This window comes from Argentina silus, assembly GCF_951799395.1.
Source record: "Argentina silus genome assembly, chromosome: 17".
In the NCBI taxonomy this organism is placed as follows: domain Eukaryota; kingdom Metazoa; phylum Chordata; class Actinopteri; order Argentiniformes; family Argentinidae; genus Argentina; species Argentina silus.
The window spans coordinates 5,099,194-5,160,141 of record NC_139671.1 but is presented as its reverse complement, the minus strand read 5'-3'; the positions used below and the strand labels follow the sequence as shown (position 1 = coordinate 5,160,141).

The 60,948-nt window shown below is 42.2% G+C and overlaps 6 protein-coding genes across 13 annotated transcripts; 3 read left to right on the top strand and 3 right to left on the bottom strand.

Moving 5' to 3' along the window:
* Positions 1-2,028: 2,028 nt before the first annotated feature.
* On the bottom strand, positions 2,029-12,676 carry LOC310818094 (jun dimerization protein 2-like). Of its 4 annotated transcripts, none has more exons than XM_083688859.1 (5): positions 12,621-12,676; positions 11,740-11,788; positions 4,370-4,581; positions 3,362-3,466; positions 2,029-3,113 (listed from the first exon to the last, which is right to left on the bottom strand). In XM_083688859.1, exons 3-5 carry the CDS (start codon positions 4,562-4,564, stop codon positions 2,928-2,930), a joined length of 486 nt encoding a protein of 161 aa, XP_083544985.1. In that variant the 5' UTR covers positions 4,565-4,581; positions 11,740-11,788; positions 12,621-12,676; the 3' UTR covers positions 2,029-2,927. The 4 variants fall into 4 exon arrangements, with proteins under 4 accessions (XP_083544985.1, XP_083544983.1, XP_083544986.1 ...); XM_083688857.1 differs by having other exon boundaries at positions 11,736-11,788; positions 12,621-12,664; XM_083688860.1 differs by lacking the exon at positions 11,740-11,788.
* A 7,120-nt stretch (positions 12,677-19,796) lies between these two features.
* On the bottom strand, positions 19,797-22,296 carry LOC310818027 (protein c-Fos-like; the record flags this gene model as incomplete). The annotated part of the gene is made up of 4 exons (XM_083688785.1): positions 19,797-20,465; positions 20,682-20,789; positions 21,108-21,335; positions 22,162-22,296. 4 exons carry the CDS (start codon positions 22,294-22,296, stop codon positions 19,797-19,799), a joined length of 1,140 nt encoding a protein of 379 aa, XP_083544911.1.
* Positions 22,297-26,202: 3,906 nt separating this feature from the next.
* On the top strand, positions 26,203-28,750 carry fosab (v-fos FBJ murine osteosarcoma viral oncogene homolog Ab). The gene is made up of 4 exons (XM_083689180.1): positions 26,203-26,505; positions 26,950-27,177; positions 27,305-27,412; positions 27,530-28,750. The coding sequence occupies exons 1-4, from the start codon at positions 26,371-26,373 to the stop codon at positions 28,169-28,171; spliced, it is 1,113 nt and encodes a 370-aa protein (XP_083545306.1). The 5' UTR covers positions 26,203-26,370; the 3' UTR covers positions 28,172-28,750.
* Positions 28,751-33,824: 5,074 nt separating this feature from the next.
* tmed10 (transmembrane p24 trafficking protein 10) lies at positions 33,825-39,619 on the top strand. Its single transcript, XM_083688942.1, has 5 exons — positions 33,825-34,046; positions 35,852-35,972; positions 36,264-36,337; positions 37,643-37,769; positions 38,063-39,619. The coding sequence occupies exons 1-5, from the start codon at positions 33,870-33,872 to the stop codon at positions 38,182-38,184; spliced, it is 621 nt and encodes a 206-aa protein (XP_083545068.1). The 5' UTR covers positions 33,825-33,869; the 3' UTR covers positions 38,185-39,619.
* A 6,550-nt stretch (positions 39,620-46,169) lies between these two features.
* eif2b2 (eukaryotic translation initiation factor 2B, subunit 2 beta) lies at positions 46,170-49,266 on the top strand. Its single transcript, XM_083688897.1, has 8 exons — positions 46,170-46,409; positions 46,720-46,840; positions 47,308-47,459; positions 47,749-47,912; positions 48,158-48,253; positions 48,451-48,588; positions 48,696-48,762; positions 49,077-49,266. The coding sequence occupies exons 1-8, from the start codon at positions 46,238-46,240 to the stop codon at positions 49,232-49,234; spliced, it is 1,068 nt and encodes a 355-aa protein (XP_083545023.1). The 5' UTR covers positions 46,170-46,237; the 3' UTR covers positions 49,235-49,266.
* Positions 49,267-52,519: 3,253 nt separating this feature from the next.
* On the bottom strand, positions 52,520-59,777 carry zc3h14 (zinc finger CCCH-type containing 14). Of its 5 annotated transcripts, XM_083688684.1 has the most exons (17): positions 59,589-59,777; positions 59,169-59,211; positions 58,967-59,081; positions 58,814-58,854; positions 58,498-58,675; positions 57,559-57,898; positions 57,063-57,241; positions 56,616-56,716; positions 56,210-56,365; positions 55,402-55,479; positions 55,017-55,179; positions 54,463-54,647; positions 53,954-54,089; positions 53,586-53,722; positions 53,378-53,457; positions 52,928-53,034; positions 52,520-52,754 (listed from the first exon to the last, which is right to left on the bottom strand). In XM_083688684.1, exons 1-17 carry the CDS (start codon positions 59,622-59,624, stop codon positions 52,751-52,753), a joined length of 2,079 nt encoding a protein of 692 aa, XP_083544810.1. In that variant the 5' UTR covers positions 59,625-59,777; the 3' UTR covers positions 52,520-52,750. The 5 variants fall into 5 exon arrangements, with proteins under 5 accessions (XP_083544810.1, XP_083544812.1, XP_083544808.1 ...); XM_083688686.1 differs by having other exon boundaries at positions 58,967-59,211; XM_083688682.1 differs by having other exon boundaries at positions 57,559-57,895; positions 58,967-59,211.
* Positions 59,778-60,948: the final 1,171 nt, after the last annotated feature.

Genomic DNA, 60,948 nt, shown 5'->3' with positions numbered 1-60,948 from the left:
CTAGCACTGTGACTGCTTATGGCATTTATTACTATAGAAAGTCTTGTAATGACTGTGATGTATAATTCATTCACTTATGATGTGATGTATAGTTGAATGTAGCGGCTTACTTGAAGTCGCTCTGCATAAGAGCTTCTGCTAAATGACTAACCCTAACCCTAACCCTAGGCCTAAAAGTACAAGCATAGGCTGCAGTAAACATGTTGTCCCCCACAAATGATGTAGCACCCCTCCATAAAAGGAGAGTGACGGAGAAGCCTGTGAATGAAGCAAGATGTTTATTCATAAACATTTGACTAAATATTGCACAGCCAATATTTCCATCAGTCTTGCTTCTTGCATCTTACAGCATTGGTTTGTTGTAGCACTGATTTCTCAAAATATTCTCCCCAAATACGTTGGCAAAGACAAAATATTTGCCAAGCCAAATTATTTGGCTACAAATACAACTGGCTGTAAACCTAGGTTACACAACTCTGGTTTCCATATTAAGTGTTGGTATTAAATGATGCTGCATAACAGGCTTCACTCAAAATATTATTCCTAAATTAGGTTAGGCTATAGGGAGCAGTTGCTAAGCAATTAATAATGATTATGTCGCCTAATGCACCTCAGCTCAAGCTACAGCACGGTTTAGTTTTGCAAACTGCTGCTACATTTGAATCCATTACAGAATGAAGTCATTTTCAGGGCATCTAAATATAGCTAGCTAGCGAGTACTGCAGAGCTTGAGTACTCATCATAGTGTGGCGTGTGTTAATGTCAGTAGCAGACGGGCCAGTGGGGCCACGGTGGATGGGCCGGTCGATCTGTGGGCTGAACCCCTATACACCACAGGCCCACCTTTTCGTCATGGGTGCGCCCCCCAACCCATCTCTGGGGGAAGGTAGTCCAGTGTTCCACACATTGTAAGGCGCCTAGAGGGGGGGGGGGGGGCAGACAATAACAGTTGCAGCTTTAATAGTAACAACTGACCGAGAATGACATTCCAAGATATGGTGGTCTACAAAGCACCATTGTCTCTACATAATAGAAATACACTCAAAATTAAGTGGGAGGGGGAAGACTTACAGTGAGTGATTGATAGAGAATAAGCTAGCCTTGACCAAGTCCTTGACTGCACAGAACACACTGATTCAAATACAGTTTGCGGCTGGAAAGGGTTCCAGTGATTCCTCACCTCAGGGACGGCACATAACAAAAGTCAGCAATTTTCAGCTCTCCACAGAAGCCCAGCAGGAGATTCCTGTGTGCATGTTTTCAACTGGCTGCTGCGGTGTTGTGATATTAACTGGTGGCGCTGCTTGGACACAGTTGCATACAGCTGAATGTGTAGCACCTGAAATTGGACCATCAAAATAAAGCTTTGTTCTACGAAACAACCTTGGTACTGTCAACCGTACAGTACGTCAACTGGATCAACTACCTCTAGAGGCTGGTATGAAAATGTAACCGAAGCCAATGGATATTTCTAATCATTTTGCTGTACATTTTGAGACAAAAGTGAATCGTCTTAGGCAGATTACAGTATATTAATCATGTCACCGGGAGGTTTATCATGAGCATTATAGACAAGAATAATATGGTTAAACTGCTCTAGCAGTGATATTGTATCACGGGATCTTTGAAAGGAGTATAACTTTTTATAGTGAGTACAGACTATACTTAAAAGCAACAATCTCAAAACGTCACCGTCCAAAGTTTTCATGTTGTTAGTTTTTTTTACAAGCAGATGTATTAAACATCGACGTAACGAAGCTCTTATCTTATCATGTTATCTGACTTGAAGTACTTGCAAACATCCACTAGATGGGGGTGTTGACTACACAGTTGGGATAAGAAATAGTCATACTGTCATCATGAAAACACTATGTTGGGCACATTGGGTAACACTTCCCTTAAAGCAAACAGGTATAATGCATTATAACTTCATAGAGGCTAACAGATTTCAATACAACCATGTGGCAAAAGTTGTAATGGTACAAACATGCAAAAGAATCAAGAGCACAATTTGTAAAGTAGTTAGAAAATAGAATTTAATCTATACGGGGTAACAAAGTCATACATACAATACAAAATTGACAATTTTTAGATATTGTTCAGCTGAATAGATTTGTTTAGTTTTTTTTTCACAGCTGCTAAACAGCGCAATATTGATGATGAAAAAAAGACTGGACAGACTGAGATGTAAAAGGCATCATCACATCAAGTGATTACAGAGCATTTCATACATATAAACATAATGTAATTTATATATAAAGCAGTATAAAAGTAGTACAATGAAAGACAGACATAAAGTAACAAGGCCATAACAACGAGTGTAAACATTTCATATATATGTGCTTTTCATGACGCCCGCGTCACCACAGATCGGGTCAACCGGATACTGCCATCGTCGAGGCAGAGTATAAAATACAGCATTACAAAATACACAAAAACTCTAGGTTCCAAACTGGTATACATATTGTATATGGACAAATTCTAAAATACTACACCTGTATATTTCAACTGGTATATTTTGGCAAGCTGTAGAACGCTGCACCTTACGCCTCATTGAAAATGTTGAAGAAACAAAGCAACAACGACACACAACCCACTTGCTTGTCTGAGTGCCACTTATAGAGCACCGTATTGATAAATGGTGTTTCCCCAACATTGGTTCCAGTTCCTATCTACTCCAACTGTCCCTTTTTGTAATGGCGATTGCAGTAACTGGGAGGCACTCACTGGGTATCAACAACACTTAATGCAGAGGTTCCTCCATCTTCCCCACAGAGCCTGCTCACGTCAACGCTTTTCTGAGGCACCCTACAACCCCAGGTCTTTGGGCAAAAGAGTCTCCAAAAGTCTCCAGCTCAGAGCTCAAGTGCTTAGAGAAAAAAAAATAGCAGTTTTTTTTTTGTTAAAGGCAGCACCCTGTTTCTTTTTCACTTGGCGCCCAGCTGCTCAAGTAGGGGGTTGGCCTCACTCTCAGGGGTCTTGACGCTGTCTGTCCTCACGATGCAGGTGGGCCGGTGGAGGTTGAGCATCACCATCAGCTGCTGCCTCTCCAGACGGAGCTCCTCTATCTGGGCCTTCAAATCAGAGTTCACCACCTCCAGACGCTCCGACTCCTACAGAAAGGGGACAGAGGAGGGAGGTTATAATGTGGGTAGGTTATGATTAACTTGTTTAGGGCCTGGATGTGCTGAGACAGATGACATGCATTGATGTACATTGGGTGAGTATTTCAGACTCAGCTCATAATTTGTCAGATTATTATATAATCTGTCTCAGAATAATCCTATTCAATTGAATCTAAAGCCAATCAAGAAATACAATCCTAGGTAGGGATAAAGAGCTCACAAAAAAACTGACTCACCCTTTGAAGGAAGTCAGTTCTCTCCTTCTTTTTGTTCCGACATCGTGCTGCTGCCACTTTGTTTTTGTCTCGCCTTCGTTTTCTCCTCTCCTCATCCTCATCCATCTGCAAGGAGAAAAAAGTGAGATTTACAAACGGTGTCAGTCTTATTTGACGCCTGTATATCCTGAACAATTTCCATTATTAACCAGAGGATGGATTCTCAGTTAAATCTTGAATACGCTTGAGCAAGTTTTTCTTTTATAGTGAATTTCAGGTAACTAACCTTAAGTGCTTGCTATCTTGGAGGCAAAAGTAAACAGTGAGAACCCAGATTTAATGAGTTAATGTTGTGTAACATAAACTACCTCTAATTTTGTCCACTTGAGGGCGCTAAAGGTGAAGACTATTTTTTTAGCTAAGATGAGCAAGTTTTCAACAACTGGCCTCATCGTTGAAACCAGAAACAATCAAAAGAACAATATCACAACATTAACTTTCTAATAGATCTATACCATTAGCCTATAGTTCAAGTACCCTGTGGGCTCAGAATGCAGCAACTGGGATGAAAACTAAACTAACACCTACATAAAATCAAATACCATCACTTAATTTTCTCTGCAATAATCATCCTAAACAAACAGTAAGGACAAGACTGCACTTTTTGCACAAGACACTGCATTGCAACATTTGCGCACTACTTTTTTTTTTTTACATAGTGTATTTGTGTTCATGTATCTGTGTGTCATTTTAAGTAATTTGAGCCTACGTGAAAGAAAATGTTCTGTCTAATGTACATTTGTAGGACATTAAAGTTTCTGAATCTGAACCTAAGTCATAGGTCCATCATAGCTGAGCTATGACTGGCTGGCCTCCCGAAACCCATGTTCTCCACATTAAAACAGTCAACTTGTCAAAGCCACAGTGCTGATTGACCGACATTCAACTCTAGGGATTACTACAACTACAATTCCCAGGTTACCCCACCCCTCATAACTCTCAACATCCACCACTGCTACCTGTCCTCACCTCTCCCTTGATGGCCAGTGGCCTCTTCCCCAGCCTGCCCAGGAAGTGCAGAGGGGAGAGCATGGCACCCAGGTTGCGGAAGTCAGCCAGCTTGAGCTGGTCGGTCAGCGTGGTGGCAGAGATGCCCGCCAGCGGGCCCAGGCTGGGCAGGGAACCCGCCGTCAGCGAGGGGTCAGGGATCTGTCCCGGCATCATGTCAGACCCGGCCACCACTACGGAGAGAGAGAGAGGGAGGGAGAGAGGTTAGGATTTAAGTTGTGACTCATATCACAATTGATTCATATGTCATTGATTTAGCAGAAACACAATACTTCCTTATCCATAACCCTAAGTTAACCCAAGTTCAATTACTGTCCTGTATCCATGACAACCTTAAAAATTTTTTACAGCTGTGTTATCTTCAGAAGTCGCAACCTAGGCCTACTGTACATGTTATCCACAAAGGACGAAACTATGGAAACCAGCCAATGTATCATACAAATCTGAAGTGTGAATTCTATATGAAGCCTCATTTAATACCTATAAATGGACTTATCCAGGACACGACATTAAAAGTCTGTAAGAACTTCATGTTCAAATATTAGACTGTGGCTAGGATTCATGCATACCACCATCACCACCACCACCACCACTCTCTTTCAACAATTGTGGGCAATTTGGAGAGTTTGACCACAGCACTTTTTAACATAATCAAGGAAGAATGAGGGAAAGACAGAGCTTGTGCAGGCCCAGAGGAAGTGGCCGAAGAATTAAGACGTCTCTAATTACTGGAAGACCAAGACTTGGAAAACTCCCAATGACTAAACACAAAACAAATGTTACATATGGGAACAGTGCAATTTGAGCTCCTACTCTGCCCATCCCTGCATACTTGAAGGAATATATTTAATTGGGTTTAAGAAGGAAGAAAGTCAGGACAACAGCTTGATCTTGGGATATAGTGTGTTCTTGAGGCAAAGGACATTCAGATATGAACTAAACAGAATGACATACTGTATGTCAGAGCTTCATAGCAGTGTTTTACTCCTTGGGTAATACTATACTCAACTATATTAACATTAAACAATATATTTAAAATAGAAAGTTCTGAGAGACTTTTTTTTTTTAAATAAACATTCCATCTAAAATACTTTTATTTACAAGGGTAAGAAGGTAGTACTCCACTCGTACCCATTTTGCTCCAGATCTGTGCTTTAACCAACTCCATGACTATCAGGCATGGCATGAAAACGACAGAGAAGTTGGCTCAAGCACAAACACATCTGGCGCCAGGCCAGGGTTTCATGACAATTCCGAGTCAATATTCAGCAATATTTAGCACAGAAACACAGGTTATGCAATCACTGTACAAAGCTCTCCTCAGATCAAGCCAACAAAGACATCTATTGTGAGGTGTTACGAGACAGCTGACCAGCTGAAGGGCTGACACCCTGACAACATTGTAAAACCGAGTTTCCTTTCTTAGCAAAAAATGTTTGCAGGATGAAAATTTTTGCTTACTTAAAAAAAGCCAGAGTTACGTAACTCTTTTCTAACGGACTCCACCCAGCCACGGGCCAGTCTTGAAGCATTTTGTATTTGGAGGGAGTTACTGTCAGGCAAATGGAACAAGACCAAGTCCCACAGTTTTACTGGGCTTTCTCCCGAGTTGCGGTGCCGTTCTATTGGCTGATCTGTTCGTTCCTCTGTCCGTAACTCCCAGTGATGTCCTTGGAAAGAGCGGGGTCTGCGAGACAAATGTCTTGATAGTCCATGAGACCTTCTTTTCTTTGTCCCATTTTATCAGAACTATTTGGGGAAATGACTTGACAGGCTTAGGCCACATCAGTTCTATCTTATAATGAAGGAGAGGACACTACACACCGAGGCTGGCTGAAATTATTGGGACACATCCACTGAAAACAGAGCAAGCTCAAAGTAGGAGTTGCCCTCATGAACAGGTATCCATAAAACGTGTCTCGGAGGAGGAGTGCTGATCTAGCATCAGCTCTCCACCTGTCCCCATCCTATTCAGTACGATTTAAAAGGCAATTTACGGCCCAAACCTAGAAACAGCCCCTACCCGGGCCTACTGTGGTCTGCCATGTCCTGCCTGCATGAATTGTTGGCCATACAGAAAAGCAGGGAGTCTGGAGCCAGTCTCCAACGAGCCATTTTATTATTTAATTCCCTGCCACCCCCTCCACCCCCCAAACTCTCCGACTATGTATGCTCCCATTTACAGTGCACTTGGCAGACGACTGTTGTTTTTTCTGAGGAGGAAAAAGAACAAGACAGCCCTGCTGAAAATCTGTCTCAGACAAATTTCCCTCCCTCTCACCTCCCCCTCCCCCCTGAGGAGGCTGGGGATGAAGGGTGCCAAGGCACACTCGTTCCCCAGAAAGGTTGCCTGAGAACAAGACACCGTACGGTAACACAAGGGTGGGCTAGCTAGGGGAACTGGCGGCCAGACAACGCAACTGAACCATTGATGTTCATTAGCCCTCCTGTGTGAATCATATCCACCCCGAGCATAAAAAAGAAAGGCTTTGGTCAGCGCTGTCCAAACAATCTATTGCACATGATTGGTGGTCCCTTGGTGGTCCTCTGTGGCTCAGTTGGTAGAGCGTGGTGCTAATAACGCTTAGGTTGTGGGTTTGATTCCTGCTGGGACCATATATACTGAAATGTATGCAGTCACTGCAATGTAAGTCTCTTTGGATATAAGTGTACGCTAAATGGCCTATATATATATATATATATATATATATTGGCTAAAATGGGGTCACATGACTCAAGTAGACACCATTGTTTGCTCTTCAAGTGTAGAATCAACTTTACTTCCAGAATGTTCAAACCCAACAATTGACCACTAACACACCAATGATGGATAAATGTTCTGAAAGCCAAAATGGCATCCAATTGTCAAGCTGTCCAAACTCTCTATATGACTCTGGAATGTATCCATCTTGACATTGCACAGGGGAAACCAGAACCAGAGGGGTAGTCTGTCTTTGTGACTTTTTTCCATAGATAGACCTGAACGAAACCTTTCCCATGTGTGACCTGTTCTGACATGCAAGCCCACCTTCTCCTCCTCACGCTCACCTGTCTGCTGTATTACTTTCACTACACGAGAGGATCGACTTTAAAACGCATGGAGGAGGCACATTCGCTGGAGGGTACCAAAGTACATACTGAATGGAACACACAAGTATACAGCATGACTCGCTCTAACTCTGAGAAAATGAACTACCCCATATTCTAAACAGTTTTCCAATTGTTATACACTGATCAGCATGACTTGACTGACTTTTCACGAGCCTGTTTTTCTAAGTTCAACAGCTCACTTTTGACTAAAGTAAACGTTTGTTTAGTCTGCTTGCTCTCTTTCTACCTGCTGCACAAGTGCTCAAAACTCCCCTGCAAAATAAACAACACTTAGACCTCCAACAACAAACAGACAGCCAAGACATGAAATCCCAGACAGACCTTTGAAAGAGTTTCATCTGTTCAACACAGAGAAGGTCTACCATGCATTTTCTGTGGCACGGGAATCATCCACGACAAGTTGAATTCAGAAAGGCGATTTTGCACTATTCCATTTTTTTGTTTTCTCTATTTTTCAATTTCTGTCACAGGAGGCCTGCTGCCCAGGATTAGTGGTCAGCGTTTGATGATGCAACGCCCTTACTGTGCTCTCGCAGTCAAGCAGAAAAGCCGGTGCCACGGCTCGGGCCGGCTGTGCCCTCAGACAAAGACACCCACACAGAGCCCAGAAGTGGAGAGAGCCCTGCTTTCAAGGGCTGTGGAGAGGGGCCACAGCCAAGCCCTCCTAGGGCGGGGAGCGGAAATGTCATGTATTAGTTATGAAATATAGAACTGCACTCAAGGCAGTTCATGGCAGGGGCCCAAGACCAATCGCATCTGAGCTATGGATTTGTGTGTGTGTGTGTGTGTGTGTGTGTGTGTGTGTGTGTGTGCACACACGTACACACACACACACACACACACACACACACACACTCACAAATCCATAGCTCAGATGCGATTGGTCTTGGGCCCCTATGGCCTCAAACTCCTATGGTTTCTCCACTGACATACTTCATCTGTCTTCAGGTCGACCAAATGGGTCCATTTCCTGCACCATTCCTGAGGGCAATTAGCAGCTCCAGGGCTGTGGAATTCAGCCCCTTACTATCAATACCCAACAGCAGGACTGGATGCCCTATTATCCATCTACCCTACAGGGAGGTGTGTGTGTGTGTGTAGTTACCCTGCATATTTGCTTTTCCAAGGGAGGCCTTCTAATGAAACCTTCTAATGGTGGCACAAGATGGTGGGCAAGCCATTCATTGGCTTAACCCTTGTCGCTAGGCTAACATCCCCTAGCACATTGTTAAAGGTCCCTAAAAGCAGGTGCAACAGAGTGTGTGTGTGTTAGAACAGAGTGTGTGTGTGTGTTAGAACAGAGTGTGTGTGTGTTAGAACAGAGTGGCAGCACTTTGCAGGCTTAAACCAATGACTAGTCTAGCCTGGCCTCGCGCATCGCTAAAGGCAACTAAAAGTTAACTAGTTAAGCCCTGGTCATAAAGAGTGATAACATTGTGGAAGTGTCCATGCTTCTCAGAATGCTCTTTTGACTTGACTTGTCTTGTCGTCTTGTAGATAACAATTTGGTCCCTCCAGTTTTGGACTGAGGCACTGCTCACCTCGCACAGAATCTTGCACAACTCGAAACTTAAGTGACATCGACAGGAGGGGCTGTTTGCATCTCTCTTAGAGTGCTGAAAATGAACAATGGTGGTGAGGCCTTAGCCAAGGCACGCTCTCAGGATCTGGCCAAGGCCCGAACGATCTCCATTACTGCCTGCACTCCGTCAAGCTATGTGCAGAGTTTCTGACCAAGGCTTTCGAAATCCTCGAGGGAGAGAGAAGAATTTGGCATATTTTTTCACAAGGACAGTCCAACTATAACTATAACTACATTCTACAAAACCCCTCATTATTTTCACTTCGGTCAGAGGGTAAGACGCAGGCACGAGAGTAAGACACCAAAAGGCCGTAGGTCCCGACCTTGCCGTGGTCATTTTGGGTCAGTCAACTCGAGAGTGCAACTTTTGTGTAACTTTTTGACAGAAAACAGGATCTCAGCCACAGCTTTCATTTCTCCTTCATTCCTACACAGGCTTTATATGCATGCACTCTTTGGCAGGCCAAACATTGGGAAACCTTTCAAAATTGTGTTTGCGATGACTAAACATTCCCACAGCCCAACTGAGGAGCTAGTAGTCTAACATCATCAATCGGTCATTGATGTAACAACTATCCTTAGCTAGCCTGAACTTTGTAGCAGTGAGGCTAAGCAGTTGGTATTGATATTAGTGGACATTATGTAAGCTTACAGGATGCAGCTAATTTCCAAGGTACTTCAACAAATATCATCGCATTTAATTTCCCAGTCAAATCTTGACACAAAGCACCTGTGGGGAGGTCCAAAAGCATTGACCGACCGACTGACTGTTGCTACAAGCACAATTGTGTGATATCAGAGGCTGACTGTTTCTCTGCAGCGCAGGAATGTTTCCCTGCCTGTGTTACAATGCATAGCTCACAAAACCAATGCATGACACAAGGTGCAGAAACTACTAATTTGCAACCTCTTTCACCTTTGCCCCTCACCAAAGGTCATACTGAGAATGCAACAGTCTCATGCATGACTCATACTCATAAGCATGAAAGACTCTTGTGAAACAACAAAAAAAACTTCTTGTGCAACAAAAATACGGTATTTGAATGTATGGACTGCTCTACATGACAAAACCGTGGCAATTTCCTTGAAATTAACACATTGGCCAACCCAACCAAAAACGGATTTGATGCTGAGGCAATCAGGCAATCAGCATAGTATGTAACTAACAAGTAGTGGACTCCACTCTTTGCATTCAATATTTTGTCATTATCCCACGTCAAGCAGACGTTTACGGTTACCAAACTACCGCCAATGACAGCCTATGCCTGTTTTGTGACTCTCATACCACAGTGGTTGCATCCAGAAGTAAAAACAAAGGTTCACACACTGCGGCGACAGCATCGATTGTGTGTGGGGAACAAATTAGTATCGCTTCCATAATTCAAAAAACAACAAAAGAATCCAGAAATCTGGAACTCATATACCAGAACTGTTTCTGTTTCAGAGCTATTTTTAAGACATTTCTATGGCTTTCATTTTTTTACAAAGATGTTTTCCAACACTAAATAATAGTCTGTTTTTTAGGGTTACACCCTTTGCACTCCTGGGTGTTCATTTTCATAATGTATGTCGTCTAAGTTTCCTCCATACAATGTTTATACATGCCATGTGGATTGACTTAGGGACTGAAAAAACACTGGGATACCCACAGCACTGAAGGAGCTGAGTGGGTGCTCCTACAGTATTAGTGACTCAAGCCGGTGCTAGCTGTTGCGTGGCTAGCTGCAATGCGTCTGCTGTAGTGAGGCTGCAGCTTGGCCAGCCCAGTTCTCCAGAGACACACTGAAAGGCATTTCTACTTAAAATAAACCTAGTGCGCCCACGTTCAGCCTCGGCCCTGTTGGCCCGCGCTGCCTGTCGGCTCGCCAGCCCTTCCCCATTAATCCACAGCAGCGTACCATTTATGCGGAAACCATCCCACGGATGTGCCCGGGCAAGCCTATAGGCCACTGGGACGGGTAACTACGACTACCCCTGACCTAGATAGAGATACTGTAACAAAGCATAGTAAATATTGACTTATAAAACAATAGTTACCCATAAACATGAGGGTAATGGTAACATCGCTACCGCTAACTATGTTACTATGAACTAGAGAGCTTTGATCATTGTTGCATTGATAAAGTGGTGCTCTCAAGACCATACTGTAGGAGTGTGGACATCTCTTTAGACAGTTGATAAACAAACTTCTCCTTTGTTTCTCCCACTGGCCCTTTGGTTTGCTGGGAACCACAGCAAGTCACAAACACCTCCAGTACTATGAATGTGCAGTAGAAAATGTGCCAAGTGTGTAAGCTTGATTGGCCAAGAGGTGACTATAATATGTGAGCCAGTCCAGACACAACCCCAGTGAGTCTGGACCACATTCAGACTGAGCCAAATAAGCTTCAGGTTCACTAATATCAAATATTCAATGATATAATAACTAAGCTAAGTAGGCTAATGAGGTTTCCTCAGATACACTACATGAGTTAGAAAGATATCCAGTTGTACATTACATAAATTAGGTCATTTTACTGATGATGCTCGTTTGTAAAACAAAATGTGCTTGTTGTCAAAGCAAACACAGCTTGGAAATGAACTGCAAACCTTTAGAGGCCATTTTGAGAAAGATGATAAGCATGAAACACCTACTCACAAATTTGGCTGCAATCCTCTTCTACCAATGGTGCATTAATGTGTGGACACTGTAATAACAGCACATGAAGAGTTAATACACACACACACACACACACACACACACACACACACACACACACACACACACACACACACACACACACACACACACAACAAGCTTTGCTGTACAGCTCTGCATTGCATTGAGTAGTAAAAGAAAATATGATGCTACTCATCATCATCATGAACTTATACGCACAATTAATTTCAGTGTACTGGTTGGTTGGCAATTAAGTTGTCCATAGAATTTAATACGTTGACAGAAAGCACCCTGGTTTGTCCCTGGAACTTCAAGTTCTAAAACAGAAATGCTATCGTGCGAACGGGCGGTTTGTGGCTGAAGTGTCAACTAGTGGGCCAGTAATGTCAACGCCACAAGCCGTGCATTTTGCAAACTTTGTAACTACTAAAACCATTATCTGTCCCTTTCAAGAGCGAACGTTTTGTTCGTATTGTCGATGGCTGTTGCGTCTATTACGCGTTACATAACTTGGCAGCTGAGAAGTGGTTGATATTAACACTTCAAACGCCTCGATACATGATTGTAACAAAGTTTAATTCTAACTAACGCTCCACTAACAAATACATTCATTGTCTCGCATAACATCATACAATCTATTGAAAAATGTAGAATAATTAGTAGAATTCAATCCTCTCGCAAACTGAACATTGCCTAAACTGTCAAGCAACTAAAACAGACAAAAAAACAAAAGCGCACAAAACACATACCAAACCTTTGAGAAGTTTAAAAAATGTTTCACAAATGTTTACAGTCGCCTAAAATCAGTTTAAGTTTGTCTAGTCACATCTGCCAAACAGAAGGGAAAACAATGCATTTACCTGTTCTGGGTCCAAATTCCGAGAGGGTAATGTGAATCTGAAAGTTGTGAATCGGATGTAGGTTTTGGGACTAAATGCCGTTGCATCAGCCCGTTTAAATACTGATCAGTATCTGGGAGGGCTCGGGAATGCGGAACTTGTTGTCCAGACGTAAGCATGGATGAAAATACAGCTCAATGTAAGAGGAGGGCTGAATGAAAAAAGGGTTTTTCGCTCCACCCCTAGCAACCAAAAAAAACACACACAACATACTGCGAGGAAACTTTCGTCTGTGTTGGAGAGACCCGGTGCACCCACGCACCGTGCGCGTGAAGTGGTGGCTATAAACACACATGTGTCTAATAAAAATAAAGTCATGTTTGGAAATATTGTGTATTACAGGTATAAGCCTAATCAAAAGTTTCCCTTTGTTTTTGAAAACATTGACGTTTTTACGTTCCAGAAACTGTGTGTGTGTGTGTGTGTGTGTGTGTGTGTGTGTGTGTGTGTGTGTGTGTGTGTGTGTGTGTGTGTGTGTGTGTGTGTGTGTGAGAGAGAGAGAGAGAGAGAGAGAGAGAGTGTGTGAGAGAGAGAGAGAGAGAGAGAGAGAGCAGTTCCATATATTTAGCATTGGAATCTGATACTGTCTTCATTCACACCAAGTCACTTCAACATGTAGCATCTGCTCTTATTTTGTGTTCTGATATTCTATTTGTGCCCTCTAATGACTCAATGGGATATTTTCTCTGTTGCAAGTAGGACCTTAATAACTTTGTGTAACAGATGTTTTGACCTCTTACCTTTTCCCTGACTGACATAGATAGCCAGCCAGACCGAGCTCATAGACTAAATCCACACCTGTTCAAAGGTGTTTTGGCTGTTTTATTGCAGGGAATTCCCCTTGTGTTCTAGTGACTGGGGGGCTTGTTTTACACACTACATGGCTGACCCGATCTATACTGTGCTGGCTCAGATTTGACCTTTCACATTGTCCTTTCCAGTACTTCAACCGTTATGCTGGATGCGTAATCAGGCTGGCCTCAGTTTGGTTCGGCTCTGTAGTGTAAATTAGGCTTTAGTGACAAGAAACTGGTTTATGGTGAGCACAGGAAAATTCGATAAAAGACACTTGGGATATACAGTATTATGGCTGGCCTAGTGATTGTTGTCTCCCTCTAGTGGCACCACCACCATACAGACTCCTTTTTTAAGTCAACTGCTCGTTTTTATCCCTGCATCATGAAACATCATGTCTACCCTGGCATCAATTCTTGTCTGGACAGTTTACACATTTGTCAAAAATTGTACAGAACACTGGTACAAAGTAGTTAGGGTTAGGGTTAGAATCCCCAATTAGAAGAGGTCCTTGTAAGCCATCATGATAGAATATGATTATTGGCTCAAACAGCTTTAATTATCAATTGTAATACTTGCTTGTCAGTTCTGCTTATAATTACTCAGATGTAAGTGTTACATGATGAATATGAAATCAATAGTGGAACTCAAAGTTCAACCTATAAAATGATTGTTGGCATTTAATTGAGGCAATTGTGACATGAAGAGCAGTGTATGTGTGAGATGTGGCTCATATATGAAAGCTTGCAAAACTGTATCTGGGTCTTGATGAATGTTGAAATGAATATGGGAGTTGAAGTGACAGCCCTACATGATGCCCTCTCAACTGTCCACCTGGAACAAGCAGCTGTGTTAACTGCACCACACCAAAATACCCCCCCCCTCTCTCTTCTCTGTTCCTTTTTTTAGATTCTAATTTGGTTTTCGCTATGATTTATGTCCAGTTCCTGAGGGGGGTGGGTGGGGTAGGGGGGGGTCTATGCGTCACAGTCTCTCCAAACATAGATGACAAGTCGAGGGGAGGCATTTCACGACTGGGGGGAAAGAAGTGGAACTGAACGCCGGCAGGCAAGTTTCACCAAAGGGGTCCCGGGCGTGTTTGAGTGAGAGGCTGCTCTCTGTCTGGACAAAGACTTTCGAAAAAACGCTCTCCTGCTTGACGAGGAAGGCAGCCAGAGATGTCAATCAGTACAGGAACACACACGGTCTGTTCCCAGTTGGCACACCAGTGTTTCATAGGTAGTAGCACCAGCCAAAAGCAACAATCTTTCATAATGACATTTTAGTAAAAATATACCATGCTAAGTTCAAATATGCAGTTACTATTAATTTGTTGAATGTAAATAGAGCCAAATCAAAGTCATATGAACCGGTGTTCATTTTTTTGCGTTCTATTGTTTATGTTGCTGATCAGAGAGTCTCGAGTCTTGCAGAGTGCAGAAAAAATACTGGAACATTTGAATAGTGTAAGAAAAAAAATCAGCTGAGAGATCAGAATTTTCCCAGAGACAAAAAAGACAATGAAAAATGGGTGTTTAAAGATTGCATTTCTTTGGCCCACTTGAGAGGTGCATGGGCTTGACATCTTTCCACACCAACCAAGGCTATGATTGCATTCCTCAGTAGAAAAGATTTGCATTTAAACATGAGGTTGAGTGCACTTGCCATCATCTGCCGAAAAAGACGGATGGTGAGCTGAAACAGTCTAGCAAGGCCTAAGCCAAACTCATAAGCCTTTCATTCAGTGTGGGAATAGCATCGAGGTAAAAACTGTATAGGCTAAGTGAGATTGCATTTTACTTGATGCATTATTGTTTAGTAACCTTTAATTCACATTAATTTGTCACATATTAATTCACAAATGCTTTTGAAACAGTTATTTAGACAAAAATCTAATGTTAAAAAAATCTTCCTTTCTCTAGCACTGTGACTGCCGATGGCACTTGTTCTCATCAAAGGTCTTACTTATGACTGACGTATAGTGGATTCACTTACTTAGACAACTGTACTTATTGTAAGTCGCTTTGTACAAAAGCGTCTGATAAATGAAATGTAAATGTAGATGCTCAGCGCACAACCACGATGATCAAAATACTTTGATTGCATCAGTTCAATTCAATTCAGTTAACCTAACTGTCCCCACGGGGCTTGGCTGATTTTGACAATGCATACTTACAACAAAAGCAGCTAACATGATGAAGAACCAACATAATATACATATTCAAGTCAGCACTCTCAAGCTTTTGGAAATACCCAAACACACACCTCCAGACACTGCCCTGACTCACCATCTATCTATCATCATTTCACAGACACAATAGTACCTCTTTTTCACACTAAAGACCATCATAAATTCTCCTTCCTTCCCCTTTCTTCATTCAAAATAATCTCAGACAGTTGTTCAATCATGTCAATGTCTATCTGCCAACGTAAGAATGAATCCTTTTCCTTTTAAATACATTTGTATTTAAGGCACAGCATTATGAACAAATGTTCCATGTTTGGCCTCAGATGGGCATGACAAAAATGTATGTGTGTATGTATGATGTAAGATTAGGGACAATCTGGAATTGGTACATACATTTTTGGACTTTTAAATGAATCACTGTATGTATAGCCATTCATTCTTGTAATGTATAATTTTATACGGTTTGATCAGAACATGCATTGTGATTGGCTGAGAGGCGTTCAAAGCCATACTTTATTCCCTGATAAAGTAACAGCTATGACATGTTTTACCTAACCCAATAATTTCAGTAATTTAATTTAACCTAATGCAGTAATTTCGAAACATCGTAAAAACTATCATTCTGATCTCATGGATGGTCAGTCCTCCAAAGCCCCGTCTATGAATTTAAGAGTGGTTACATTTCTCCAGCTCCATCCCTCAGCTGTTTACCCCAAAAAGTGAGAGACCACTTAGTTGCTGTTTGAATCCCAGATTCAATGCTCCTTTAAATGCTCCTTTACCTGAAACAAGTTAAATAAAGCAAGTTAAATAAAGCAAGAGTTGCTGGCCTCCCCTTCTAACTCCAGCTTGTTTTACCATTCCTCTCTAACCAAGGTGTTTAGACAAACAGATGACAAAATGTTTTCTCATCTATGTATGTGTGCCTTCCAAGCAGGACGGATGTTGCTTTAACAGGATGGTGACTACTGACGAGATGTCATCTCAGGTCAAATTGGGGTACGGAACCATGTTAGCTTGTGATCATTAGATTCCATGTACAAACTAATTCCACCACCAGCAGACCAAGGTTTCTTTCCCCCCAATGTTCTTGGAGCTATGGCATCACCCATGTCAGGTGACCAGTCTTCCAAACTCATATGACATTGATTTATCTATATAAATATAGCACATCCTTAAGAATATCACAGAGAGTAGGAAACTGGTCATGAAAATGTGGGTGAGATCATTCCTATGGAAAAAAGGACACACTATTTACTGTAAGTTGAGAGCATGTAACCAACCAAGGAAACTAGTTGAAAACCTGGCTTCAAGGTAGTAAAGTTACAACATGTAATAGGCATCAAATAGTGAATAACATCATCTTGAAAAATGATGGGATATGGTAAAGAGTGGGTGAGGGTTAGCACCTTGATGTTCTGAAAGCACTGTATAAATAAAGATATTAGTATTACAATGACCCTTCTTGACACCTTGTATGACCCTTTTGACAGGTTAAGGAATTGTCAGACCCGGGCCAGTCACTTGCCATTGTGCTTCATGTTTACCATTCACCAACATGATAATTCCTGTCCTTAATAGGATACATTGTTTACTATAATCTTACCATAATTTGTCCAATCATGTCATGACACGCCAAATATAAAGACGGCAGGTGCAAAAAAAACACAAACACAAACATGCCTCCACAGGTTCCAGGTTCCAGAGAAATTTGATGTTGACATTTACACCCAGTTAAGAAACACTTTTCTTTTTAAGAAACCTGACTCTGTAGAGGGTAATGTCCCAATCTGTGAAAACTTTTCCACTAAACCTCACTCCACATTTCCTTTAAAGTGAGGCTGTGGGTTTGGTGGTTGCCACAGAAACAGATGACAGAATGAGATGTGTGTGGAGAAACTTGAAGATGAAGTAGGCTTAATATGTGGGTAGAACATCATTTGGTTGGTGAACAAGGAGTGGGTAGAATAGAATGCTGCTGTCAAGTGTTCTGAGATGATTATACCCAGCATGCTAAGGCCTGAAGACAAGCAAGGCATAACAGGTAGGAAGAGGGCAGGAAGTGCTGCCTTTGCCTCTTACTCAAACTTGTGCTTGATTAGGGCACTGCTTCTCACAGCTCCCTCTGCTGATCATGTCTGGGGCCAACAGAAGATAATGCAATCTAGGGGGGAAATAATTCTTGAGGCGATCAATGTCAAGTCCACATTACAGTTACCTTGACTTGTATGTAGCTGGTTGTACATGAGAAAACACAGCTGAAGAACTGTGGACTGAGAGCAGAAAAGCAAAGCTCTTCGATGTGACAGTGTGGCCTCCCAATGGTAGTTCAGCTTACTACGTTGGCATGTATCCACCTTTTCTGTCATCTGAATGCTGCTCTTGATTCTACTTTCAATAGAGGCATGACCCAGGGTACACCCCGACACACACACACATACACACACACACACACACACACACACACACACACACACACACACACACACACACACACACCCACACACACACAAATACATATTTCAGCAGATGACTCAAGCTTCCAAGCATGCAATGTTTACGTCCACCTGAATGGGCAATGCATCAGAGACCACAAAGAGCAATAATATTGCATAATGTTCAGCTCAGCAGGATTTCGTGCAGAGAATGACAGGCACGAACACCATTTTGCTATGTACACGTGAAAATGCATTTTGCTTCATGGTCCCCTGGGCTTTTTTGTTTTGTCAGTCAATAATAATTATAATAATAAGACTATAAACAATTATAATACAATAATAATTATTTATTTTTTTAACAACATTAACTGAGAGAAATCCATGTCTCTATGTCGTTGCAGATGTGTCCAAATCCATGTCTCTATGTCGTGTGTGTGTGTGTGTGTGTGTGTGTGTGTGTGTGTGTGTGTGTGTGTGTGTGTGTGTGTGTGTGTGTGCAGACCTGCCCTGGAGCAGAGCATGCATGTTGTATTTATTAATTTAACCGTAACCAGCCTTGAGGTTAAAATTAAGACCTTGAGGTTAAAATTCTTGAGGGTGAGTTGGCAGTTGGAAATTAAACACGGTTATGTGATGTGGTTATGTCTATTGTGTTGGAATTCCTGGAGTGAAGGTTTGTTTGTTTCCCGTAGAACAACAGCCTTCAGTCGCTCGCCTAGACCCTGCTTTGTCTTTTTCCCGGAAAATCTTCCAGCGCTAAATATGACACCGTCTCCATGGAGACAAAACAACTGAACTTTCCAAATATGGACATGGAAGTGAAACGCAATCGCGTACAGCGCAAACACGTGCTTACGTAATGTACTGCACGTTCCGTGCTCTGCAATCAAATTCCCTGAACCGTGAGAATATTGGAAAGATGAACTATAAATAAATTATTAACTTGATCTTGTTGCCCCCCCCCACACACACACACACGAATGAACACATAGTTCAATCTCCATGAATTCATGACTTAATATAGCACAGGACGTTAATTATTTATCGAATGAGAATTTGAGTGTTGTAACTTATAGAGACAACCCTAACAGAAACGAACAGGTATTTAAATATTCGATAATATTGCTAACCAATTGATATTTGTCCGTGATGTCATTTTTTATTTGTTGTGTTGTGGTTTTTTTTGCATCTGACCAACAAGTCATAACTTTGAAGGTAAAAAAATAAACTATGTCATAAAATACATCTTGAAAAAATACATGACATGATGTTTTCATGGAAAAATGTCACCTCACAGTTGTACAGTAAAATGATGTCCATGTAGGCTACACATTAGCTTACTAAAACCATAATTCCACCTATTAAAATACAATCCGTTAACAGCACCCACAGAAACCACAGTCTAGTTTCACATAACATTTAGTGATGAATTACAAAAAGGAACAACCTCTTTGAACCACATTGTACATATTTGCATGCTTTGATACAAGTACACAATTGATATCTCTTTCAAGATATAGAACAGACATCGCTGCTGGCGCCCTTACAGTACTTGTTTGGAAGAAGTAAATTCAGTCACAGTAAACATTTCATTTACCTAACATTTGGTTGCAAGGTTAACACTACATCAAAACAAACACAATAAAACATTATTGAAGAGACAATAGCTTGTTGGTAATAAACCTCATGTGTCCGACAATCAATTGCATACCAGCTTCACAAGGCCAAAAGTGTTGGCGAATTAAGACTGTCTTTTAGTAAATCAGATCTACCTAGTCCTGCTTTGAGGTTCTCACAACCCTCAACCATAGAGTCGATCTCTGAACAGCTGAAAGAAAAAACAGAGCGGTAACTGCTACAGTTGGGGCTGGAAGACACATTCAGTGTGCTAAGGGGTTCAAGGTCATTTGCCATTGACTTATACAGAGTCTCCCAGTCTGAGAGGCAGAAGGGGCCCCCAAGGTCAATGTCAGGGACAGACGCTGCTGTTTCAGGGGCCACATCCATCTCTAAGCTAGGGACCAGGTCATCTAGGTCATCCCCTTTCAAGTCCTCCATCGGCTCCTCCTCAGCACTGGAGCACAACAGGATGTTGGAGTTTCCCAAAATGGCCGTAGCGGAGATGCTAGGTGTGATCTCCATATCCTGGAGTGAGGGGCCCTCCACCAAAGCATTGCCCTCTGGGAGCTTGCCATTCTCCAAGATGGAGAGGAACTGGGGGGAAGCCGGTGGGCCCTGTAGCATGCTGTCAATGTCATCTTCCTCTTCTAGTTTACAGGTTGGTTTGTGGGAGGCTAGGATTTGCTCAAGGTGCTCTTTTTCTTTCAAGAGGTCTGCAATCTCCATCTGCAGGGCTGCCTTGTCTTCCTCAAGCTGGTCAGTTTCCTATGGCCAGAAGTAGGAAGGTTAAGTGATGTGTTTATGAAATACCAGTGCATGGGGTAAGAGGTCTACATGTACAGAGATGTTGCCTATGCAATTCCTGTTATGCTTTCATGCCTTACTCATGGTAAAGTGTAAATTAAGATCTAAGTCAGTTTGGATGACAGTACCTCCGTGAGGACGAAGTCTTATTAGATGTGAAGGGATAAAGGTACTTACATCTTGCAAGGTGTCAGTGAGCTCCCTCCGTCTATTGCGACACTTGGCTGCAGCAATTTTATTCCTCTCCCTCCTGATCTTCCTCCTCTCGTCTTCTTCTGTGGAAGGCTAAATCAATCACAGAAAAGAAAATCCTTATTGCATCTCCTGGAAAATCGTGCCATCTCATCGCCAAAAAACTGAAAGTGTGGGAAATTATCCCTTTACTGCAGTGTGTCTGCAATCGTTGCAGACTCTCTGTGACTAGCTTATACAAGGAATATAGGCTAATAATCCTTGGCCTATCAAGTGCGCTCGTCGGCACCACACCGATATGCCTCGAAAGTGCGTAAAATACTGCACTGTTGGCACAGTCTATATAGACAGTCAAGTCACGTGCACGCACGCGCTCACATTATTCATTTTAGAAATATCTTACAAAAATACCTGTTTTTTCTGTCCTTTCCTGTTGGTGGATTGTCCCTTGCTCCCGCTCGCTTTGGAAGACGACTGGACTGCGCCTTGCGCTTTGCTGGGTTTTGCGCGGCCGGGGGAGGGGGAGACAGATGTGATGACTGTCGGCTGGACCATCCACTGCAATTCCGGGGAGGTTGAGATTGCAGTCACAGTCGGAACAAAGGGAGAGCTTGGCGCATCTGTCTTTGCACAGAGATCCTGCAAAATAAAAAAAGTCGCATGCAATTTACAAATCTAATCCATTCAATCTAAATGAATGACTATGTCATTGATGGTTGACCTTTACCAAAGAACGTGAGATGCATCAATCATCTCATTCAGAATGTGAATGGTGGCAGATAACATGTCGCTGTGTAAACACAGATAGACTATAGTCTGTAATCTATAATCTCCAAATCGATAAGGGTTTATGTATTGTTTCTGACGTCGACGCTGACGCAGACTTTACAAAACGTTTGTCAATCAATAAGCTTATAGTCATAACAATCGTCATCATCATCATCATCATCATCATCATCATCATAAATCCTTGTCATTATCACCATATCTATCCAGTAATACAAGATCTATCTATCTATCTATCTATCTATCTATCTATCTATCTATCTATCTATCTATCTATCTATCTATCTATCTATCTATCTATCTATCTATCTGTCTATCTATCTATCACCAGCATGAATTAAACCATTAGATTTTGTCCAGTGGCATGAACTGGATCAAGTATTTCTTCATACGTGCATAGATAACAACATTTTCTCTTCACTCACTGCTCTAACAATGTACTGTTGGTCAAATTTACAAAGACAGCGGTCAGAATTTGCTTCCAATGGGGACATGCACACATGCAGGAGGAAATTCACTATCTATGAATTAATATGGCCATGCAAAGGTCTAAATATGTGCAAACAGTGTTTAAATGACTGCTCCAGTTAATGCCACAAACTAAATGAACGTTGACACAGAGTAGTATTGTATTTGCCAGAGCAATTCCTCAAAGGGTGTCAACAATATCCATTCATACCTGCGTGCTATCCACTGATGATGCGCTAGAATGCGAGCTTGGCGATTGCTGGCTGCACGCGGGGGTGTCCCCGGCAGGCGATGCCGTACTACAGCTGGACGATGAGTCGTAATCAGGGCTCAAGTCTGGATACATATTTTCAAAAAAAGAATGCAATAATAAATGCTAAAAAAAAAAGGAAGAATATTCCTCTTGTTTAATCAAAGTATCTACTGTTCTAACACTACACTCTTTGTACATCACATTTACCAGGTTGACATCAATGGAAACTGTTGAGGTAGTGGAGAGCTCCTCCTTTTATAGTGAGCTAGAATTTTATGAATGAAATCTGTGTGGCGAGACTGTACCATTCACAAGGAGGATAGGAGGCTGAAGGAAGAAGTAAACAAGGTAATTTGATCAATTGAACGACAATATCACCCAATACATTGTTACTGACAGGTAAAAGCCGTTCCAGCAATCCAAATGAATGGCTTTATCAAAATATGACCAAATATTCAATGTTTAAAAATGGAACACCCCCTGAAGACATTATATGTAGGCTAACCACCGCCATATGAATGTATCATGACGTCACTTCATATGCAGCCTTTGCATTACGCACATGACGTTCCCTTTGTTCAAATATAGTTTCATAATATAGGCAGGCCACGTTTGATAGAAATGCACTCTATATTCTGTCTATAAGCTACCAAAGATCTATTAAAATTGCCACCAAATGACAAATGTAAAATTACACAGCCGCACAACCGACCTCCAATGTCCTCCATTACGCAGCCGTACATGAAACATTGCACCTGTTTTCACTAGATTTAAAATGCCAATATCCGATCACTTGAAGCATCAACCCAGGTCTTCTAGTACTGTAATAGTGAAATGAGCCAAGCCTGCAAGTTTTGCTCCATGTCATTTTCGAGAGACATAATTGGGGCTTTCTTTAAAAGTATGCACCAACAGCACGCTTAAGAGACCCACGTGAGATGATATACCTGTTTAACATACCAGTCTGGCTGTGGTGATCATGATTGCAGAGGCCTACAACCCAAAAGATCGCTCCAGCAACAGCTTTTGTCGCTGTAGTCAGACAGCCAATCACAAAGAAGGCCATTACGACCATATATGGCATATCCGGTTCACAGGGGCGCACGTTGCAGCACAGAAGCATAGAGAATGTAGCGGGGCTTATCACAAGAGAAAGTGAAATAAGTCGGTCATTCATTCAAATCGATAGGGTCATTTGCGTCACTGTTTTTAAATAACAGTTGCAATTGTGTGGGTCAATTGTACTATTGCAATTTTGGGACATGAAATTTCTCGTGCATCGATGATCTGCTATGGTCTGCTCTTCACATATTAGAGAGGGCTATATTCAGCACTGATGACCTCACGAGTCCTTTCATCGAGAGGACATGAAAGAGAGGCCTCCCCAAAGAGTTTCTGTGGTCTTTCTGAAAGAGGGGCCGCGGACTTCCCAGCAGTTACGCCCCTCGTTATTTACTGGCACGTCATTAGGTGGTTGTTCAGTCTGTCGCCGGTGAGGGGAGCAAATGTTAATTGTTTGAGACAGAATTATGGATCCCCTCGCTTCAGCTCAAAGAAAGGTTTTCATAGTAACTTAAGCGTGAATGTGGGAAATGCACTGAATGACTATATTTAGATCAGATCTAGATGACATCAGTGTTCAAAGCGAAGTGTTTAGGTCTACAGACAATGGCCTGACAGACAGCTCTAGAGTGTGCGCCGAAGACCGCTGTGGGAAATGGAAAACGTTTTTTTGGCCCGTGTTGAATGAGAGCAAAGACTTACATAATTCATAGTTTTCCCTCATTGATGGGCTAAAACATATTTGCAAGGCTCGATCTTAACAGAAATGGGTCCTTTCACTTTCCACTTGGTCAGCGACTTCGAGGCATAACATAACTTTTTTCCAGGGTTAAGAACATTTAATGCACGGACCAAATCAACAATAGTAGTCTATTATATTTAAACACCAAATAAATTATTGAATTCATGGAGGTATGTTGATTTAAAAAAACAACAACAACAAAAAAACATAACATAACACCACCTTAACAGTGTTGAAGTGAATACAAGTTGCAGTCATACCTCAAGATAAACATTGCATTCATGCACTTTAGTCAAATGTTCTGCATACAGCTCTTTGCCAACTAGTCTGGCTACCTAATTAAACAAAAGTTTTAGCCACGCCCCCCATGCCGTTGACTCTGAAAGAGCGCTATGCAAAGCGAGCGCGTCACTGACACGAAGGGGTGGGGCGTTGCCAGGACGACGCAGAATGTTAAACAAAACAGAACGGGGAAACAGTAAGCAACGTTAAAGCTCCCTCTGGGAAGGCTGATAGGGCACATTTCACCGACAGAATTAGGGCAACCCCTTTGAACGTGTCTACCTCCTATGTTACAGTGTATTTAAAGCAGAAAGACATGATTTGTGTTATGTCCTATACGTTTCAGAGTTTGGGCCTAAAACTGTCAAACTGGGCTGCAGTGTATTGATTAGGTTAGGCCATGTGGCCTAATGCTTGGTCTACTGTGCACATCCACTGGAGAGGAGAAATGAATCAAATTATTGAAGCCTTCACAGATTTGACAGTTTATTTCAAGTCTTGAATTGAGAATTGCATACTCCCCAGAGCTTCACCTTTAGAACTTTTTCCATGTTTAGATGTTTATCAAAAATCTGCTAAAAACATGGGTTGTTTTGTAGATGATATTGAATGTAAAGTAAGAGTGGACGCATGCATATTCAGTCAAAAAGCACACAGGAGCTAGATAATTAGATATAGCATACAGGACTAGACACAAGTCTATAAGAAACAAATGAATCAAGTTAATCAGATGCAGGCTGTCACTGATGCCATTGGTCTTAGAGCTTCACCTTTATCCGCCATTGAGATTTGAAAAGGGATTCCCATACTAAACAGCATGAAGCATTCCTTGGGGAATACCTTGCTGAAGGTAAACTGAGGAGACACTAACCAATGGAAAAATACACCTGACAGACCTGCCTACCCTACACTCAGACCTGCCTACCCTACACTCAGACACGCCCGTCCCGGGATTGCACACAAGCACAAACTTTGCTCGAGGGCAAAGTACATGCGTATGTCTAGGGAATGGAGAATGTTGTTGGGGCTTGAGCTGTGTTGCTCTTTTTCAACAACAAAACGTACACAATTCTATAATTGCAGAATGATCTATGTATCCAAATATAATACATGCATAATGACAATCCATTACTCCTAACAGGTAAATGACTAATTTTACCCACTCTTTACCCTATTTTAGCTCTGGTATTCAGTTTGGAGCTCCTAAATTGAGGATATGATATGTGTGCAAATTCTAACATAGAATTGTTCATAGTAATTCAAACTTTAATTTGTCAAATATTTTTTATTGCACAAATGGGATGTCTAGGGACTCACAAAGCCACACACATATTCACCTCAGCCTATAGGACTGGAGTAATGTTGTTTCAATGGTTGTGCACCATATTTGTTGACCCACTTATGGCTATGAAAATTCATCGTAAAGATGTTGACTTGAAACTTAAGTAGATGTTTCTCCATAAATAACATTGATTTCGTTGTGTACTGTTATAGATGACCATTGTACCATTTCTGAGTTTTCAACAGCCTCTGTCTTTACATAACGTCATGTTACGTCCACGGATAGTTCTATTTCCCATCAGAGTCCCACCCTTTTCACAGGATGCACCATATATGGTAAATGACGTACCAGGGATTCCTTTTCTGGAATATTCCATTTCTTGGGAGTGGGTACCTTCATTTTTATTTTTTTACAGATAACACACAAAACATATATATTTAATATCAATATATGTAATAAGTGTTATGATAAGTGCCTAACTTTTCGAGAAACCAAAATATTATGCTCGTTACATGTCCGGGTAAAGCATATCCCCATTGCCTACGTCACGTGTATGTCCTCGTCAGATCGAGAGCAAGCCCTAAGCAAGCCTATAAAAACCCTGCGAACTGTCAGAGTTGGCAGTCAAACTTTGAGCAACTACTGAGAAAGCATTAGATACGACACTACAACACGGAAGCATATCTCGGGAGCTACTGTCAAACCTGCTAAAGGACCACTTTGACAGCTGAAGTCAACGCCTAACTTTTTTGTTCAAGTTTATTTGGATTTGCGAGTTTCTTCGTGGCCTCCCGAAACGATGATGTACTCCGCTTTCAGCACGGATTGTGACTCTTCCTCCCGATGCAGCACCGCTTCTCCAGCCGGTGATAATCTTGCCTATTATCCGTCTCCAGCGGGATCGTATTCCAGCATGGGATCCCCCCAATCTCAGGTATGTTGATCAGTCAAATGTAACCTTTTAATGTCATACACCTCAGTTAGAATGCATGCAATAACAAATGTATTACAGTTAGGGTTGTAAGCTGCTCTTTTTTGTTTGTTTTGTTTTTACAACCAAGTGTAAGGTGTTGGAAGTAGTTTTATTGCTTCCAGTTATAGGCTACATTTGCTACTGTGAGACACTAGTCTACTAGGCTGCACAAATAGTTGCCCTGCAACAGAGTACGCTATAGTCTTGATTCAGCAAGGAAACTCCAGAGAAAAGTTCTGCGTCATAGCCTACATCACGGCGATATTTATAACCCGTCTCGCTTTTTTTATAGAACTCCGACTTCATATATGTATGATGCAGTGACCCCGCCCCCACCAACGCAACTCCTAGCCTGAATATATATTTATATTGTGTACTGATCATTTCTCCCTTCATTCCTTACAGGACTTCACTGACCTGACTGTTTCGACTGGCTCTTTCATTCCCACTGTCACGGCTATTTCGACAAGCCCAGACTTGCAGTGGATGGTCCAGCCTCTCATCTCCTCAGTGGCCCCCTCCCATAGGGCACATCCTTACAGCGCGAGCCCCCCTGCATACACTAGAGCAGCAATGAAGTCCACAGGAGCCAAGGACCACAACAACTCTGGCAGGAGAGGCAAAATGGATCAGGTAAACAGCTTCCCGTGCATTACAATGCTTATGAATATGGAAAGCAGTGCAGTCTGGATTTTAATGATGACATTTGCATTAAATCAAAGAGTTGGGACTTAATTGTTTGTCTTTTTTCTCTCTATAGCTTTCACCTGAGGAGGAGGATAAGAAAAGAGTTCGCAGAGAGAGGAACAAGCAGGCAGCTGCAAAATGCCGTAACAGGAGGCGAGAGCTGACAGACACACTACAAGCTGTAAGTATTTCCCAAAATGTGCTATATCTATCATTCCCTGACATTTTTTTGCCAGCTCTAAGAGCAATATTGATCAACAGCCAAATTAATGTCGCCTTTCCCTCTCTCCTTTGGCAGGAAACTGATGAACTGGAGGATGAGAAGTCGAGTATTCAGAATGACATTGCTAACTTGCTTAAAGAGAAAGAGAGGCTTGAGTTCATCCTGGCTGCTCACAGGCCCATCTGCAAAATCCCCTCAGACCTGGACACTGCTTTCCCTGCTGCCTCACTCTCCCCGGTCTCCTTCCAGCTGTCCCCTCATAGCATTGCCTCAGCAGCACCCACCTCCAACCAGTCGACCGCCGTCTCCACCTCAGCCTCCCTCTTCTCCAGCAGCCCTGTCCTGTCCACCGCCTCTGTCACCAGCACCATGGTGGTCAAGATGGGCGACCTGGACACAACCCTGGAGGATTCTCTGGATCTGCTGGCCAAGACTGAGATGGAGACCGGGCGGTCGGTGCCAGAGGTGGACCTGTCCAACTCCCTGTACGCCCAGGACTGGGAGCCCCTCTACACCCCGGCCAACAATGACTTTGAGCCCCTGTGCACGCCGGTGGTCACCTGCACGCCGGCCGGCACCACCTACACGTCTTCCTTTGTGTTCACCTACCCAGAGGCTGAGACCTTCCCCACGTGTGGCATCGCTCACAGGAGAGGGAGCAACAGCAACGACCAGTCCTCAGATTCCCTCAACTCCCCTACTCTCCTAGCCCTGTGAGGGCATTTCTTCCACCACAACACACTTCCTCTATAGCACATTTAGCATTTACATTTTTGATGTATGTGGTTGATGTGCAGATTGCAGGGCTATGGAATGGACTTGTACTACCAGGATGCAAAGTTCTTATGATTTTGTTCCCTTGTTTTGCCTCAACTTATACTTGCCTCTTTTAACTATGTAGCAAGTTAAAGCATGATTAACTAATATCACAAAGTACAAATAGTTATACTAATTTAATGGTGCTAGATTAAAAAAAAACTAAAAAAAAAAGAAAGTTGTAGTGTTTGTGTTCAGTTCAGAGCAATAGTTAACTTTGACCGATTTTGTTTTCTGGTTGATGGAATGTGAGTATTGTACATTGTTTGTGATATTTAAAAATGATGTGCTTGTCTAACCATGGTCTGAGTGGTCTATATCCTAGTATGAAAGTTTTCTGTGAAAACATCAGTGTTTTTAATTTATGAAATTTCAATTTATTTTTGTACTTTAAAGAGTTAGGCCTAAATGAATTTAAAGCAAACTGTTGAACATTTGCAAATCTTATAACAAAATAAATATATTAAATATTTCAATTAATTACTTGTGTTTCTTTTTTGTGGTGTTAAGATGGAGGGGAAACTGAACTCTTGTGTCCTCATAGAAATGAGCACTATTAGAAGGAATGATACTCCGCTCGCATCATATATATTTTTGTCTGTGATGAATTGCATGCACTCACATTACATGATGAAAATCATGTCTACTGCATCTAATCTACACTAACCGTTGGCTGGAATATACAGGAGAACGGTGTCCTGGTGGGCAATTAAACGATTGTCTAAAATTAGACCAGAACGGTGGTCTAGTTCTCCCGCGCCTCCATGCACTGGCTCTCTATTTATTGTTCCGTCTGTTGCCAAGGTTGACTACACGTCAACGCTATTGCGTCAGTGCGTTTTGTTTTTTTCCATGTTTTACATTGCAGCGCTAGCGCACTGACGTCGACTTCCATGCCCAAATATAGATTCTGCTGCCTCTCACTGCTTGGAGCTGGAATCGTCTGAAATGTCTGGAACGTACAATTAATCGTTCTCCGCGTTAAAAGCTAGACTGTACGTTAATCAACAGGGAAAGGATGGCATCCTCAAATAAAATGGTTGGAACTTGGATAATATATTACTTTGGTTGCTGTCGATAGACTTCTGACTTAGAGATTGAAGCTGTTGGCCACCTGTACTGCTGCACATAGATTGTGAAGCTAATGTATTGGGCTGATGCTAAACAGTCATCGATGGGGTTTTTTCCCCCGGCACTGTCTCTGACCTATCATTTGCTCATGTGGTTTTAAACACACATTATACACGCGTAAGTGATAAACAAGCGCACAAGAGAGGGCGCGCTGCCTTTGCAGGCTGTAGCCCGAGCGACAAACGCACAGCTGGATAATGCTTAATATATGGGCTATGACGTTGGTTGTCTTATCAGAACAATACGGTTTTTGCATCAAACAACTGGTTTGAAAGACTAGCTAGACTAGCTGTTTTTGCCTCAGTCCAGCTGCATGATTTGCTGTATGTCCATACTCGGGATTTAGCCTATGATTATAGGATTAAATCACTGTATCACGGTTATAGACCACCATAACCCCCTATTGGAGATTGGAATTGGTCTTACTGCTGAAGAACAGTTCTCAGGGAAATGAGGATGGGCTGAATGTGTGATATTACATTTAAAATTCAGAATTTGGAAGACAAAACCTTACTATTCTTGGCACAAATTGGACAGTGGCCCAGATAGATATAATACAGTGAACTTGAGCGGGAGGTCTGGGTTAGCTGCCTGTCATTTTAAGAGCAAAGTGATGTTTTTTGAATTATTGATACTACCCCCGCCCCCCCCCCCCCTCCCTTCTCTTCTCTCTGGCGAATACTAAACTGGGCTTTTTAAGGGACACGTGTTGCAGTAGAGAATGTGTCTTCATTATACAGTAAAGTATGACTTGTTGAGAAGAAATATGCTATTGAAAGGGAAAAGATTGGCCTGATAAAAGTTGGTTGTAAAAGTCTGTGATGAGGCTGTGATAGTCTGCTTCATTGTGGTCCGAGATATTGATTTGACATACTTGGATTTGGAGTCGCTTTCGTAGTTCTGGCATTTCCCACATAGTCCTTCACAGTAACAGTTGGAGGATCACTGTAAATCAGAGGGAGACGGGAGATGTGGAGTGGCATGAGATACAAACTAATTTAAAAATTAAATCTGCTGTGAATCCCAGCTGGAGGCACGGTAGAGGCTCTTAGGGACATCCCCCCAAACCCTTACTCTTAAGTTTTTAATATATGTGTCGTCCATGGACAGGGCCAGGAGTTTTCCCTGGCGATCTAATCTGGCCGAGAAAACCCGCAGGCTCAAGTAATAGCCTACAACGAGGAAAAAAGTGTTACCTGGTCAGGTCACATTTTCAGGAAAAACGCTTGAGCCTATCTATGGGCCATACTGGCATTCCAGAACACAGGCTCTTGATATGAATGTGAGCATGCCATGCACTCCCACCCTGATATCAGTTATTTATTCAAGCCCATTGCTCATTTCCCCAGAATTTTCCTCCCAATATTTAGGTTTCATTGAGACAGTCTGTTCAATGACTCTACCCAGGAAATATGCTGTGCGTGCTGCTGTGCACGAAGGGGAGGGTGGGGCGGAAGTCGTCAGTCTCACAATGAAAGCTGTGCAACTTCCGCTCCCTGTTCCTACCATAGTCACACCCTTTTGTGCAACACACCAGAGTCACCAACTGGCAGGCTGTCCTCCTCCGTTGCATCACCTTATCTCTCATAAGGTGTGTGTTCTTGCGAACGCAGCCCAAATAACAGGAAAAGATTCATAATCGAGCCGCTCTGAAGAGAGGCCTGTTGGGCTGAACCTCTTATTTCGTAAGCAACCCTCAAACCAGTGAGCTTTTTGGAGAACCTGTTCCCTCACACAAAAGCAGAGCTTTTTTTTCCTCTGTGATGCCCCTATGTGAGATCATGCAGTGTGTAATAACTCTCTCTATTAATACCACTTGCCAGCCCCGGGGAGATGGAGCGGCGGCCGAAATAGCAGGTGCTCGTTGCTTCTTTTAACATCAGCATCAACAGCAGTAAAATTAGAACACTATGACGCCAACCTGCGTCGGTGCTGCAGCCCAGGGGAGGAAGCAGGCAGCGTACATGCCTGAAAAAAAGGGAAAAAATAGGAAGGGGAGAAAAAAAGGAAAGACAATGAGAGAGAGAGTGTGTGTGTGTGTGTGAGAGAGAGAGAGAGAGAGAGAGTGTGTGTGTGTGAGAGAGAGAGAGAGTGTGTGTGTGTGTGAGAGAGAGAGAGAGTGTGTGTGTGAGAGAGAGAGAGAGAGAGTGTGTGTGTGTGTGTGTGTGTGTGAGAGAGAGAGAGAGAGAGAGAGAGAGAGAGAGAGAAATACGAACCCTGGCTGGATGTAATTTTGAGTGCAGTGATGACGGAGAAGCTGAGTTCGCCTCCATGCCACAACAACAAGCACTCGATTTGGATCAGCTCCATTTTCACGCTAGCCCATCCTTTGGCACCTCTCTCGGCTCTCAGGAGGAAGGAAGCGGAATTCTCTAGAAATCCAATGAATACGACCTCAGTGATTCCCTGTGTGTGTCTGCACTGAATGTCTGACACAATGAAGATATACAATAACAGAGTGTGTGGCCCAAAACATAATGTTTATAACCAACAACACAATGCAACCAAATGTCTTGGGGCAGAGCAGCTCTCAACATCAGCCTATTTAAGGTAATACTTTGCCATACATGCTGTCATCGGTGTTATGCAAACATGGGCATTTTTGAAGACAGATAAGAGATGAGAAGAAGCCAATTTGGAGCTGTACTATTACATTTTCCATACTCTCCAAATGCTATGCATGACTGGTCTGACATCTGGTGTTGAAACTCCTATTAAGTCAGGGATTGATTCATCATGACTAGCAATGGTTGGAGTCTCTCCGTTGCAGTTGTTTGTTTTCACACTCGCTCCTACAATAAAGGTCACTGTCTCAGATAGTGAGAGCAATTAGATTGAGGGTGTGGAGACACAATTGCGTCATTCCGCCTGCTCATAATGACAGAGGTCATATCCCTTAACTTCTGACCTGGTTAATGACAAGAGCAATGGAACCAATGATTCAACGTCATAAGAATTGTATTCACACTGATAAAATTGCACTGCAGTCTGGACAGTTTCCTGGCAAAATATCAGGCTTCTTTCTATTGATTTCATCTGAGGCTGACCTGAAATAATAAAGGAATAAAGGTTACATTTTATAAAGCATAGGATTAATATTAGTTCAGTGTATGTGGCAGCATATGACAGATTCTGAGTTTGTTTTGATGTACTAGGCTGTAATACTAGAGGGACTTCGCTGTCCAATGATTACTGCTCACTCAATGACAGACTCTCCACTTAGAAGACTGAATAGAGTGTTGTTTAGTAATTGGTTAATCCCTGAGCTGCTGACAACAAAATAATAGCCTTGGGGATTTTCTACATACCCCAGTGAACTCTGAATATGATATTCCTGTTTTATAATACAGTTAAGGATTAACCTTTTACATACTAATAAGGTATGTAATGCAAAACCTTTTCAGACTTTGAAAACGTCTGATGCCAATTGTAACAGACAGATCTTGTATTTTACCCTGATTACAGAGGTGAACAGAAAGGACAATATGGAAGGAAAATATCAGAGCCAGCAAGGATATATTATAAAACATTTTTGTGAATTCAGCAGTGTAAAAATAGCATTACTTAAAGAGAAAACATGAACTCAACACTATGAGGATCCATTAGTTCAAATGCTCTGTAACCAATGTGTTGTTTTGGCACTGTGGATTGATTAAAAATAAAGGCCATATACTTCTGGACTAATTAACGTGATATTTAATGTCATTTAATGTCACTGAACAGATTGCTATAGACCAGGATCTACATAACGAAATCATACTTTACATATCTGTAAGAGTGTCTGTTATTGGAAATAATCACACTGATTCCGTCCTTCCTACTACACATTATAGTCTGATAGAATAGAAAACAACCCCTATGTATCGCCCAAGTGGTTTGTGTTTTTTCTTTTACCAGTACAGTATTTTTCTAGTTGTAACTCTCCAGGAATCATCATATGTCTTAGCAATCAATCTACCATGAATAACAGTCGATCCAAAGTAATTCAATACTGCTGTTAAATCTAAATAATCATATAGATGGGCACACATTCAAATATAGTATATGTTTTCAACAATCTAACCATTTTTATTGTTAAGGCATATAAAGGAATACTGTTTGGCTTATGGCGCAAATGTTCTAGTCTAGTGCACTTTATCTAACTTCTTCACTGTAGATTCCAGTGCACTTCATCTACATTTTTCAGTGTAGATTCCAGTGCACTTCATCTAAATTCTTCACTGTAGATTCCAGTGCACTTCATCTAAATTCTTCACTGTAGATTCCAGTGCACTTCATCTAAATTCTTCAGTGTAGATTCCAGTGCACTTCATCTAAATTCTTCACTGTAGATTCGAGTGCACAGCAAGTCCTTTCCTTCAGCCCTCCGTGACAGCAGCGGCGCTACCGAGGGGAGACGCGACATCCAGACGAGCTCTTTACCTTGTTTCTACCGCACGGGCTTCGGGTGTGTTTCGGGCTAGCAGCCATGGCTCGGTTTGCTGCTGTACTACTTTTACCGGTTCTTATTGAATCGGTATTTTCAATTTCTTTCTTCTTACCCGTCAATTCGAGGAAATGTTTGCGAGAAGAGATCCACAAAGACGTTCTAGTCACCGGGGAGTATGAAATCACCGAACAGTCGAACACCAAAACTAATCTGAAGGTGGGTTTGATGATGATGATGATGGTGGTAGTACCGACGCTAGCTAGGCAAGGCTAGCCCAGCTAGCTATTTTGAGTAGGCCCCAAACTCTGAAGTTGTATATGTATTCGTCTGACAAACATTCGAATGTAAAAATAAGACATGGATACAGTGTGTTTAACTGAATTCACAGCCAGGTAGGTCTTGTAATGGCCTCTTGGTCGCTGCTGTTGGGAATGTGGATGGTGACAGCTGTTGTTAGCCCCTTAGTTTGATAGATAGCTACTACTAGCTGCTAGCCTTAGGCCTGACACAGTCACAGGTCCTTCCTGGTTCTTGTCAATGTCCCAGCCTGGTCTATCCCAGAAACCAACCCTCATGTTTTTGAGAATGATTGTCCATTCCTGTATCCCAACGTTGTTAAATAGGAGTATTGACATTTTTGAACATGATTAGTTATAGTGTTGCACATATCTTTAGCTCGCAACGTTCAGTTTCAGATGGTGAACTCGCATTCAGGATGTAACACGTCAGTCTTAACTCCCCCCCCCCCCCCCTGTGATACGTGTAGCTCGCCAGGCTCCCCTAGGTTGATGTAACATGCTTGCGAATCCATATCATCTTGTGGATGTCAACAAAGATTAATGAAGGCGTGTTGATGGCTCACACTTCTCCACGAACACCCATTTCCCTCGTTTATCTTCTGGTGACATTGACGACTTCTATATGTTTTCGAGTCGCTCTATGAGCAAGGAGGAAAACATGACAATACTGACAACTTTCATCACCAGCTGTCAAAGGCATGTGTCCTCCCTGACGAGAATCCAGACGCTGTTGCAAAATGCCTGGAAATGATTGTCTTCGTACTGTGAAGCGTTTGGAAATTGGTGTCCCCTGAGAAAATCAGACAAACCTCTTGGATTTCGTAAATAAGATTATGACATTTTGATTTCGTAAATAAGATTATGACATTTTGATTTCGTTTGAAGACAGCGGTTTGCACCTGACCTTCTGTCTACATTGCAGTGTTATTGGTTCCAACCAATAAGATTATATTTGAAGTGATTTACAGTAAACTTGATCATTATTAGGTGACATGGCCTGTGATAAAGTTGTTGCGGTTACGGAAATTATTTATGTCAATTTGGGGTCATGAGCCAAAAAGGTTTGGGAACCCCTGGACTAGATATTATATCCAGATAGGGCTGTCACCCATTTAAAATAAATAAATAAATAAAATAATACATATATATAAAAATTATACTAACCCTAACTTGCATTTGTATCACTTTGCTTAAAGTAATTGCATCAACTGTAAACTCACTGGCTAGGTAAATGCCTGGCTTGCAATACAGTAAGTTAACACACTGCCTGGCTTGCTAAAAGCAAGCTACACACTAATTAACTGAACTGTGAACACAGCCAGCTAGCTATGATAACTATATGATTAGCTAAATATCAGAAATTGCCTGCCAGTATGTTCATTTGAGCCGTGAGTGGAATGCAGGTTTCGATACCTCAGAAATAGGGTGCATTTCGAAAGTGGATTTCTCAAAATGAGTGTTCAGTAATACTCACACTGTAACCGGCTCTTTCTCACTCATTATTGGGAGTTAAGAGACAAAAAGGAAGCTGACATTCTCATCTATTCATCAGCCATCAGAATTCAAAATATGTTTAGGGGTCCGACTGAAAATGATGGAGCAAGCCACAGATGAGAGGGGACGTGCGGCATGACTTGTTAACCTGAGCACACTTATGTGTGCTGTGATTCTTGTCCAATGTATGTATTATATAGTCCCTGATCATGTCTATTACCTTATCAGATCACAGACTCCTCAAGCCACACCCTCTACTCAAAGGAAGATGCTTCAAAAGGAAAGTTTGCATTCACCACAGAGGATTATGACATGTTCGAAGTATGCTTTGAGAGCAAATCACCCATGGGTAGGTGTTTACTTCTATCCCAACCTTTTCAGCATGCACAGAATAACCCAGAGTCTAATAAACCAGATGTCAAATGTCTTCAATTATTGCCCAAGGAACACACTTTCTTTTCATGTTAAGTGGATGAGCAGCCTCATCTTGTGAGAACATTTGGTGAAAAGGGGTGATGCAATGTATAACAGGCAGCACTAAGTTCATTGGCTGTGTAGTGGGGGGTGGTGCATGCCCGTTAGAAGTACAGTTTCCCCATCACATTTACTTCATCCCAAATATTTTCCCAATGTCAACTAGGAACTGGGAGGGTCCCAGACCAGCTTGTCAATCTGGACATGAAGCATGGCGTGGAGGCCAAAAACTACGAAGAGGTGAGTTGAAGCACTGGTACTGCTGGTAAAGTGGTAATTACTTGGTATTGGTTACACTATTTTCTAGTTTCGTAAAAGTATTTTGGTAAGATGATGGATAACGACTTTTAAATTTAAAGTCCTTTTTCATCTTTGGTCATCAAAATGCTGCATTTTGCGACCAACATGTTTTCTCATAAATGCTTGCATTGCCTTGTAAAAGTACTGATGCGCTTCATTCCCCTGTGATTTTTTGAATTGTAACTGCCGCTGGTAGCTGTCTGTGTTTCTCTGGGGATGTGTTGATAGTGCTAAATAGAGAAGCGAGGCAGCCCTGTGAAATGAGAATCACTCTCCACCCACACACTCGCAACTGTGTTCTACTGAAATCCCAGCCCTTGAGTGGGCCAGGGGACTACTGGGGCCTCTAACTATCGGCATGCCTGTGTGGGTGGCTGTACTGTTCGTGCATGCACACTACGCATTGGACGCTGGTGTGTGAGTGTATTACCATAATCGTAGCAGATGGAATTTTAGGCCAGGAAATGGTGAGAAATCCCTATGCTGTTACAAAATGTCTGTACGTGATGTCTTCCGACTGTGAAGTGTTATCTGTTTGTTCCTCTCGCACTCAAAACACTTTCTTTCATTCTCTTATCACGGTTAAAAACAATTAATTGGATAACCTTTACATAACTGATTCTCAATTTATTGGAGGCTTTTAAGACTAAAGAGGGAGGGAGGAGCCCTCTGCATACCAGACAGATTGCACTATGTACAATGTTCCCTGCTTAAAGAAAATACAAAAGAAAAAAATAATAATAAGCAAAACTGTGCCTTGCACTGCTCTGCGCAGCTCAAGAGTGACATCTACTGGACAGACTGGGTCATAGCTAGGTAGCTCAAGCTTCCTGTTCTAATTCTCTTATCTCTACTCTAACCAACATTTCCATCCCTTTTGCCTGTACCACTGACCATCAAATAACATGGGGTCAATATACAATCCGGTAAACAGTCATTTGCAAGGAATCTGTGTTGTTTTTATTTGATTATATTTGCCCTTTATTTAACCAGAGAAGTTGTTGAGATTTCTTATCTCTCTCTTGAGCCATGGCCAAGAACGCAGCATACCTACACATACATAAGAGATACCACATGGATGGATTTGCTTGGTAAAAACTTAAAATAACTTAAAACAGCAGGCTTCCTATTGGTGAGCGGTTAAAGACATGTGCATTCCATCGTCAACAGCTCTCCAATCTGGCATTTAAAACCCTCCATCGCAATATAATGGTCACGTTTCAAGCCCCTCTGTTCTCCATTCAGATTGCCAAGGTGGAGAAATTGAAGCCCCTGGAGGTGGAGCTAAGGCGGCTGGAAGACCTGTCAGAATCCATCGTCAACGACTTTGCCTACATGAAGAAAAGAGAGGAGGAGATGAGAGATACCAATGGTAAGAACACCGGCACTACAGAGTAATCCACTGAATAGTGCCATTTCGGCTAAATTGGGTCTTAAAAAAAATGTATCAGTGTGAATGTGAACACCCCATTCCACCATCCTTTACACTGGACTGATTTGTCATAGCTCATGGTGTATTTACAATGCATACTTCTATCAACGCATTTAAAAAAAAAAAAAAAAAGTTTTTAAATTAAATATTTTTTCTATCCCAATTCTGTCAAATCGAATCTCAGCCCTGTCCACACAATATCTTTTAATTCCGTCTGTTTGCTTTTCTTTCAGAGTCGACCAACACTCGTGTGCTGTACTTCAGCATCTTCTCCATGTGCTGTCTGATCGGCCTCGCCACCTGGCAAGTCTTTTACCTGCGCCGCTTCTTCAAGGCAAAGAAGCTCATCGAGTAGAGCACCCCCCCCCCCCTCCCCACCACCAGACTCGCTGCCCAGGCCTAGGGGAGGCAGCCAGCAGCGCATTGCATCCAACATCCACCCTCCGCGGACTAGCTTCAGCAAACCACAGCAAAAGGGGTTGAGCAGAGCAACTCTAGTTTCAGGGGTGGGAAAGAGCACCAAGGGTTAACTTTCTGAAAAGCAGCACACAGGGTGTGTTCAGTGGCGTGAAACGTGAAAAGTGTTGCTGGTAGAAACGTACTTTATTGAAAATAGTAAGATTAGTCTATTCGGTACATTGCATTTCTATCTGTAACGGTTTGAACCTTTCATTCTGGTGAATAGGTACCTGTTGCTTTGATCGATTGTCATTTAAAATGTACAGTTTGAATTTTTAGTTCAGTTTATTTTGTTTGGATGGATGCGCCATGAGAGAATGTCTATTGCCCTTCTATTGTTGTACAAAATCTTTGCCAAGCCAAGCAAACTAGATCCTTGGTGCTCTTTTATTAAGTGAAGGTCTATCTGAAAAGCAGGTGGAATGTGGTTACTCTGAAGAGAACTATGGCAACCACTGAACTTTTTGTGTTTTGTCAGTTAATTTGCATACATGTTTGGTAGCTAAATTTGACAGTCTAGCTTGTTTTGTAAATGCTATTCAGTTAATATTGCAGGTATTTGGGGGTTTCATAAGTTATCAGGGAAAGAATATCATATTACTTCAAAACTAGGTCATTTATATAAAAAAAAACATTGCATGTTCTTACATTGTTTTTAAAAGATTTCCAAAAACAAAATGTCACCAATTAGTCTCCTATGTTACCAACTGAAGCTGTTGTACTGTAAGTCAATGGCCTTCTTAATTGCTCTTTTTCCCCTTTATGAGACCCCTTGAATCAGACTATGGGCAGAACATGCACCACATGATATGCGTGCCAGTCCTGTGTTGACTAAGTATGTGTTGACCATTTTCTATCATCAAATCCAGATTGTGTTGACAATGAGGATCATAATGCCATTTTACATGCCAGCTTTGAATTGGTGGTGGTTTTGTAGTTAAATGGAAAATGTCCCAACTTTTCCTCGGATGTGTTCCATTTTGAGTAGTTCATTTATTTTCTGCATACAATTCCAGGTGAAACTATTTGCTTCCTGCTCTTGGGGATCAATTTCAATTGACTACATCCAATATCCATCCAGCTTGCTTTCATTTGATCGTTAATATGGGTTTTGGGTTACATGGTTTGGGTAGTAAAGATCAGTGGTAAAGATATTTCAACACATTTTTGTCACTTTAACTACTGCATTGGTCAATTAAGTGGGTACCTTTTTAACAGTGAGCATTATCAATGTGTTCAATCAATGATTTCTATGCTGATTGATATCAATTTTGTAAAGTTTTGTGTTGGGCTTTTATTCAATAAAACATTGGATGGATTTACAAAAATAATGCTTCTGCAGGATTTGTCTACACCTGAAGACGGGCCTGTCATAGTCAAAGTTCTTTGTCACACACTCTGCGAGCAGAACAGTGAGAACATTTATTATAACATTAACAATATATGGATAGGTGGTAGTGGGCAGTGCAAAATATAGTATGTACAATAATATATAAATAATTAAATACACTGCATTCCATCTGTTTTGGAAAGAGAAAGCATTTTTATCTTCTTTTAGCTCTATACTCCAAAAGTTTGTATTTGAAATCACAATTACGACGAGGTTAAAATAGATGTTGAAATGTTTTCTTTTTTCAGATTGGTTTCACCATTTAGAAATAACAACCCTTTTTATACATAGTCCCCCTATTTCAGGGCACCAAAAGTACTGGAAAGTTGGCTTGACAGGTGTTTCTGTTAGTCAGGTGTGTTCCGTCACATCGTTTGTGCAGGCATAAGAGAGCTGTCAATGTCTAGTAATGATTCTAGACTTTGCTTTGCCTTTGGAGTCTGCTATTGGTGTCTGTCAACATGAGGACCAAAGAGACATGAATGAGAGTCAGGGAAGCCAGTATGAGGCTGAAATATCAGAAAATCTATCAGAAACATAGCCAAAACCTTAGACCTATCAAACAGTTTGGTTAAAAAGTAAATTAAGACAAAACAAAACAAACTTTAATGTTCACTAACAAAAACATAAAACATAAAAAGTATGATTACTCAACTTGAATATCGGTACTTCTTCACAAAACATGTAGCCTATTGTGAACACATCAGATTAACTCTTTGTCAGGCAATCCAGCATGGGAAAGGGCTGGTCATGTAATTTTATTGCCAGGTCAAAGGTAACTCCGGAGCATGGGAATGTGTTCCGAATGTCATCATTTTTCCCGTTCGAACTCTTGAGTGCGCCACAAAGAACGAACTCCAGAGCATGGGAGCCCGAGTACGGGAGAACGCCATTCGGAATAAAGCTTATCTATTGTGCATTTATCAGTGAGATTTTCTTTCAAATGGTTGCTGTACTTTCTGCAGACCAGCAGATGGTACTATTAGTGTGTGTACCTCGTCATCTGCTGTGTAAATGGATAAATTGCTTTTTCGTCGGTCATCTGCACCAAGAGCCGTCTATATAATGTATAATGTATAATGTATTCATTCACTTGTTGTGCAGCTTATTACATTTTATTCAAAAACTCAAAGTTTATGGAAAAATAACTCGGAACTACTGTAGCATAACAGAAAAAGTGATTGACTGGCCAAATTAGAAAACAAATGATTACGTCATAGTAACAAATGGTTTCACGAGTGACGTAAGTATTGATATATAATCGGATCAACAGACGTGATGCTCATTTCTGCAAATATACGGTATGGAACAAGCTTCTAAAGGAAAACAGGTAGCCTACTTTTATGAACAAACTTTTTTGATATTTAAGTTTGTATTTCAGTTATTCACTCTTGACAATTGGTAGAATGGTTATGTGCATGTTTACTTAAAGTCTAATCTTTAAGTGTGAAGTCAAGCTTACTTAATATGGAATTGCAATAAAGTTGTTGAATTCACCTAGGAATTGACCAACCAAAATGCAATTGTTTACAGTAGGCCCATAGCTGAGTTGCTTCTTATTTTTCAGAACAATGCCTCCATGGGGATAGCCCCTAAATCAGTCAAGCCTCCTGATCCACCGATGGCGAAGGCCCCTCGAATTTTGAGAAAGACTCCTGAGACTGCTCTGAGCAGATTGGCTGCAATGACCAAACTTACTGTCTTACCTGGGTTTGGGCTCACGTTGACCAGGTCAGGCCTGGGTAAAAAGGTAGGCCCTGTGACACTCTGTACCTCATTTCATATCAGAATATTGTCAATCAAAGTAGAGTAGAAACAACCCATAGCTTCTACTCCCAAGACATGAGTAGATCTGAAAGGAGGTTTATTAAGACCCTGTCCAGAAAACCCCTTGCCCCTACTCCCCAGACACTAGTGTAGATCTGAAACAATTGGATAGTTATAAGCAAGGCCCTGTCCAGAAACATAGACCCCCTTACTCCCAAGACACTTGTGTCGATCTGAAAGGACTGGATAGGTTTATCAAGACTGTCCAGAAAACCCCTTGCTCCTACTCCCCAGACATATGTGTAGATCTGAGAGGACTGGATAGGTATAAGCAAGGCCCTGTCCAGAAACATAGCCCCTGCTCTCAAGACATGAGTATATCTGAATATTAATCTTTACAATCCTTCTTTAAAAGGACATGATGGTTAGAGCAAAACACAAGGGCCAAACACCATCATGTTAAGGTACACCAGCTTTATAGGCCTTACAGGCCTATCAGAGTAGTTAGGGGATAAGGAAGAAAGATTGCATTTTAAAAGTGACATAGGCATGGTCACCCTCATCATTGGGCATTACATTGGGCATTACTCTTATTCCCCCAGTTGTATCAGCCAACAACCGATTTCAACGTCAGTGACCCCAACTGTCACATTATGAAGCCCAGTTACAGCAGCTTGCATGACCCAAACCTCAATGAGTACTACCACCAGAAAGACAGGCATGAAAGGTTGAAGAAGCAAAACATAATCACAGAAGATGACAAAGTAAGTTTCATGTGACGCTTATTACTCCTTTCTCTTAAAGATGAAACTTAGAACCTAATGATGTCAGAAAGTATTGATGTGACAGGATACACTTTAATCCAGACCATATTGATTTCTCACACAATGTGGTCTCTTCCCAAGGTTGTATGCTCATTGAAGGAATACAACACCTACAAACAGTACCTGGATACTGTTAAAGCTGACCTCGACATATCCTACAGAAGAAAGATGGTAATGTGCAAAGTTCTAAAATAAATACTTTGTTAAGATCACACATGTTGGTACATATCGTTCTAAAATATGCAAATACAACATGTTATTTATAATATTGCAGCGAGAACATATGATAAATCTAGTGAAGCTGCAAGGGGAAGGCCAGATTGCTGAGAATGTTACTCTGGCTGACATGAGAGATTTTCTGTTGGAGGAGGGAGCTAAGAAACTGAAGCAACTTCAGTCGACCAGTGATTCCAGGTGGGCAGAATGTACACCTGTGACAACATTCACATTGTGCTGAATGATCAAAACCTGGAAAGAATCTGTATTGCCTCCTTTCAAAGTATTATGTTCTGTGTTGGAGATGTCCAGTAAATGATTTGTTGAATTCAGTGATAGGGACAAGGGACAGAAAGATGGCTTGCAAACTGCATCGTGTGGCACACAGAGAGAGGACGTTCTCTATAAACAGCTGGTAGGAATGCCAAGGAGAACAATCACTGTTAGAGAGTTGTTAAATAATTTGAAGAGTGCCTTATGCAATTGCTTTGAAATCATCATGTCCTCTAAGAGTAGAATTTAAACTCCTGTTTTGATCCAATGCAGTACAAGGAGCAATCTTGGCTCAAACTCATTGAAAAGGATGTACAGCATGAGGTCAACAAGGCAAGGTACCTGAAGGAGGTCAAAGAAACGCGGGACAGCAAGGTAAAATGTTGCACTTTTATACTTTACAAAGCTCCCAATCAACATATTAAAAACTAATAACACATCCACTTTCAATAATTCAGAGATGTATGTGATGATATAACTAATGTGTGTGTGACGTCAACATGTGTCATGTATCTGTTTTAAGTCATGGAAGCTGTATACAAATGTACATTTATACCCTAGAAATTGACAATAAAGCTTAGCATTTTTGCACTTGAATTTCACAAGAAGGGTGATAGCTTCTGTTGCAGCTATGTTGACAAGATTGACAATCCAATTCAATAACCTTGTTTTTACCTTGGACAAATCCAAATAATGTTCCTCCTCATAGAAAAAGAGTATGTATGAAAGAAAACAAGCCATTCAGCAGAGAGAAATGCAAGAGATGGTGAATAACATGCATGAGGACGAGAGCATGACAGAAACCAGTCATGGAAAAAGGCTCCTGGAAGAAATATTTAAAACACCACAACTTGGTAAGATTTCACATGAAGTCCTGGGACTGGATTAAGTCATTTTTTGAAAGTTTAAAAGACTATGTAAAACAAAATCACATCAAGTGTCTTTAATATTTTATTTCTGTTTGAATTGAAGCCCTGGTTCATCAGCCTGACCCTCCACCTCCTCATTCTAAATTGGCAGGTAAGTCAATGTTTTCATTGCCTATTTTTCCTATTTTGAGGGACATTTCTGAGCAATGTTTGGTGGCCACAGTATTGACATGTTCATTGCCAATGAATAAAAAATTGTGAATAGATGTCATGTGATTTTTTTTTGTGTTTGTAGGGAGGACACCTATGGACGGGCATTGCCTGCTCCAAAGGAGGCGAACCCTTGAACGCCTTGCTCCTCTGCCCAACAAATCCAGACTGAAGGTGGAGAAACCTAAAATCAAAACGTTTTCTAGAAGTGATCAAGTTGTTCAGTCTAAAGTGACTCAGGGGAAGAAAATGTCTCAGTCACAGCTGAAATCAGTTTTCAGGCATGCTATCCTCGACCATCTAGGCACAAAGGGTGTCAGGAAGCAGCTAGCAGAATCAATCAAGACGTCAGCGCAAGGGTCAAAGCCAGCAGCACAACAGGCTTGTACTGCCAGAATCGCTTCTGACATGCTGAAGTGTGTTTCTCGAGTGGTCAATCCATTTAAATCCAGTGAAGAGCCTGTCTGCAAGACAGGGGGGGATAAAGATTGCCTACAGCCCAGTGATCAATCTCATGATCCATCAGAGGAGATGGTCGTGAATGAAGAAAACCTCAACAGGTATGTGACAATGTTGATCACTGGTATTTTGGAGGAGGTCAAGGCACAAGTTATAATGAAGATTCAACAGGTCAATGTCAAAGCATTTCAAGTGGCCGCTGCAAAGGGAAGCAAAACTGCCCTGGATGTGGTTACTGATATGCTGGAGGACGTGAAGGACCATATAATGCAGGGCAACATTGGATTTATCACACAGACCAGTGATTTTGAAGAGGGAGTTCCAGAGCCATTTGACAGCCAATCATCTACAATGTCGGCATTAGAGATGGCACATGCTGAGATAGAGGAGGCTTCCTCGAAAGTACTCACTTTGATCACCAGTGAGCTGTGCTCCTCCTCTCCCTCTTCCTCACCCACAGAAATGGATGAGATGCTAGCTGACGTTACCAAAGGGAACCCAACAAAGTGGATGGAATCCTCAAAGATTGAGGCAATTTCTGATGATTTAGTGGAAAAAGTCTTTGATAAGTGTTGTGAGATGGCAGAGACAGGGCAATTGCCACTATTGTATACTGAGGGTGCCACGGAAGCAAGCATTGTTCTTGGAACAATTTAGAGTGACCTCTCTGAAAGTGCTGTATGCCACACACCGTCCCCACTCTCCACCATTGCCTCAAAGACAGTTTCACATTCTCAGGGGTCTGTGTCCATGGAAGAGCATCAACAGGGCATCTCCGATCATCCTCACGTATAACTATGAGTGACTGGGATAGCTCACTAGAGTATTCATCCCCACTGCCGCTCCTCCTGACATCTTCCAAATCGGTCCTGAATGTCAACAGGCTTGTCACCCCAGACGAACAAATCAAGAAGCTGAGGTTGCCATGTCATCCAGTGCCTCGTCTGAGAAATTACCCAGAGGTCCCCCCAAAGAAGGTGAAAATTTACACCATATATAGAAACCCCCTTTTCTTCCCGGCTGAGACCATGCGATCAACCAGTCCGTCTTCGTCTGATAGAGACTCCTCCACTCCCGAGAAGGCCCTGAGTCGGGTTGGCTCAGATGAGGAAGGAGTGGATGAGGACTTGCTATCCTACCAGGCGATGATCTCTGTTCGGGACACCATCGGTGCATTGCGGCCCATTGCACCCACCTCACCCACCTCACAGCCTCCTTCACGCCGTGGTTTGTCTACAAGGAGAAGAACTGTCTCCAGAACCTCACCTCAGAGAGAGAGTGAAATAATATAGAAACAAAAGTGGGTAAATTGTGGCCATGAAAGTAATAAAGTGCTCGGTGAGTGTACAGTGTCCTGCATATGTAATGGAACAGAACCATTTTTTCTTTATTTGTCTCTATAATCCAAACGTTTTTATTTGATGGTATTTGTATACATATCGTTTTCATTATTTAGAAATGACAACACTTAGTATTTAGTATTTAGACCCCCTAACTTTTTCCACATTTTGTTATGTTACAGCCTTATTCTAAAATGGATTCAATTCATTTTCTCATTTTCCTCATCAATATACACACAATACCCCATAATGACAAAGCGAAAACAAGTTTTTATTAATGTTTGCTGATTTATTAAAATAAAAAACTGAAATATCACATTTACATGGATAAAAGCTTTGGATAAAAGCGTCAGCTAAATGGCATATATATATATATATATACAAATATATTTTTTTAAATGATGCTTTAATGTCTACCACCTCAGATTATTGACTATTTTCTGTTGCTTTGCTGAACTTTTCTACCTTGACGTCCAATAAGATTTGGAGTAGAATGCCCCGGAAACCTTCCTACACAATGTAGTTCCGGGTTACATAAATGAACGCTGAACGTGTGACAACAACAAACACTTCAAGAGCAGATTAACTTTATGAAAATAAAATGCCCGGAGCTGACAAGGAAACAGATCTTACGGAGCGAATTGAGGCTTTTTTGGCCGATTTGAAGCGCGGAGGCAGCGGGACAGGACCCCTCCGTGGCTCAGCAGAAACTGCTAGAGAGACGACAGCCCTGCTCCGGAGAATAACAGCCCAGGCACGATGGAGCAGCGCAGGTGGATATGTTGTTAGCGAGCTAGTAGACACAATACTTAATTAATCATTTCATGTTTGATATAGTCAGTTAGCTACATAAGCTTATTGACACGCAGTCAAAAGCACTTGACAGCTGTCAAAAGCACCGGAGGATCATGCTGTCATTTGTTCTGTGTAATTTGTAATTTGTGAAACGGCAGAATGTCATTCAGTGTGGTGGTGATTGCGTGTGCTCCAGTGGTGTAACACTATGGCCCTTTGCGTCACTATTTGGTGTGTGTCTTTACAATCCTCTGAGCCATTGTTGCTTTGACATTTTCTGTTGTGTAGGGGATTTGATGGAGATCATACGAAAAGAGGGGAGAAGAATGACCGCCGCCCAGCCTTCGGAGACCACCGTGGGTAACATGGTTCGACGGGTGTTGAAGATCGTCAGAGAGGAGTATGCAAGGTGAGAGGGGGACCATAACCTCCAAGGCATTGATTGACGGCCTGAAACCAATGTTCTTGGCTTCAGAGAGAACACTTCTCTGAGAATATGCTTTCCATGGGCTCCTCTCTGTCTTTGTATTATTGAACATTTGGTGTAGTGGAGGTGATTTGGGGTCACACTCTTGTGATGAGGTAGGCCTGTCTGAGAAAAAATCAAGTGTTGCCCTCAGACCTTGAGGATATCTTCTTGGCATAACGGTAAATGCTCCCAGGTCTTTCGAGTGGGAGACCCAGGTTTGAATCCTGCCAGTCATATTGGCATACAGAAGGAAGTGCACAGTCAAGGTTTGTGCCTCTGCTGCTTTTTGCACCCTCTTTGCCACTGTAGATGTCACACGAATAGTTTACATGTGTTGGGTGATGCAATAGATGGAAATGTGAACAGCTGATTTTGTTATCACATTTTTTGTTGTCCCATTTTTCCAGGTCCCGAGGTAGCAGTGAGGAGACAGACCAGCAGGAATCTCTTCACAAACTACTGACATCAGGAGGACTGAGTGAGGAGAACTTCAGACAGCATTTTGCCCCCCTCAAAGCGAATGTCATTGAGGCCATCAATGAACTCCTCACAGAGCTCGGTAAAACACTTGTTACAACACAATGTTTCACCCAGAGAGTTGTTGGATGCATTCAAGCTCCTTTTAAGGTTATCATGTTGCTAAATGAAAACATGAGAGGAACGTATCGAGGTAAAATGGCTGAATCCATGCCTTCCATAGACTTCTTGAATTCCATAGGATATAGACCTAACAAAGTCTCCTTTAACCGTGTTCTCTTCGCGCTGTTTGTAACCACCCTTGAGGAGATCCTAACAATGGTTAAACCCTGACTTTGTCTCTTGATGACCGTCTTTTATTTGCCTCCTAGAGGGAACAACGGACAACATCGCCATGCAGGCCCTGGAGCACATTCACTCCAACGAGGTCATCATGACGGTCGGCCGCTCGCGTACCGTGGAGGCCTTCCTCAAAGACGCTGCACGGAAACGCAAGTTCCACGTCATCGTGGCAGAGTGCGCCCCCTTCTGTCAGGTATCTGCCACCGCTCCATTCCCACCGTACATCTGGAAAAGAGGAATTTGGCATGAAGCCATGTTCTCCATATTTCATTTAGTTCCATTTGCTTGTAGTTCTATTTGGTTTGTAGTGCACGTATAGGTACTTCCAGAGGATCTTTGAGATTTTTGAGGTCACTGTCAAATCCTTCTTTCTCATTCTAGCATTTGACCATCATTCAATACTTTTGTGATGCTACCTTTGCTTGCTATTCTCACCAGGGACACGAAATGGCTACAAGTCTCTCAAAAGCTGGCATTGAAACAACCGTCATAGCAGATGCTGCCATATTTGCTGTGATGTCACGTGTTAATAAGGTACGTGAATATATTTGACACATTTGCTAGTTTTTGACATTTCCTGTACCGAATCATGTAACAGCAGTGATTGTTTTACACAGGATTTGGCAACTGATGAGTTCAAAGTCTTTCCAAACCAGTAACAGGTTGATTAGTCAATGTGTGACAGTTAGTTTTGTACAGATTGATTCTAAAGCCTGTTGATCTCTTGCCAGGTCATCATCGGTACCCAAACAGTTCTGGCTAATGGAGGGCTCAGGGCGGTCAACGGAACGCACACCCTCGCACTGGCGGCTAAGCACCACTCCACACCCCTCATCGTGTGCGCACCCATGTTCAAGCTCTCGCCCCAGGTATTCATAACACTAAAAGAAAGCCTTTTCCTGTTCGGAAAGTACATTCTCTCAATGGGGGGAAGTTAGATCAACAGATTACTGATACATTAATTCTGTGTCCTCAGTTTCCCAATGAAGAGGACACATTTCACAAGTTTGTCTCTCCCCATGAGGTCCTTCCATTCACAGAAGGTAACAGTGACCAGTTTATTGCTACTTTCAATTGATGATGATGTTTAGGCTACATTCAGATTTCACATGGAAAACTCCTCAACCCACATGTAGTACTTCTAATCATAGCTTTCCATCGACATCAAATGTTTTCATAATTCAACTTGTAAGGATGTGTCAGGCTCTTGAATGAGTGATATTGAAATTCCCAGTTTTTGGTTACTTGCTTTCCTCACCCAAAGTTACTCTAAACCGACAATCAGTTGTTGCCCTTGTGTAAGCGATTATGGTCAAATAATCACATTTTCTTTCTCTCTTTGCTGCTTGTCACTTAGGGGAGATTCTGTCGAAGGTGAACGTGCACTGCCCCGTGTTTGACTATGTCCCACCTGAGCTCATCACCCTGTTCATCTCTAACATCGGAGGAAACGCTCCCTCGTACATCTACCGACTGATGAGCGAGCTCTACCACCCAGAGGACCACGAACTGTAACGAGTGTCAATTATTAAAACGTTTATGCAACAGTATGTGTCGGTTTCGGCTGTTCTCGGTGGGGTTGACAAACATGTTTTCATACAACATGTTATATTTGATCTGTCATCATAATACATTTACATGGTAGCAAGTGGTCTCTTGAGGATAACACATACACATACCTTGTTGCACCTATACATGAATGATCCAATATTAAATGGATGTCAGGTCAGATATGTGTTGTGACAGACTAGGGGGTGTACTGCCCCCTATGGGCCGCTCTGGCTTGTGTATTCGAGTGCCGGATTCCATCTATAACAAGTTATCTAGTTAATCAATAATAATTAATTCATGTGATTTATCTAGAGTTTATCAGGCTGTTCCTTAATGCAAGTTATTGATTAAGAAATCTCGCAACCCCAGAACTCTCAGGCCACTTGACTGCCTCTTACACACACACACACACACACACACACACACACACACACTTGAAAACTCCATGAGAATTGTGACAAAGGCCAGAATCTGTAGAGGTTATAAATTACCTTTAGAAGAAAATCAATGGTGCTGCTGGTGCAATCTGCTTGACAGAATTAAGAAGTGCTCCGACAATAAAGTAACGAAATTCCAGATGATGGTATTAAGGAAGAGAAAATGCATGCATATGAAGTACAACAGCGCTGTCCACTGGAGCTCTCGATGAAGTATTCAGAAAGAACATGTAATGACGCCGGTCTACCAGAAGGAGGCGGTCACACGTCTTCAATTTCGCACTCTTTTCAACGGCATTGAGCGTTTTATGAAGGGAAAAAATATATACGTTTACATGAAAATAAGAACGCAAGAAATGAGAATAGAATCTGTGTCCCTTAGCAGATATAGTTCACAAACTAAAAAAAGAAGACAACGAGGCAGTATTTCCGACTCATGTAAGTGTAAAAGTAGCGGAAAGTGCTCAAAACGTGTGAATTAAAACACTTTTTTTCGAAAAAGATTAGGTCCCGCTATATTGCTCAGGCTGCACTACAGCGTCTATTCACAGGCGCGATCCCACTACTGAGCGGCACGGGGGCTTTGGCCTGCTCCGTTTCCGGCCTGGGCCGGTGCACCCCTCCTTAGACGACCTGGTGGTCCCGGGCTCCCCCAGGAGCACCATATCGATACCGAACTTAGTGCGGACACCCGATCGGCATAGTGCACTGCAGCTCAGAACTCCTGAGCTCAAACGATCCGCCAACCTCAGCCTCCCAGTAGCTTGGATTACAGGCGCACGCCACTGCACCCGGCGAGAGAAGAGGAGATTTTCAGGGCTTTTGAGTTTCAAAATCGTGACGTCATCGCGTGCATTCCTAGTGGTCTGTAGTGGCCTCCAGTGGAGGCAGGCGGAATTGCAATTCTTACAATGCTGGTTGCCTCTGCATGTGTAACTTGAGAAAACTAAAAAAACCTAAATATTCTTCATAAAGTATTTGGCTGATGGCTGAGTAGAAAAAAGAAAATGGAATAGTGTGCCAGTTAATCACATTTATGAAAAATAAACTCATGTTAGAGATGCATTGTAGCCTATACAGAAAGATTGCCTTTTGTTTCTGAGAACTACTTTAATTGACCTGGGTTGAAATTCATCAAGACAATTGGTTTCCTAAATATAGTGGGATGGTCAGACCAGCGTTAATGCTGATATTCATATATGTAACAGTTATAGAAATCAAGCATGACTCTCATTCAGTCTGATCATGATGTGTGCACACACAACTAAACTCTGGAACCAAATATTCTCCGATGCACAGTCTACACCCCCTTTCAAAATGTTCACCTTATGTTATGTTATGTATGGAATTTAAATACATTTAATTAGGATCTGTTCCCTCTGATCTACACAGCCCACTCGACACCTTCAAAGTGAAAGAAACATTCTAAAAAGTTCTTTAATTTCTTCTGCTGAAAGCCGTATTTGACTAATTTCCACCTAAAGACCATACCCAAACTGAACTGCTTATAACATTAGAAATATGATGCAGAAGCCGGATGCCATTTGATAGGTAACACGTTGACGTTTGTGTGGCTGTGCTCAGCTCATCGTTCGAAGTAACATACTACACATGACAAGGAGACAAACTGTAGATCAAATAACCACAATTTATTTTTTCATTTTCAAAGTCATCTTCCACAGAACATTGACAAATCTATTATAGGTCACAAGAGCTGGAGACACTTCACAGTGCCGTCAGAAAGAATCGTGTTGCTACTGCTAACAGAACAGAGCTACGTTCCCTTGAAGCCTCTCCAGGTGTCCCGAAGTGAGAAGACAGTGGCTTCTGTAAGACAGTGGTGACAGAGGCGATGCTGTTGCAGAACCGTGAGGTGTTACGGCTGTCAAAGATAAATGCCCTGTTTTGAAGTTTTCATGAACAGAAGGAATTGACATTTCAAATTACAAATCACATTCCTTGAAAGTCAGACTTCAAAAGGCACACCCCTTTCTGAGGTTTCAGAAGTCATCAAGTAATGACTGCGTCTGTTGAGGATCTGACGGCAGATGAGGCGGTACGAGATGTATCTGCTGCTGCATCACCACCATCGACATGTTTGTTGTTTGAAGAAATGAAACGCAAAATCAACATCTCAACACTTTGGGCTGTAGATTCCTGTGACTTTCACAGAAAACAACACTGACCAGCTACTTATAACCAATAGAATGTCCTGTTTCAACCAGTGCCAAACATGTGTATGTTCTCTAATGTTTGAACACTGGAACAGTGGTTGCTGCATAGCTGAGTAGTGGTAGAATAGTGGCTGAACAGTGGGAGCGTTGGCAGTGAGCTTATTCAACACATTGTGTAATTGATTCCTATTCAAATCAGGGACCCTTACAAAAACAAGAGATTCATTCAGAAATCACATGAACTATTATCCTTGCACTAAGATGGACTCAATTCAAGTTATTGACTTTTGCAAACAGGTCTTCTGTTTTTTTGTTGTTGTTTTTTTTGGATTATCAGTTACTAGTTTTGGGAATAATAGTGTAGATCAATGGGAAAAAGTCCTAATGTAATGTATTTGATTCTAGGCTCTAGGGCAACAAAAGGTGACAACTTAGAATATACATCCTGACATATCTGTGGTAGTCAACCCAAACTCCTATTGTGATGGCAGTAGTAGTTCTCAATACAGATTCATGGTAGCCTAGAGCTGAACCTGCCACAGGTAAACCTCTCCTCACATGTTTGTTTTAGGGAGGTTAGATAAATCAGAAATACAGACAATAGCACATAAATAAAGTAGCATACAACAGTAACTTGATATGTGGAGTATTTTTAATACACTCACAGCATTATCAAAAATGTACAGTACAACAACTTACAAAACCAAAGTTCTGTCTTGTTTAAAAAGTCAGTTCACAAACGAAAATGAAATAAAATCTAATTAAGGATTGACCAGCCAATTGATAAACCGTAGACAACAAAACATAACTAAACATAACATCTTCCATAGTTTCACATCATCTTGACGATTTCTGTCAGTGTCGTAGTCTTAGCTAGAAAAATACAACAAAAACAACAACATGTCAATAGGTGTCTGTATGAACAAAACAACAAAGTAAACAGCACACCACCAGAGAGTTTATGTAAACAATGTCATTAACACGTACTGTCATTTTCAATAAGCTCCATGTGGGAATATAACATGTACACCTCAGTAAAAGATTACCTGCTCTGAGTTTTTGTCCACTTGAGAGCATGTCTGGGAGGCACAGACACGGTAGGGTGGTAGAAGGTGCACCCGGCGCGTTTACACTGGGCAGCAAACCGGCAGGGCTGCAGAGACGGGACACACACCACGGTTACTACAACTGGCTTTAAGCTTCAGAATTACAACAAGATCCGATTTTTAAATGTATTTTAAAACTGCATTCTACTAATTATGCATAATACTTTGACCAGTGACCAAAGACCCATTTCATAATAAACATTTGGGAAAAGTCTACCTTTGACTACAGGTATTTAAAAACCACAGTCACTCTTTAAGATCCCCCACTATCCTTAAAGGTTCCGAATGTAAGATTTTGTCTATGATAAAAATCGGTAGTGGGAAGAGAAGAGCAATTCGGTGAGAGATGCTCCTTTTGGCACCCTAAGTCCTAGTTAGAAAGTGTCTCACTTTGGGATGGTTAAACGGGCAGTCCATCTTCTTACAGTTTGGGAAGAAACGACAAACACTACCGGTTTGTGGTGATGGTACTGTGGAAAAGACAAAATAAACATAACTTAGTGGATCGGTTTCAGAAACAGATGACGTAAAAAGCCACATCCAACTTCGGCACAAATTGGTAATATCATCCTTGCTCCCTCCCACACTTCCGTTGTACCTGATCTAGGCGGGGGTGCAGGACCTCTCCGGCTGACGTGAGTGAAAGGGCAGTCTGGTTTGGTGCACCTGCCATCGTATTTACAGTTGGGATGGATGAAATGGCATTTATCCCCAAACTTGCAGTTGGGGAAGGTCCTACCAACAGATAAGGAGAAAGTGACAATAAGTCTGTAACTCAAGATTTCAAAACATAATTGTTTTTCCTTTCCATAATTTCTGCTAGTATTTAAAATAAAATAAAACTAAGTTAGATCAATTTTGAGGCACAAAACAACACTACAATAAAGACAGTTTGGGGTTCCAATCCAATTTCTTAGAACACGACAGTGGATGACACTTCAAGCTTGCTCTCAAAGGAGTACGTACTTGCACTGTATGGCGGGATGCTGGTACACACACTCATCCCCACTCTTACAGATGGGCCAGAACTTGCAGCGTTCCTGAACCTTCTGTCGCTTCACAGGGACAGCCTCTTCCTCGGTCTCGATCTCCATCCATTCATCTGGTATAAAGGGATGAGATGAAGGACAGCGGTAGGGTGAGGGTGGAAAAACAACAACAATACAGTGCACCTGCTGGTCAGTTAGTGAGTCAGATTTCTAAAGGCTTTTAAGATTGCATCAACCGGTAACAGGTACAGAGCACAAATGCATCTCTTACTAAACCAGCCAACAACAGTGTGGGAGGGTGTTAGTGAATGTACTGGGCTGTGTTAAATACAGAACAAAGAGGGAGCATTAAACCTGTGAAGTGAGGATCCGTCAACGACGTATCCTGCCTCAATTCCCTCCACACCGCCATACATCCCAAACACACATTGCGTTGTATGCATCGCCACACACGTCGCATTCCTTTTGGGTTGAAAGTGCCCTTACCGTCCGAGAAGAGGTGCCTGCCACGCATTATCTGTTGGATGGCAAGAGTGCTGGTATTGACTGGTTTAAGACTGTCTTCGGTCTCCATGTCACAGTCCCCAAGGTTTCCCAGGGGACTGGGTACCCCATCCAATGTCACAGTGAATTTAGGGCTGGCAGAACCCACTGTGTCCAATCTCTCTTTACTGAGGAGAGACAGAGAGAGAAGGTTGAGATGAAGTGTGCAGGCCAGAGTGCTGCCTCACCAATATAATGGTAGGGGAAACTCTGGCCTATACAACCTGACTGCTATCCTGAGGTAGACAAATTACAACACACTCCGTCTCAATTTAACGCCTCGATTCAGCCAACAGCTGCAGCACAAACCAAAGAGGCAAGTGCTAGTAAGCAAACAATAAAAAAAAGAAAAAAAACTTAAAAGAAAAAATGTTTTTTAACTTATCAGACATTTCCAATGACTTTTCATAGTTGTTTAATTGCTTGCCAAGGCTTCAGGAATCCTTCTACTGCTGAACAATTTTGTTGAAATGAAGGATCATTTGGTGAGTGTATACCTCGGCTGGACCATGCGGGGTGTGGCAGGCTGGACCTCCTCATGGACCTCCTTGATCAGAGCACCCAGCCGGCTTCTCACGGGCTCCCCTAACATCGGTCTACTCATGATGAAGGAGCGTGTGTCAAAGGGCTTCAGACCGCTCCCCTCAGGCACTTCAAGAGCTACGTGTGATGACAAAACTATTTTGTCTGAGTTACACAAATCCATCATAACCTTACACAAAACACTTGTGCGCTAGACTACACAATTGTAAGCTACACAAAATAGTCGAGAGCTTGAGAGAAAAAATAAAAAAAAATAAAAAAAAATCCTAACAAATTGTTGTTCCAGATGTTGCAATCAGTGTTAGGGTTGTGCTATGACACATGGTAAAATACACTCACCATAGTTACTATGCTGTGTTATAAGGTTCTCCTTTGGCACGTCCAATTGAAGGCGAGAAGCCAGGGACCTTGATTGAACTGATGAGAGAAGGCACATTCAGGATTAGCGAAACAAGACAACAATAACTCACACGTAACTCGTAAAACAAGGCTGTTAGTCATGAATATGATGCAATTCAACCGTTGAAACAGGATGGGCGTATAATGCCAATTGCTGCCCAATGTTATAAATATTGTAGTCTTATCTATCGACGGATCCCATGTAGGTGTGGTCATCATTATCTAGCCATGCATGAGTGGATGTAGCCTGGCTATTAACCAGCACTATTTAGCCATAGCTAGCAAGATATATGACTAAATAGTCGGGGTACTGGGTTTTTAAGTAGTCGGCATGTTGGAATATCTCCTTTTCGCATTTAACCTATAATGTCTCCATTTTTGTTGACATGTCATGCCAACCGATGAGACAGTGAGAGGCCTTGCACCATGCTAAAAAGCAGCGTGTCAAGCTATCGTGCGTGTCAACCAAGCAAGTGTCAACACATAAGTGCGATGACTCAACCAGAGCTCACTAATCCACCTCACCCGATCAAGTACTAGCTTGCTAACGCGCCATGTGATCTGGTGTGCCAGGTTAGAGCGGAGGAAGTATAGTGCAGCGTTTTCCAACCACAAGTCCTGACCACTAACCCTAATCTTAACCGCAGACCTAAGTCAAGTTCCAGGTTATGTAGTTGCTCATCGATTGACAATACGACACGGCCATTTAGCTCGTGTTGACTAACGAGGAACAGGAGGGTGGACTAACCGAGCTGCCTGGGGGCCTGGGGCTCTGACGGGGTGTACGTCTGCATCCTGGGGACCATGCTTTGGAGGTGCTCCTGGACCAACTGGATGGCAGCGTTCATCTCATCGGCCGCCGAGCGAGTGCGGGGCGCCACGGGAACAGTCTTTCTCTGTGGTACTGTCGGCAACAGGCAGAGCATCATGATGACGGAGCAGGAAGTGCTCAAAAGTTGCTGCTGTTTTACACTTCCCCCCGCTAATGATGTTCCCGTGTTCCATTTATCCATGTTCTACCGCCCATAAAGCCATCTACACGGCATAATGCCCAGTGTGCTATTGATTGCAAGGTATTTAGAGTACACTTCAAAACAGTTTGATTATTATTTATCCAAGCGGTGTGTAATGAGACAGCACAGTGCGTAACATACTTATTGGGTAGGCTGTTGTCTTGCTGATGGAGTCTTGGGCCTCAGAGATGGCCTTCAGTATCAGGTTCTTGTTGGCCTGTTTGGCTGGTGGCAGGGAGGGTCTGGTACAACATGAGATATGGGTTAAGAGTACTCTGGTCATCAACAGCTGAGCGTACCGTGTGTGTGTGTGATTGCTTAAAGGAATATCTTGAACAGAAGTGGTTGATAGGGGAAACAGCTTGGTTATTTTCCTACAGATTTCTCAGTTAGACTTGAGCTCTGAGAAATTGAGTGCCTGAAAGAGTTGTGTGTCAGTATGCGTGTGTGTATGTGTCAGCATGTGTGTGTGTATGTGTCAGCATGTGTGTGTGTATGTGTCAGCATGTGCGTGTGTATGTGTCAGCATGTGTGTGTGTATGTGTCAGCATGTGTGTGCGTGGGGGGCTGCTGAGTGCTTCCACTCACTTGCGCTCTGGTTTAGACGGCAGGGACACTCGGCTGGACAGGCTTCTAGCCCCATAGCCTTCGTCCTCCTCGTCATCGTCCTCCTCCAGGTCATCGCTGTCCGGACCGTCGTCTGCTGCTCTGTTCACCCGCACAATGGAGCTCGCCACTGGGGCCTTGCGCTTTCGTGATGCTTCCTCCTGGTGACCAAACAGGACCCAATGCGGTCAATAACAAAAACTAAATACATCACTGATGTGCTGCTGTAGTGATTTCGGCAACGAGTGCCAACGTCTGCCATTGTCATGTCTAGGGATGTGCATTTCAAAGAATTTCTGAAATGTTTTCTTGAGATGTCATTCATTCTCACATCATAGTCATTTTGGTCTATAAACTGGCCAGTGTGTGTGACGGAAATGAAAAGGAGTGGGTGAATTTGTCGTTTTAATGGCAGCATTTTGAGAGCATCATGGAACCACATTTCAGCGGCATGGGACAACATGTTTTTTCATCGTACCTTACTGCCCCCATCTCGGTAGCCCCTGCTGCTTCTGCTCTCGTGGGGATAGCCGTGCTGCTGCCTACTGCTGTGAGTGGACCCCTCTGAGGACCTGTAGGCGTCCATTGACCTGCCTGAGGAGGACCTGCCCTGGGGGGGCCTGTAGATCTGGGCTGCTGCCCGCCCGGAAGAGCCACGGATGCGACCCGCAGGGATGCCCACCTCCACCGAGTCTTCGGCGATGAGGTCGTCGTCCAGCTCAGGTTTGATGTCAATGACAGCCTCGGAGGAGAGGGGCTCCATGAGGGGCTTCACAGTGGACGTGAGGCGGGAGGAAGTCTTGTCTGAGGAACCTCTTCTGATACAAAACAATGTGTTAGTGGGCCACGCTCTTTTATCCTTATAGAGTTATGCTGTGGTGAAATACCACACAGTCTTCAGAATGATTCTGAATGTGTTTGCAAACCACCTACCCAATCACAATCAGCATACGGCCACAACCCATCTACTGTAAAGACCAAGCTTTATGCCTCAACGCAAAATGAATGGGAGAGATAGGCACATCTTATTAAAGAGATGCCACGCGACCTTCATGACTGTCTGTATTTTTCAGACCTCTCGTTTTTGGCCCAGATAGTGAATGTATAGTTTGAACACATATAACCTATGAATTGGATCACCGTTTTACCTCATTCAGCCACGGAATGCCTGGTTTATCTGTGCCGACATTTTGAAGCACTTCAACTGCCACTTTCGTTTTCAAGTTTGGCTCACAGACAAATTATCTCGTCACATCTTAAACTTTGATGGTACCTATTATTCACATTCACTTGGGATTGGCATATAGAGTGATCTACACAAAAGATGGGACATGAAGTCATCTTGATAGACAAGTATGGTGATTGAAGTGAACCACCACTTTGATAACGCTGTTTCAATGACAACATCAAGACATACCTGGCGTGGTGCTCATGGGCGGAGCTAGATACACGGGTCTCCATCCTATCAGAGTGTGAGCTGGACACAGCAAGACTCTTTGACTCCTCCCCCCTCTTCTCTTCGCTCCCCGAAGCTCGACTCTTTCCTGCTGAGGTGCCAGTGTCGGAGTACAGCTGTGGCCTTAAGGATGCTGGCTCTAAGGACACATCCAACTTAAAAGGTTAGAATGCACAAAGATTGATATCTGTTGCCTATTATTTTGCAAAGAACAGACTACATTTTATAGATACAGACACAGTAGTAGCACTGAAGATTTTTAAAGGACCACGCTTACCTACAGCCACGGATCTCAGTTTTTCCAGGACACCATGCAACCTGGAATTACAGCAAAACAGCCATTGAAATCACTTTAACGACATCTGTCGATGGAAAGAGATGATCCTCAGTACATTCATTCTCTTCACAAGACACCTTTAAACTAGCATACCAGACTGTGAATTTGATAGTGTTGTTGCCAAGGAAGAGGGAAAGGTCGTCAGCCATCTGCTGGGAAGTCTTCTTATTTGCCACCATGACCATGATGTAGTCAGGGAGTTCTTCATCTGAATAACAAACAGTAAAGTCAGGGTGTATTCTAAACGAGTGACAATGTGCTGATATCAACAGAAAGAGACGTAGTTTATACATACCGACATATGCACCGAGTTCTTGAAGCTTTCCCTTGATAGCAGCCTGAAAAAAACCCGGCAATATATGCTAGTTTCATAGCTAGTAAACAGGTTTGGTTAGGCAAGACATTACAGCTAATTTAAACGTTCACTGTATGAGCGCGAGCTAGCCATATAGAGTATCTCGCTAGCATGTCCGACAGCTAACTAGCCAGCTGCAAGGACCTCCAAATACATATCTCCAAATACATATCTCCAAATACATATCTCCAAATACATAGGTGTCATGATACTACCTGGCGTCTACAAGTCCCCGTGTATCATCATGACACCTAAGTGTGCACAAAGCTAGCTAGGTCACCTATTTAGCTGGTACTGCCTGATAGCAACTCAGGCTAACTAGCTTGGCAAAACGAAGCAGGACTCTCAAAATGACCTTACCCTTATTTTCTTGCTTATTTCTGTCCCGATCTCCATGTTTGCAGTCTTCGGTAACGAATTAACTAAAACGTGAGGTTAGAAAACAAATAAGTAGCTAGCTAATTCCCCTTATGCGATTTGTTGTCTGAAAAACACACTGGCTGGTGCTAGCTCGCTAGCTGGGGGAGTTCACTAGCGACCGCTCAACCACAAACACACATTCCCGAAATGCAGCTGTGTTCCGTGAACGATAATAGAGGATATCCTCCCACTGACCTCGGGTATGTATATGAGGATTTATTCAAAATAAAGCGCCCACCTTAAAATTGTTTAAGCATTTAGAAATAGTACATATGGATATGGTTGAAACTCACTTGGGTTAGATTCGTTTAGCCTTATAATATATAATATATAATATTTGTGGACAGTCCATAATATGTGTCCTATGCAGTCCAAATAGGGCACTTGGAAATGTTGGGCCGCAAGAAAAAGCCATCAAGACTGCATGACACCGCTCATGGTTGTGTAGAGTCCATTATATGTGCCCTATGTAAAATTACATGTAGTTGCACAAATATGGAAATTACCTTTTTGAAATTGTATATATTTTTATACTATACTGTTACGTAATATTTCCTTATTTCATGAAAAATATGATACAATATTGTGATTACATCACTTTCCAGTGATCTTTTACCTTGCGGTTTTATTTTGAAGTCGGGAAAACGAAACCGGAAGTCTTACGTCAGAACCTGCCGCTTATTATCGTTCAGTGAACACAGATCCCAAAAGCAATGTTGGATAGCGAAATCTAGAATTGCAAGATACACAGCGCCACCTGCTGTATTAACTTTAAACTTCTTCTTCTTCTTCTTCTTCTTCTTCTTCTTCTTCTTCTTCTTCTTCTTCTTCTTCTTCTTCTTCTTCTTCTTCTTCTTCTTCTTCTTCTTCTTCTTAATAATATCCCAAGGGAAGCAACATCCCCTGGTCTGCAGAGACACCCTTCTTCCCAAAACAGTATCCCATCCTCCTCCAAAGGGTGACCTTCAGCTTGACAGAAGTTTTACCATACACATTTTCCATCTCAGCCATCTCCATGAGTGTCTGCTAACTGGTCGGCTGAGAGAGAGCACCTCTCTGTGAGTCTCCTCCTCCTGGATACTGGCCAGGGTTGCTCAGAGCACCATGGACTACGCTGATCTTGCGTGATGCAATCATGTCATCATGGACCAGAATCTCAAAGGAATGTTTCCAACATCTTGTGGAATCAATGCCATGAAGAATTGAGGCTGTTTTGAGAGCAAAGGGAGGCCCTACCCAGTATTAGTATAGTGTTCCTAATAAAGTGTTCGATGAGTGTATGTATCCTCAGAGGACCCAC

What these genes read in the sequence shown, in the direction of transcription:
- fosab (XM_083689180.1), top strand. Translation starts at nt 26,371, where the DNA reads ATGATGTACTCCGCTTTCAGCACGGATTGTGACTCTTCCTCCCGATGC. An exon ending in TGGGATCCCCCCAATCTCAG is followed by an intron (nt 26,506 to 26,949) that starts GTATGTTGATCA and finishes CATTCCTTACAG; the next exon opens with GACTTCACTGACCTGACTGT. An exon ending in TGACAGACACACTACAAGCT is followed by an intron (nt 27,413 to 27,529) that starts GTAAGTATTTCC and finishes CTCCTTTGGCAG; the next exon opens with GAAACTGATGAACTGGAGGA.
- tmed10 (XM_083688942.1), top strand. Translation starts at nt 33,870, where the DNA reads ATGGCTCGGTTTGCTGCTGTACTACTTTTACCGGTTCTTATTGAATCG. An exon ending in TGAGAGCAAATCACCCATGG is followed by an intron (nt 35,973 to 36,263) that starts GTAGGTGTTTAC and finishes AATGTCAACTAG; the next exon opens with GAACTGGGAGGGTCCCAGAC. An exon ending in GGAGATGAGAGATACCAATG is followed by an intron (nt 37,770 to 38,062) that starts GTAAGAACACCG and finishes CTTTTCTTTCAG; the next exon opens with AGTCGACCAACACTCGTGTG.
- LOC310818094 (XM_083688857.1), bottom strand. An exon ending in CACTGGCCATCAAGGGAGAG is followed by an intron (nt 3,467 to 4,369) that starts GTGAGGACAGGT and finishes TTCTCCTTGCAG; the next exon opens with ATGGATGAGGATGAGGAGAG. An exon ending in GAACTGACTTCCTTCAAAGG is followed by an intron (nt 3,114 to 3,361) that starts GTGAGTCAGTTT and finishes CCCTTTCTGTAG; the next exon opens with GAGTCGGAGCGTCTGGAGGT.
- zc3h14 (XM_083688686.1), bottom strand. Translation starts at nt 59,624, where the DNA reads ATGGAGATCGGGACAGAAATAAGCAAGAAAATAAGG. An exon ending in AAATAAGCAAGAAAATAAGG is followed by an intron (nt 59,212 to 59,588) that starts GTAAGGTCATTT and finishes GGTTTTTTTCAG; the next exon opens with GCTGCTATCAAGGGAAAGCT. An exon ending in CCCCGCATGGTCCAGCCGAG is followed by an intron (nt 54,648 to 55,016) that starts GTATACACTCAC and finishes GTCTCTCCTCAG; the next exon opens with TAAAGAGAGATTGGACACAG.
- eif2b2 (XM_083688897.1), top strand. Translation starts at nt 46,238, where the DNA reads ATGCCCGGAGCTGACAAGGAAACAGATCTTACGGAGCGAATTGAGGCT. An exon ending in GGCACGATGGAGCAGCGCAG is followed by an intron (nt 46,410 to 46,719) that starts GTGGATATGTTG and finishes TCTGTTGTGTAG; the next exon opens with GGGATTTGATGGAGATCATA. An exon ending in TGATGTCACGTGTTAATAAG is followed by an intron (nt 48,254 to 48,450) that starts GTACGTGAATAT and finishes ATCTCTTGCCAG; the next exon opens with GTCATCATCGGTACCCAAAC.